Source organism: Lycium barbarum, chromosome 6 (genome assembly GCF_019175385.1).
Source record: "Lycium barbarum isolate Lr01 chromosome 6, ASM1917538v2, whole genome shotgun sequence".
NCBI lineage: Eukaryota > Viridiplantae > Streptophyta > Magnoliopsida > Solanales > Solanaceae > Lycium > Lycium barbarum.
Genome location: NC_083342.1, coordinates 117,323,264 through 117,386,396, shown reverse-complemented (window position 1 = coordinate 117,386,396; position 63,133 = coordinate 117,323,264). Strand labels below are relative to the sequence as shown.

Genomic DNA, 63,133 nt, shown 5'->3' with positions numbered 1-63,133 from the left:
ATGGCACCTCACCTTGAATTTGCCGCGTCAAACCATTCATCATCGAGGCAAATAAAAATGGGCTAAGAGCTGATCCCCGATAGTTTCTTGTAATTAATATTTTTTTCCTTTTACATTATTTATAACGGCTCGAAAGTCAAGCGTCATCGTAAAAACTATTAATGCTACATGAAGCTGAATAGGTGATCGTTTCTTGTAGTTAACGATTTTCTCTTTTTACATTATTTATAACATCTAGAAAGTCAAGTGTCATTGTAAAAACTATTAACGCTTCTGGAAGGTGAATAGGTGATCGTTTCTTATAGTTAACGGATTTCTCTTTTTACATTATTTCTAACGCCTAGAAAGTCAAGCGTCATCGTAAAAACAATTAACGTGGCAGAAAGGTGAATAGGTGATCATTTCTTGTAGTTCGTGTTTTTTCTCTTTTTACATTAATTATAACGGCTAGAAAGTCAAGTATCATCGTAGAAACTATTAACTCTACAGGGAGGTGAATTGGTGATCGTTTCTTGTAGTTAACGATTTTCTCTTTTTACATTATTTATAACGGCAAGAAAGTCAGGTGTCATCGTAAAAATTATTAATGCTACATGAAAGTGAATAGGTGATCGTTTCTTGTAGTTAAAGATTTTCTCTTTTTACATCGCACAAAAGTTGCACAAGCTTTGATTGTTTGAATAAAGTTATGATCTTTTGTTTTTTTCTTTCTCTTAGAAACTGAAACGATAAATGAAATTACAATAAAATTGCTGTCAACAAAGAATCATAATCATTATTATTTTTATGGCTAGAAAGTCGAAAGTCATCATAAAGACTATTAATGCTACATGAAGGCAATCATTTTTTAGTAAAAGAATTCTCTTTTTGTTTCGGATAGAACTTTCACAAGTTTTGATTGTTTGAATAAAGTTATGTTCTTTCATTCTTTTTTTTTCTTGGAAATTGAAATGAATATCATTTTACAATAAAATTGTGGTCAACAAACAAAACAATCATATTATTTATAGACGACTAGAAAGTCAAGCATCACGTAAAGACTATCAACGTTGCATGAAGACGATCGTTTCTTGTAGCAAAAAAAAACTTCTTTTTTCATCAAGTAAAAGTTGTGCAAGCTTTGATAATTTGAATAAGATTATGATCTTCATAACTTTTATAGTAACAAGCGCTTCAACAATAATCGGATTCCAACAAATTAATTTGGATCCACAAGTAGGAACCAACAAACGTGAGACATCCAAAGCCATTATACAAATGTTTTCTCTCGATGTATAAAGTCAAGCGTCATCATAAAGATTATCAACACTGCATGAAGGCAATGGCTTCTTGTACTAAAATGATTTTTCTTTTTTGTATCAGATAGAATATGCACAAGCTTTGATTGTTTGAATAAAGTTATAATCTTCGTAACTTTTATAGCAACAAACGCTTCAACAATGATCAGATTCCAACAAATTGATTCATAGGCAAGAACAAAAAAATGTGGGACATCCGTAGTCATTATACTTCTCTCAAATACATAAAGTCAAGCGTCATTGTAGAGACTATCAACATTGCATGAAGGCTATTGTTTCTTGTAGTAAAAGAATTTCTCTTTTTGCATCAGATAAAAGTTGCACAAGCTTTAATTGTTTGAATGAAGTTGTGATCTTCGTAACTTTCATAGCAACAAATGCTTCAACAATGACCAGATTCCAACAAATTGATTTGGATCCATAGCGCAAGAACCAAGTACTAATACTTTCTCTCAGTGCATCCATATCAAATCTTGCATCAACGATGAGGAAGTTTATGTCGTGGTTATAGTATAGGCATATAATATAGTAATGCTCGTTGTATAACAATTATGGTAGGTTGATTGGTTTAGTGGAGGATAGGGAGATTGATGTGGTTTATGTCTCTTAAAGAGAGGCTATAATTTAGACAGATAAGATAGTAACGAGTAAGCAATGGATTCCATTTTCTAACATGTCTTTCTTTGTTAGTTTGCTCTTTTTTCTTCCTACTTGCATTTATGACATATTATTAAATAATTATGTTTTTTTATGAGATGTAGATGCGCTGGTAATTTTCCTTGCTACAATATCTGTATTATGAGAATCTCACAAGTCTTAAATATATCAGGAAACTTCTTCTAGTAATAATGATCATCTTCACACAATACACATTATAATTTGCATATATAGAAATTAATATTGTTTATTTCTCATGCAATTAGAGGTGCACCGCTAAAGCCACATCTCTCCACCTAACTACCTAATCCTTGAATGATGTTGAAGCTTCTTCTACAACTGTGACAGTGTGAAGTTGTACAGTATGATACCGTTATGGGATCTACACTAGTCAATCAATGTAATGATTAAGGATTTCAGGAGTGTCTGCTTACTTGTGTCTTGCTTTGTATATCAAGTAAGGTAGCTTATATTAGACTATTGACAACAAGTCTTGTCCTAATTGCTTTATTCCATCGCCAATACACTTATCAAATACATTCCAAGATGGGCGTAAAGTCACGGTCACATTTGATAGCTCAAACACGTAACATGCAAAATAAGGGTAGTTCGGCATCCTGGTATGTTTAATCAATGACAATTTCTTCGTCCCTAAAAGTATTTCAAAGCTTATTGCAATTCTCTGCTCTTTTTGAAAATGATTCATTACTAGTCGTCTCAACCTCCTTCTTGACCTCATCATAGTGATTGATCTATTGGTGGTACTTTCTAATTATTAAGTCACGTAGAGCCTACATAAATAGGCGTATGTATGCATGATAGACATATACACCGACTTTACATGTTGTATTATAAAGTAACGTGCGTTAATAGTGTATGGGTGGATGGAAATATCACACCTCAAAATAAAATAGAACGTGGCAGACACCTAATATCATCGACTCACAGAAAAAATTATTATGATATACTTTCAACTTGCTTCATGTCCATAAACAATATATCATACATATATTATTTAAGGTTAAGGATATTGAAATGAGTATCTAAAGCCTCCATTTTATTTTATAAAAAAAGATCAACTAGATAAATAACTCTTACACTTCAATTACATGATCATCATAAGTACTTCTTGTTCTTATTATTATTTTTATCATCATCATCATCATCATCATCATTATTATTACTACTACTACTAAAAAAGTTTATTTGTTGTGCCTACGTAAATTAGTATGATTCTGTCGTGTCCCTCCAATTTCATCATCATCATCATCATCATCATCATCATCATTATTATTATTACTACTACTACTAAAAAAGTTTATTTGTTGTGCCTACGTAAATTACTCATTTAAGTGATGAAATAGTATGATTCTGTCGTGTCCCTCCAATTTCAAAATTCTTAGATATATAAATTCTAAACATCAAAATACACCTAATTGTCATCTCTAGCCATTCAACATCAAAGAGATCCACACAAACCTCTCCCTTCATAAGAGAATTAGACCTTGAGAAACATAACAGTACATCAGGCATCAACGTAAATGCCATAACTTAAAGAACAAATACTCTTGCCACCATATTTTCCTTAAGTTAGTGCGTATAACTGAAAACTTGATCATGCCTAACAATAAATATACGCATTCTACAAAATCACTATGCTATTGTTTAATTGGTTTTAGGATGCCAAGTACACCCAGCGGTGAATAGCACTTAACTAAAATAAATCATCTAACCAAGAACGAAACGATCATTTCAACCAAGAAATCCAATTGACTCACCTTGAAACGTATAATTTTGATGGCGATGATATAATTATTTCTATGAACAACGGAAAGAGACAGTGAATGGAAAGACTATGCATTGCTTGTTGTTTTCTCCTGATAGCTTAACTTAGTTGGAAAACATTATAATTCCGACGGAAAAATGATACAACACAGTAATGTCATCTTAAGCTTCTGAACAACTCTAAGTACAATGCTTCCTCTATGCAGTATACTATTTGAAGCTATTACCTACTTAAAAGGGCATTTTTTAAGTTATCCTTTGTTGAACTTTCGTTAAAGGGACAATTCCCCGTCTCTATTGACAGTTATATCTTTTGCAAAAAATCAAAAATAAAAATGTCCTTCCTAAACATGTTGGTGAGCTTTGGAACGTACAAACCCTCATCGTCAACACGCAACAGATCAATCTTGTTATTCAAGTAGACATATGGAACATGCCTCGGCTGAGGCATCTGCACACTAACAAGGGCAGCTCGCTGCACTAAGCTCCCGCTATGCGCGGAGTCCGGGGAAGGGTCAGACCACAAGGGTCTATTGTACGCAGCCTTACTTTGCATTTCTGCAAGAGGCTGTTTCCACGGCTCGAACCCATGACCTCCTGGTCACATGGCAGCAACTTTACCAGTTACGCCAAGGCTCCCCTTCGGGCATCTGCACACTAACACGTCTGCTAAATTGCCTACGCCTGTTTCCCCCAAAACTAGTAAATTTTCTATTGTAAATCAAAGCCTGCAAACCCTCTCTACAATTGCACCAGAAAGCTGCACGGAAGATGTTCTCTCGAGGGCTCCAAACTTGAAAAAACTGGGCATTCGTGGGAAAATATCTAAGCTACTAGAACCAAATAAGTCCGAATTGTTCAACAATGTTAAGAAGCTGCAATGTCTTGAGAACTTGAAGCTGATAAATGTTGGTCAAACAGATCAGAAACAATTACGCCTTCCTCCAGCATATATATTTCCGCCAAAGTTGAGGAAGCTGACATTATTAGGCACCTGGTTGGAGTGGGATGATATGTCTGTATTGGGTCAGTTGGAGTACCTTCACGTCTTGAAGCTGAAAGAGAATGCATTTAAGGGAGAGCATTGGGAACCAAAGGTTGGAGGTTTTCGTTCCCTACTAGTGTTATGGATCGAAAGGACAGATTTAGCTTGTTGGATTGCTTCAGGCGATCACTTTCCAAGACTTAAGCGTCTTGTTGTCGTATCATGTGACAAACTTCAGGAGATCCCCATTGGCCTGGCTGATATACGCAGCTTCCAAGTGATGGAGTTGCAAAATTCCACCAAACCAGCAGCAAAATCTGCCCGGGTTATACAAGCCAAAAAAGACAAGCAAACCGCTGCTAAAACCCAAAGATTCGACCTTTCTATATTCCCTCCTGATCTCTGATGTACAGCTTCTTTTAAAGGTTAGTTAAATCTTCCCTTAACATCAACCTCTTTGATTTATGTTTCGTATTCCAAAAGAAATGCTTAATTATCTGCTATCTCCCCTTTTCCAAGGAGGGTATAATTAACTTGCTAAAATACTAGCCAGTAGCATGCAGATAAGAATATCCAGTAACTAATAGAAGTGACAGATCACAATTTATACATCATTTGGAGTAGTAATCGTCAATATCAAATTGTAGGATGCAGTTTAATTATGAAATGGTAATAAGCTTATGCATGTTTTCTCAATTTGCTATAGCAGATGCTTATGAAATTACCTATGGATTTTCTGTTGCATTTAGTAATTAGCCTTATGGCTTTTGATAAAACTTAAGTAGGTAACATTTTTCTTGTCAGGGTTACCAATTACTGCAATATACTGAAAAACTAACGCTGCTATTGTTACAGGTCTTAAATAAGTGCATGCGGCTGGCTGGCCGCATGGTTTTTGCTTCATTTGGCTCAATGCTCTCACAGTGAAGCCTTTTTGCATTTCATAAGTGGAACGACTGAACCGCGGTTTTATAACTCTTTGGTTTCTTTCTGTATTCGATGCCTTGATGTGTTGTTTTCTTAATTGTGGCTGCAATGAGCCTTTGTAGCCGAGAAACTAAGAACCAAATGTAACATCTTTTTAGAAAGACAGAAACAGTTTCAGATTTAGCTAGTCTTGATGATTCTAGAAATCTCAGACATTATTACTGATACCACTCTGGATTCTCTTCATTCAGATATGTACTTCAAATATGAAAAATATTTTCTGGCATAAGTATATCGTAACAACAGAAGAATTGTCACTTGCTTTGATTCACAGGCAATCTGATCCTGCTCTATTATTTTTGCTAAGCGCTTAAAATCATTCAAAGCTACGATAACTTGCCAAAATGCTCTGGCTCTTCAAAGATTGTTTTTTCTCTCATACTGCCATCTATAACTAGAGGCATTTGATTGTGCGGTTGTATTTCCTCAGTAGATAGAATTTTTCCATTATCCAATATGGACTTACTTTTTATGAAAAGTTAATGAAGTTGGGATGCTAGCATTAGAGGATGAATTGAAGACATACAGTAATGAGTTTGATCTCTTATCATTCATTAGTCTTGGATGAATATATGTCCTATCAGCTTTGTTTGGAAATATCAATCATTCTGGCAGGGGCTCAACAAAATATGTGACCTAAAGACGAGCCTTAACAAGAGGCTTTAAATTTTAAATAACTTATATTTATAACAAGGGTATTAGAACCATCTTGCATGTACGTCGATTATTTATTGGCTAGTTGAGCGATCTCATTAGTGGATATCAGTTATTCTTTTAAACAACACAAATAGCATTCGTCAAAGTTGGATCGCTACCATGTGGATGGTGTGTGTGTGGGAGGATTCGATACAATACAAAACACCCATGTTATTTGGTGTAGGGTTCATTTTTTTATAATATTTTACATCTACGATTTTTGTGCAACTGATTCACCAATAACCACCATACTTTTAAAATGGGTACATGTATGACTTATGTGACAAATAAATTAAGATCCTAATTAAGAAGTAGATTAATCTTTATGTACGCAAACTTTCTAGTCCAATCTGTTTTTTTCTTTTTTCTTTTTCTTTTAATTCACTGGCAACAAATGAAAATCCGGGGGAGGATCTATAACTGCAAAGGGAATGTACTTTTCATTTCCAATATAACTTAAGCTGAATATATTAACTGATTATAAGAGTTGATCATATTCCTTCAACAGAGACAAAAGGAAATTAGGTACTAACTATAATTGATACCTCTTTGTTCATTTGATTCTGGTACGTAGATTTTTTTTTTTGTCATAATAATTAATGCATCTAACTTAACCCAACCTTGAAATCATTTCAGCGCGGAAAATTAACTTTGGTGCGGGAATGATAACGTGGCGTGCACATGGGATAAATAAATAAAAATATGTGATTTTTTCTTACTAATATTAGAAAGCGACTTTTTTATAATCGAAATTAAGCTTTCTTGATTTTTTTCATTATTGGAAATGTATTTAACAATCAATTTGTTTGTTGATTCAAGAAAGAGCATACTAAACTTTCAAATTTTTCAAATGGCCATCCAACTTACGATTACTTTTGTGAAGTCTTCCTTGTTTCTAAAATGCGTCAAATTACTAATACTCGATATATATTTTCTTTAACCAACTAATAATTCTGTTTTTTTTTAGGTCAAATATTCTTTCATTTATCTGATAAAGCTTACTCAACAAATAAGTCTTTTACCAAATAAAAGGTACGCTGATTTTTGAGGCACAAAGGGGTGAAAAAGCTGGTGTAATTAAAAGAAAATTTCTACTCAATAAATATTCTCTTTCACCGAATCTTTTATTATTTCCAAATTTTGGTTATTCTTGAAAATCTGACCAAAATATACAATTCTTTGTTCAAAATTTAAGAGTCATTTTTTTTTTTTTGAGAAATACCAAAAATGTGCAAAACACATATATCAAATGAGATTGATTCTCCTCAGTTGTTGTTTAGTCCGTCATCTCTAGTAATGCAAGTTTTAAGCAGTGATAAGTCAGGTCAAGGTGTTCTTAGGAAAGTAGCATCTACTTCATGTAATAAGTTAGCCATGTTAGGAAATCGTCGTGTCCTTCTGTCAGTTGGGTCGTTTGAACCCGGAAGTTATGCCGTGATTATATATAAATAAAGTCCAGTTCATCAAACAAAACAAAAAAAGGGTAATCAATTTTCGGAGAATGATCGATCTTAGAGGTTTATACTAACAAATATACACCGAGAACTAATGTAAAACGGTAATTATATTACATCACAGATATGTACATCCAAATGTGTCCTTTAAAAATCCATGTTCACCAACATATGATTTTATGTACCGTCAAGTATTATGAACTCACATAAGTTATTTGTTCTACGTCCTATAGCTCTACATGTCCGATAGATCCCGCCTTAAGATCTTACATTAGTTAGAATTTGCAAATACGTGGATGAATTGTAGGAAAATATATATATGTAAAAATCATTAAATTTCACAAAAAATAATTGGTTCAAAAGGTACGTAGGGTCAAAGCAATAAATATCTCAAAGAAATAATATTCAGAGGCGAATCCAAGATTTAAATTTTATAGGTTCAACCTTTTAAGGTTCTTAGCATTGAATTTATTAAAATTTTAAAATTTTAGGTTCAGACCTACTATTTACTTCAATGTTAGTGAATTTTTATATATAAAAATATACTCGACGTCGAAAGTATGAGTTCAGGTGAACCCAATGCTATAATGCTACATCCGCCATACTCCTATTGGAAGAAAAAAAAAATCCTACTTCGAATGAATCTGAATTCTTGCGGAATGTGTTACGTGCATGAAAAGAGAGTCCACATAATTTCTCATCATTGTTGTCTTTACTTTCCTTATCTCTGTTTGAGTAGGATTTAATTAGCAGTGTTAATACTATTTAAAAATCATTAAATTTAAGAAAAATAACTGGTTCAAAAGGTAGGGTAAAAGTATTATATATCCCAAAGTTTAATTTGAGGTTCGTCCCAAATACTCCTAATGAAAAAAAAAGTTAAGATTTCCTATTTGAACACGTCCAAATTCTAGCAGGAATGCATTACGTGCATGAAAAGAAAGTCCACATAATTTATCACCGTTGGTGTCTTTACTTTCCTTATCTTTCTTGAGTAGGTTTTTAGTCGTGTTGTACTCCTACAACAATAGGAAAAGGAATAATAGTTTCCATATTTCCTCTCAATTAGGGCCTATAAAAGAGAGTGAATGTTAGAGGTTAAAGTCGCTCACCACTCTTTACTAATAGTTCATCATATATAGTTTTCTTACTAGGATTATAAGAAGTTGTTGTTGTGTTGAGAGTTAGCATGGATATAAAAGCAATCTTCATGAGTTATTTCTCCGTAGAAGAGAAGCCTGCGAATATATTTGAGTTGATTGGAGCTATCACAGTTGGTCGATCGAAGTATCCGGCTTAGTTTGAGAAGAGCAAAAGCAGTATATTGAAGACCATAATGCACCCCGGAATAAACAATGACGATTGTGATTTGATTTTCAGTGATGATGAAGAAGAAGATGACGAGCGTGTTACTGATAAACAAGATGATGAATTATTCAACGTTGAACAAGAAGAATCTGAGAAAGAAAAACATAGTACCCAAACTGACAAGAAGATTACTGTTGCTACTACGGGATTAGAGAAGCCGATGATGAAGATTAAATTACAAGTTGCTCCTCCGAACAGTGTTTTAAAAGGCGGGGCGTTTTACATTTGCCTCAGCGAGGCATAAGCCCCGAGGCACGGGGCGTAAGCCCCATAGGTATTTATTTTTAGTATTTCATAAAATATAATAATTACAATAATTTTTATATAGGTAAAATTACATAAAAAATAAAAGAAAACTGTAAATAAATGACATATAGCAACATGAGTATTTATATTAGTGAGGATCAATTCAAGTCAATAAGATATTAGCCATGTGTTTTAAAGACATTACCTAAGATGTTATTGTAAAATCTTTATTTAAAATATGAAGATTTGAGTAGCTTAGTCCAAAGTTTTAGAATATTGCTCTTAAAAAGTAGATAATGTTTTTGCTTTTTTTTTTTTATATATATATTTTGTACTTCTTTTTACAATATTATCTAAGATAAAATAAACCATAAAATTTATCGGTAAAATTTTTTGGGGCCTCAAAAGTTTGAGGGCCTAAAACAAAAGGTTTACTAGTCTCATCCTTGAGCCACCCCTACTTACAACTTATAATTATATATAACATAATTTTACAAGTATAAACAATACAATGAAATAAAAGCTATTATGGAATACAAATTAACTCTAACATCTTAACTTTCAAACAATGAAAAAATCACAATTTCTTAAAACAATATTACTATCATATTATTCATTTTATATCAATAAACTTTATCAGTATTATAATTAAAACGTAATTCCTTCACGAATAAAATTAAAATTACTTTCAATAGCGAAATAATAAAATATGATAATTTTGATACATAGGACAAAAGACCAATGATAAGTGAAAATGTACAAATCGGCTATGTATTTTTAAAAGAAATATTAAGTGATATTCACCCTCACGTTGTTCTCAAATAGTAAATATGCAATACTACGACTTGTTATTTGAGTTACACACAATCTTCTTATTTCTATAGATGAAAAACTATTAAGTATTATTCACGTGTTAAAGAATTATGAGGGTCAACGATTTTAATTAATGAATTTAACATATAATTTGTGTAAGAATTGTTAGGCGAGCCACAAGCGTTGGGCATTTGGCGTGTTTAGGGCGTACAGTCGGACACTTAGGGCGTAAGCCTCACAGAAACTAAGCCCCGCACGTGAGGCCCGAGGCGTTTTGCCAGTGCCTCGTCTCGAGGCGAGCCCCGAAGCGAGTCTTGAAACTGCCTTTTAAAACACTGCATCTGAAACAGAACAGCTGCAATCCAATGGGAAGTGTCACAGAGATGAAGAGAAGATTTGAATGGTGATAAAGAAGCAAAACAACAGTCCCATAGTACTACCACTGTTAATATGGGATCGATGAAGAAGGATGAACATTGGTATCAAACGTGTAGAAGTTGCTCGTCCTGAAAAACAACTTATTTCTGATGGAGAGGAAATAACAAAAGAGAAACAGAGTCACAAAGGTTTCAAGAAGATGGAGAATGATAGGCCGGTTCTAAAACCAATGGTGACACAGAAAAGAAGAGATTTGAATCAAGCAAGCAAAAGCAAGCCAAGAGAAGGATCGTAACGGTGGACTTTCACGATATGCCTAAACCTGCTAATGAACCTCATGCTCCCAAGCGCTGCTGGAATAGGAGGATGAGGTTTTGAGAATTTGATTCTATCTGCTGTAAATTTCACTCGAGAATCTTTATTCTTCATTTTTATCTTATAAATTGTGGACAAGTAGTATCATTCCCCTGACTATTTCGTAATTGGTCCTGGGTATATGCCCTTCGCATATGTTAAGTATCTCAAATCATGATTGAAATAATAGAGCTACAATTTCCCCAATGGTGTTTGTATGTCGTGCTTGTGTCTCAAATCTGACTTTTTTCTTCATTTTTGCGAAACTGGAAAAAAAAAATATACATAAAATTTTTCCACCTGTTTTGAAACAAACGCCATTTTGCAGGTCAAGATAGAGATATCAAAGGTACAAATAATGAAGTAATGAGTATTAAAAATGAGAAAAGTAAAGGAAAACAGTGAAAGCTAATGCAATTACGAATGGAAGAACTAGTTGCAGTACAATAGGGGACCTGCCATCTGATATTAATGATTGGGCAATTCAGCTTTCTATTACTTGTATAATGAAAATTATGGATGACCCAAATGTGGATATGTATTCACCTGGAAGAATATATCTAGACGAATACAAATAAAAAATAATCTTGAATTGCAAGGTAACATGAATTCTGAGTAAAACGAAAGTTATAATGATGGAAAACTCTAAATGTAGTCTTCCAAGAAGGGAAAAATGCAAGAAAGTATGTCCCTCCTAGACACCTGAGCAGCAGGTAATTTTTAATAACATTCCAAGTGTATGTTTACACAAAGAGAGGCTAAACATATATAAACAAATGATCAATTTTACTACTGGGTTCCCACTAAACAAGGGAAGACATCCTTCTTTAGCATACTAAAATCACTGACATACCTCACGACAAATTATTAGCAACTAACCACTGGTCCGTCGAAATGATTCAATTTTCTGAAGCCTAATCTGTTCTCTGAACTTGGCAATGAATTCACCAGCTTTTCTATCAACCTCACTTCCTAGATCCACATCATCAGCAAGGTCAAAGTCAGCTTCTTCATCTGAACTCATGTGAGAATTAGTTAACACACTCTTTGAGTTCCCTTTGGATTCTGAGTTCTGCTTGGACTCCACAATATCTGTATTTGGAAAATGTTGCTTTGCTGCAGGCTCACTTTCAAAGACTGCTGAGCTTGGAATTGGGCCACTGCTGTCAAGAATGCCTTTCCTGGGATTGACTGGTGGTAATGAATCCTCTTCTTCATTGATGCATTTCAAGGATGAAATTGTGTCAAATTGATCACAAATTACCTCATTTATATCTCCACCTTCTTTTGGACAATCTACCTTTCTTTTTGATCTATCAATATAACTTCTTCGAGATCTAACTGTTCTGACTGATTTTCCCCTTGGCGAAATTTTCACAGCTACTGGCTGTTTCACATCCGAGACCAAGGAGTTGACACTTTGTTTTTGTGTGTATGAAGAATCCTGTTTAAGATCCTTGCTGATATGCTTCAATTTATCTTTTGAACATTCCTGCATGGTTATTTCTGAAGAAGAACCAGTGCTAAATGCTCGAGACTTTGAGGTATGGTATGTTGCTTCACCATTCAGAGGTGCAACATCCTTCAGTTTATCTTTAGATGTACGAAGCATATCAAACTCTGAGGAAGAACCAACTGTAGATCGTCGAGTCTTTGAAGCAACGAATGCAGCTGCATCATTCACTGATCTCGCTGCTGGTTGACTAACTTGGAGGGGTGGAGGCTTGACATTCTTGAGTCTCTCAAGGTCTTGCTTTCTGGAGTTCTCCATTTCTGGAGAGGCGGGTGAGATCACTCTGGGCGAAGAAGAATTGGGAACAATTTGAGAGCGTACTCGATTCCAGAATGACCATGGCTCTTGATGCTGCTCAAACTCAGTTTCTCCAGCAGAGTGAGACTTAGAATGTGGATGACCTTGAACATGGCGTGCTTCTCTGCTGGAAGGACTCATTTTCATCTTTTTTTCATCCTCTTCATAGTCATCTCTCAGCAGCACATTCATTTCTGAACATGACACGTCGCTAGATTGTTTGACATTTGAAGTTAAAACTGCTGATTCTCCAATGGATGTTCCTTTCTGTTGTGAAATTGGAACGGGTACACTCTCAAAAGCATAATGTGGGTCAGAAAGTGGCATTTCAACACCTCCATTTTCTGAAGAGAAAGAGGATGAAGGCGAGGTAATAGTTGGTGAAGAAGAAGTAGGACTAGTCCGAGAGGATACCGGTTTACTGAATGACCTAGACTTAAGATGCCCAAACTCCAATTGACCAACCGAGTGAGGTCTAGAATGTGAAGGCGGTCTACCCGTATTCACTCCTTCTAGCTCCCTCCTTTGAGACCTCGAGCGCCATGAAACTTGGCGAGGTCCAGAAGCTTCCTCAAACTTCCTCCTCAAATTGATGGGATCCATACCTCTTATCTTCTCCCCTCTAACTTCATAACCAATACTACCAGAAGAACTTCCTGAATTAACAGAATCTTCATGAATAGATTCAGGTTTTTCAGCATTCAAAGCTCTGTCTCTCAGGCTCCTAACCGGCAAGCCTAAAGGTCTATGGTCAATGTGGGATACCTTTTCAACCCCATAGTTTCCATTGGCAACAACCACCATAGATTCACCATAAAAGTACTGAGAATTCCAAACTTGAGCTACTTCCCTCTCATTAAACCCCTCCGTGTTTTCGACCCCATCTATACCTGCAAAGGATCTACTTTTCTCACTTTCATCAAGATTAGACCTTTCTTGGCCCCTATACCCATAATGCAAAAACTGAGAATCCCAATTTTGGATCACTCTTTTGTCACCAGACCCACAAAAAAATTCAGCTCCATTTTCATCTGAAAAAGATCTAATTTTTTCACCCTCAACAAGCTCAAACCTTTCCTGTTCCCTACTTCCATGATGCAAGATTTGAGCATCCCAATTTGGAATCACTCTTTTCTCATCAAACCCACAATAATTTTCAACCCCAACATCAAAAATTGAAGCTACATTAGACATCCCAGAAGCATATACCTCCGAACTATCAAATCTTGAATATTGTGTTTCAGCATAAGTCTTGTTACTACTTCTTTTACAAAACAAACCATAACAGACAACAATGCCAATAAACAAAAGATGAAAAAGCTCCCAAAACTGAGTTACTATCCTCTGAGTTATAAAGTCAGGAGCTTGGGAAGGAAAAAGTGGAATAACAACAAGAACAATCATGACCACTACAGATTTCAAGAAAATGTTAGAACGAGACTTACTTGAATGCTGCTGCTTAACTGTTTTTGAGGGTCTTTGAGGAACTGAAAAATGGGGTTGCTGGGAATAGTTTGAAGGTGAAGATGCTGCCATTGTTGAAAGAAAAAAGAGAAGATTTTTGGAGTTTAGGTGAAAGGGAAGAAAGGAAGACTTAACAACAAAGGGAAAGACAAAAGGGAATGATAGAGTGTGTGGAAGAGACTATATTTTTTGTGTGACTGTGTGAAAGAGAGAGACAAGGAACACAGGGTGTCATTATTTTACGGTTTTCTTTCACTCCATTATCAAGCAAAGGTCCATTTTCTAGCGGTGATTGCGATAGATAATTAAAGTTAATTTCCACATTTAGTCCTCCTACATTTCTAACAAATAATCAAGTATTTTCTAGTACGCATTTTTTTCTCTCTTCCCCTTCTCTAATGTTAATTTTTACATTTACCCCCTCATGCAATTCTAACAAATAATAACTCTTGTTCTTGTTGAACATTAAATATGCTTAAGCAAATTCGATTTTTCAAAACATCAATATTTGTGACAAGAGTATTACATAAGTGGAACTGGAAGAGAAGGAAGTAGTGATATTTGAACTCACTTATCCTCCCCTCCCCCCACAGCCCCAACAAATATTGAGGAAATTAGTTAAAAGAGCTCTTTACCAAATTGATTAGAGGTATATGGCCCTCTCTTTACATGGACGATTCTGACAGAAGCGATCTGATTATATTTTGTACATGGTCATTTAATCAATTATTTTAATTACAAATGAGTGAGTGGTAATGTGTTTCATACCTATGTGTTTGTGCAATATTTTTGAAAATAACGGAAATTTCCGCATTATCTTTCTTCTGGAAAAAAAAATATTATATACCGTATTTTATTTATATAAAAAGGAATTATTTTATTGAGAATCTAGTAATTATTACAATAACTTGAATATTTGACATACGGTGTTGATTGTTTGGACAATATTCAATTGAAATTGAGAAAAAGAAAATATTTAAAGTTGAACTTATAATTGGACATGAATTTCATTGAAAAAGTTGAGATTTTATAAACAAGTATAATTATTATTTTTATTTTAAATACAGAGAGTAAAGGGAAGAGGGTTATATGTATAGTTTTAAGATTAAGAGGAACGAAACTGCAATTTACAGGATAGTAGAGTTAAAACTCATTTCTCACTCCAGTTGGTAATGAAGAGAGACCAGAATTTGAAGCATCAAACACTCTGATTGAAGATCCCAAAAGCTGTTTATGCAAATTGGGTTCAAGGTAGAGACCTTCCTTATAAATGGCTGAGATAGTAGAAGCAGATAATTACGAAGGCATAATCACCAGAATCGAACACAAGTCTCGCAAGATCGAAAGCTTACTCAAACAGTACACACAAATTGCTATATTACAAAGTTTCAATTTTTCTTTTTCATACCTGCATAAAAATGAAAACCCACATTTATATCTGCTTAATAATGAATACCCACATGTGATCTTGGTTATTTGTTAGGTATAAACCAGTTGAAGCTCTAAAAACAGCTCTAGAAGGATCACCTCCCAAGACCAAGGATGAAAGATGCAAGGTTCAATCTTTTTTGTAAAAAAAATAAAATATTCATTTTGTTAGGATATTTGTCTATGATGTAACTTGTGAGTTGATAATAAGTGTTTTTGTGTTTTGGGAATTTGCAGTCTGCTAATTGGATTGTAGTGCATAGGGCTATAATGGCTATAAAGGATGTGGATAGCTTGTTCTCTGCATTGGATCCTGAGTACTATGATATTCTCATGAAGTAAGCTCATTTTTGTTCCTAATTTGTTCTATGTATTTTGGCCTAGGTAGAACTTGAGGATTATGTTGCCAATCTGTAATGATGTGAATAATGTTAGGCTACGATTACTCTATCTGGGATTCTCCATTATTGCATAATGGAATATAGAAAGTAAAGGACAAGATAATGGGAATTGTGTGAAATAAGTGATGTTATCCAGGAAATAGCAGACGAACTGATGGTGTTGCAATGCATTTCAAATAGATTTGTGTGGTTACATATATATATATATATATGCAACTAAGTATAAGGTCAAGAAGAAAGTGAAATAAACAATGTTCTGCTCTATGATTGAATAGACAAATATTTCTCTGTCAGTTTGCTTCTAAGGACCAGTTCAGAGTTGTAATCTTGTTCAACTGGAAAATAGACCAGGACGGAATATCCTAGTAATAAGATCCTTCCACCTCCAGTTTCGAGGTCGGGCTTCGAGTCACCAATGGGAGAAAAATGGGAAAAGCCACAGTGAGACTCCTAGGTGGGAGAGCTTTGGGAATGGGGTTTACCATGCTCAGAAAAGAAAAGAATTAAGTGGAATAATTAGTTGAACAATCTTTTAGAGCTCTTATATCGAGTACCATGGCCTGAAAATCGCATAATTTGAGATTGCACATTCTTATACACTGCACTAAATAGCTTATGTTTATTTACTTTAGGTTACTATGGATTTGAGATGGGTCATGAAATCTAGTGAACATGAGATACTTTGTTAAATATTTCCAAAGAACTCTAGTTGGACATTTTGGTAAATGCCAACAATATGCCTCATCAAATTGGATCAACAACATGCATGCATTATATAACCTCAACTTGGGTTTTTAACATGCAACTACTGGTTTAAACTTTGTATTGGTCTTACATCTTCATGATTACAAGATACTGCAGCTTCGAAAAATGTTTTTCTAAATGAATTCACCTTGTAGGTAGGTGAGATTGCCTTTTCGTTAGGTTTTATATTACCAGCAACCAGGGAACTGGTGTAGTACTTGCTAGGTGCTTGGTTGGGTGCAAATTTCAGTCCAGGAATCTGATGTGAGACTACATATTTAAACACTTAATTTAAGCTCAAGGAATCATCTGGCAAGAAGGGTCGGAAAGTTCATTAGGAACAACTTGGGTTGGTGTGGCAATTGAGCACTAAGATGAAGATATTCTGCTTTTGAACCATGAGATTTAGTTGCTTTATCTATATGTTGTTGCTTTACAAAGTTTTACCTTCATGATATGACAAAGGGCTGAATTCAGGGGGTTGGAAAGGGTAATTGATGGGCTTGAAGTTGCTATTTTCTGGAAACATCTGAGAATAACCATATGATAACTTGGTGAAAGACGCAAAGTGTCCCTACTCTTAAATGTGCCAGCATATTTATTATTCTCTTATAGTAGCTTAAGATATTGGCCGAGGAGATTGAAATTTGAGTGATATAAAATCTTTAACTTGTTACTTTTTGAGTTGGAGAAATTTTAAATGATCTGCAGCCAAGATATGTTTGACCTATGTGGCGATCATGTTTGGGTACTTTTTATTGGTTTTGTACGGGTTAAAATGAGTCGTTAGTATAGCGATCAGGTTTTGGTATTATGATCTTGAAGTTGAGATGCTCAGGTTAGTATGGATTTTTCAGTGACAGGGAGACGCCATACCCTCTGTAGCTTAGAATATTATGGGATAGCTCAGTGCTGCAAAGCAAGGAAGAAATATTGAACACATAGTCACAGAAATTTAATCCATATGGCCACTTTCCGAATGGTGACCATTACCGATATTGAGAATTGAGAGTCCCAACCCCATCTTGTCAATTTAAATGGGATTCAAGTAGACTATTTACATACTGCTCCTCACTTAGAAGTCAGTCCCGCTAGTTCAAAATTGTCTCTTATGATAAATGTGGCTGATAAGACCTCGTTTTCTTTCCACTTATCAGAAAGAAAAGGACCTTGCCTTTCCTATTTGTTGAGTGAAACTATTTGACTTATTTTCTTCTATCAAGATATTGTGTCGCCTTCGCCTTTGATTTACAATTTGTCTTGATATGTACATTCTGCATTGTTGTAAGAATTACTATTAGTAGGGCCATGTCTCTCCACATATACAAACATTACCCTACATTTTCCTGTCTGATTGTACTTGGCCCTGTTTCACTTTTCTAGGGTTTTAACTTGACCAATTTGTGTAATGAATTGAATGTCTACAATGATTTGAAATGATGCTTATAAATTTAGATAGCACTGTAAAAACGCTAAAAGTTTGAATTCTTTTTATTGCCGGATATCATTTTCATTAATGTGCTCAAAAATACATGTACAATGTGGTTATGTAGGCTACTGGTCTCCTATTAAGCTAACCTAATTTACTATACGAGAATATATTCTTTCTTTATGGTGAATATATGACTGAAATGAAAGAAACTCTTCACATTCCTTAAGCTTTTCTCATTGCTTTGAAAGAGTTCCTACTTCTTTCATTCCATGTAGTCTTAGAAAGGCAAAGTGGCCTAGTTTTCCATGTTGTTTTCAACTCTTCTGATGCTTTCTTACCCTCCAACTTGTCATGCTCTTAACACTCTCTTATGGTGTAAAAAGAAACACTTCTTCCCATAGCTGTGAGGCCATTCTGCAGTATAACAATAAGTGATCACCATCCTTCTCATACAGTGATACTTCTTGGCTCGTGCTCATGAAAACCCAACTTACAGTAATTTGTTTCCTCCTTATGTGATTTTCTGTCAGAAAGAATTGCATCCCATTCGATGCAGCATGTGAGGTCACTTATTTGCAAGGGAGTCTCAAAGATATTGGAGGCCTAAGGCGAAATTCTAATGCGAGGCCTTGTGAGGTCACTTATTTGCAAGGGCGTCTCGACGATATTGGAGGCCTAAGGCGAAACTCTAATGCGAGGCCTTAACTTATCTAAAGAGTGTGTGTGTGTGTGTGTATTCATTCAATGATTTTTCTTCGTTATACAAAGTGTGATTAACCTTAGGATTTGACAATTAAAAATGAAAAGTTAGATTTTATGCATCTTTTTTGCATATAACAGCGAAATATTATTTAAATGTCACTGCTGTTATGGGTATATAACAACCAATCGCTATAATAGCCAAAAAATTTCGAACCCAAACTGTTATAGAGAGGTTTTACTGTATAGTAAAAAGTGGGCACAAAAAGTAGTAGTACTTTTTAAAAAAATTATTCAAAATTGAAAATAATTAATACATTATAAATATATACCTAGAAAAAAGTGGGTCCCCCAAGTTATGGGGGCCTAAGGCATTGGCCTTATTGGCCTAATGCTCAAGACGCCCCTGTGTATTTGGTGTTTGTGTATATCCATATCTCCTTTCACCATGTCTTCCTTTCTTCTCTCTGGTAAGACCCATATAATAGAAGCTCATTGAAGATGTACTAATGCTCGTTTCAACACCACTATATACTCACCACTTTCTGCCACAGAGGAAATGTAGATCAATTTGAACTCCTGTACTTCTCTCCATTTCCTATCTGAATAGGTCTTCTCAAGCGAATTTTCCAAAATGAACCCCTAGTTCTTCTTGTGATGAGTTCAGAGACAATTGATCCTATCATGAGTAATCGCATAGACCCTTGGATAAGCCTGCTTCAAGTTTAATTTCAGTTTCCACATCGTATGTCCAACTATATTGTTTCCAATTACAATTCCCAACAATAAACCCAGTGAACCTTGTGAACTCATCGTTCCCCTTCATAATCCCTTTTCATAGTGTTACTCAGTTATTTCATTCGGCTACCATCCATTTCAAGATGTTCTGCATTTAGAAAATATCACCTTTATTTCTTTACACTTTGTCCAAAAATAAAATAAAAAATAAAAAAAGAACTATCACCTTTTTCTGTAAGGCATCAGCTTATATAATCTCCATATCCAGTTTGCTACAAGACCATATTTGTACATCTGATCTCCTTTCCTGATCAAAAAAATACATCTGATCTCCTTATTCCCATGAAGGGGGCTTTATTTTCTCCCAGTCCATCAAATGATATATATACTCCGTCCTTTTCCTCCCATAAAACCTTCATCAATTTCTAGCTAGTCAAAGTAGAATTCAACAGCGTTCTGTTCTCCGCTTGGACAAGTATAGCCTCTTCCACCCACTTAACATCCGTTCTAAATTTTCAATCACCTATTACATATATTGACCATATGCAGTTTATTAAAAAAATCAAATCTCACAAAGGATTGTTCATGGCACTACTATCGAGATTCTTCGGACCATAATTAAATCATTTCCAATATATTTTTGTTATTTTCTCCAAGTTTAAAATAGTTGATGAAAATATAAGGCCGTGATGGATTTGTCTTCCACATATGAGGACTTGAGAATTAATGTTCCCCATTGGTTCGACATAAGAAGCACAGAAAGAAACAACAAACATGAGTGTCATGTCGCCATTATTTCAAAAAAGTGTCATGTCTTGCATTAAGACACAATTTTGAAAATAATGGAAGACCCAAATTGGACAGGATCTTATAGTTTTGAAGTATATTATACTATATATAACCTAAACTAATAAAAAACTATCTTTCTGGGATGGTTAAAAAATGCTGCCTGACGCATGTCGGTTCCTTCAAAAGTTGTGTGATTCTTGAAGGATCCCGCACATCTTTGGAGATCCGAGCAACAGGGATAAAAAATATTGTAAGAATTTAAGAAGATGCAAAAAGAACATAAAATGATCCAACAATCATAAGTCTTAGTAAAGCATCCAAATTGCACCAAATACCAAGTACAGCAACATACCTAGTGTAACACCATAACACCAAATACCAAGTACATAACGCAAAATTCAAAGCTTTGTCTCTAGGCTAATTGATACTCAAGTGTGTCTCCTCAAAAAGTCTGTGGTCTACATAGGTTAATGTAGTATCTAGTTAATTAAGGTTAGGAGCAAAGAAAAGAGATTTCTCACCTCTGCAGTTATGGTTGTATGCTGATTGCGTTGATTTTTTAAGTTGCAGTAAACATGGTTACACCAATACTGTACCTTTGTCGACAAGCCAACTTTAAACAGTTGCCGCTGATTTGGTTTCTTATGGTTCTTGGTTAATGTTTAGTCCTAAATCTGCTTATATCTTCATTGTTGTTAGTGTAAAGAAGACGAAGGAATTATGTGATATAAGGTGACAATTCCTCGTTGAATCGACTCTTTTTGACATCTTTCATTTGCTTTAATGGATCGTAGCAGATACCCCAGCATATTTAATTTGAACCTTATGAATAGAAGAAAGAGTCAGCTAGTTGAAGTTATAGAATGGGAGGAGACATATTTTTTTCCGGATATTGACCATCTGGGCTCTGCTCTACACACGCTATTAGTTGAAATGAACTCACTTAATGTGAATATGCCTTGTAATTCGTTCAATAGATTTTTTTTTGTAATTTGTCCAATAGATCTATCTGATTCACAAGTACTGTGGCATATTTCTGAAAAAGGGTTACAAGATTCACAGTCGAACCTTCTTATCTGATATGCAGGTACTTGTATAGAGGTTTGTCTACTGGAGACCGCCCAACATGTGACCAATGCCTAAGGATCCATGAGAAACTGACTGAAAAAGCTGGTTTGGGATGCATACTGCGTTGTCTTGCTGACACTGTGAATACTGTGTGACCGATACCTGTTTACTAAAGCTGGATGAACACAGTACTGTAGCAATTTATGGAAAAAAGGTCATCACTACAGATGAATGTTTACTTCGGAATTGCACTTGTATATGTCTTTGCATTTCGATTGAAGTTGAGATTGAGTTTAGCTTATGTTCAAAAAGGGCTGTGCTTCCTCTCTTTAAGTCTGCATTACAACAACATACCCACTATAATCTCACAAGTGGGGTCTGGGTAGAGTGTATGCAGACCTTACCTCTACCTTGGGAGGTAGAGAGGCTGTTTCTTTAAGTCTGTATTCTTCTCGATATATTTCATACGAACTGTACCAAGGCAATTTGAGATTTCTGCCATCCCTTTTGTTTCATATATTTCTGTTGTAGTTTATGTGGCTATCATGTTAGGGAGATATTGCTCCAAAAAATGATAACTTATATCAACTGTATCGAAAGTTTTGTTGTTGAAACTTTGCTAGTGTTTGAGATCAGGTCAGGCCACCCACACACAAACACACACATACCCCGACCAAAACCAAAAGATTGCAACTTATGACCTTGAGCACGCCTGTTATACCTGGCAACAAATGAAGTGCTTCTTGCGACTCTTGTACACAGAGATACCAAGTGGGTAGGTTGGAGTGTGGCCTAACTCTCAATGAACGGGTGAAGACAATAGAGATCAACATACAGATCTCGATATAGACAATGAAGACTAAGTCACTTCTTCATATTTGTCTAAATATTTGTCTAAACCTTGACGACAAATTTATATGGTACATCTTCTGTGGAGGTATATTTAAGCTGATTCACCACTGTTTTCAAATAAATAAAAGGACGTAAGGGGTGGGTTAAGTTAATAGACTTTGTGACCTAGATGGAGAATCCTGAATAGTCAAATACTTTTAGGGGTACAAGGTATATGTGGATAGTACTGTAGTACATAGCAATCATGTGCACAAGTGCCTAAGAGGACCCCATGATTCTTGTACAGAAAAGTTGGGAATAGAGGATCTTCATGCAAAAAGCATGGATTTATGCATATAAAATGGCTAGTGAACACAATTATGTCTTCCCATTTAAATAACCATTTTCCTACACAAAATGAAATGAACAAATTCAACAACTGCTCCTTTCAAACCCCACATTACATCCAACTTTTTAGAACATTAATCATTCATCTACTAAAGAGAACCCAAACAAAAATAAAACAACTCAGATTCTCTTGTAATCATCTCATTCAATCTTTTCTACTCTATAAACACTTTTCTCCCTACCCTATCTGGACCACTTTTCACTACCTTTTGTCTATCTGTTTGGCTCCAAAAAGAGTTCAATTACTTCTTCACCCTCACAACAAGAGTAAATTACATTTCTGGCCGTTGCATGTTGAGTGGTTTAGGGGAGAGAATTGCAGCCCACGGTTTGTTAAGGGGCACTGGCGGTTGGTGGAGGGCGCCTAGCGCGTGTTGGTGTGAGCGAGAGGCACTAGCTCCGGTGACTGACGAAGAGGCTGCCGAGGATGAAGATGACGAAACTGCCACACGCTCACACTGAGGGCACATGGTAAGGGTGGTGGGAGGGCTCATGTTCATGTACAATTGTGGAGAAAGTTTCAATGCTCTAAGCTCACTAACTTCCTTCTGCAGACGCCTGTTTTCCTCTGTCAGATTCTCACAGCAACGCTTCAAGTATTCACAATCAACCTCTGTTTGCTTCAACTTGGTCCTGCATCATTTCAAGCCATCATTTAGACCTTCTAAATGAAGTATTATCATCATAGAAAATTAGTTTTCTATTATGAATTGATGCCGCTCGATGAACTAGTTCAGAATACAACAGACCAGTGCTAAGAACCTTAAAAATAGAAGGTGTTGGAACCTTAAAAATTAAAGGTGTTTTGCGTTTAAATACTGAATTCGTCCCTAAACAAGTGGCACAACAGCACAACCTACCATGTATCTCAGGTGTTTAATTTCGACCATCCATTTAAAACCCCATCATATCGGCAAAGTTTATTATAATTTTCTCATTGATTATTCATTAAATCTCAAAATTTGATTTTCATCCTCTCCTTGATTAATTAGGGACTATAAAAAAAAATATTACATAGGGAGTAGGGAGTAGGAGAAGGGGAAATGGGAAGGAGATTACCCACAAGGACTATTCTGATTTTGTAATTGATTTTGTGTTTTTACTTGTAGTATCTTCTTTATACTTATTTAAACCTTATGTTGACCATCACAAAAGGTTGCAGTGGGAAATTGCCCTTTCATCCTCAACCAGAGGCCTCGGCTTCGCTTCCAGCCGTGAGACCAGAATCGCCATTGATAGAGAGTGTTTTACCCCTAAAGTGATTTCCCGACGTGAATCTGAGATTTATTCGGGGCCTCGAAGCGAGTACCGGACACCAGATGACAAACCAAAAAACATGTAGACCCAGAAAATGAGATTGCATTAACCCATATCCAAACCCGGTACTCTTTACTTGATGGAATTTTCAAATGGTGAAACTTAAATTAATAAAAGTTATGTGCCAATAATATACTAGTTTGCTATTTTTACAAGACAATATAATACACTTATGTTGTTTGACCAAAGCATAATGGGATAAAAGTTTATTAATTGCAACTAGAATAGATTGTTAGACAATTTTAGATTCCAGGGTGAGATGTATAATCCATGCACACGTGTATCACCCGACAGGACATTACTTAGATTATCATTATTAAATTTTATAATGGAACACAACACGTGTGTCCATAGTAACATCGAAGATTCATGCTACAAACGTGACATATTATTCCAATGCCAAAAATACCCTTAATGCAGCAAGCAAATAACATTACCTTGCCCTCCTGTTCTGAAACCACACCTCCACTTGTCTTGGCCTGAGATTCAGCTGTTTCGCCAGAGCCAACTTTTGCTTCTGAAAAAAAAAAAAAAACTTAATTACACCTTTGTATTAAAAATTACTAGAATTCTTTGGGAAAAAAAATAAACAGATGTCTTTTGTTAAGAAAAAAGAAAAATTGGGTGAGACGTAATCACGTAAACTACTATTTCCTCCGTCTCAATTTACAATTCAAGTGGTACCTTTTGAATTTCGATATTCAAAAAACTCTTTTCTAATCATAATTTTTTTATAAATCCTTTAAATATTTTAAATTATTCATTATTGTGATGTATAGGAGTACTTTTTATGTAAATGCTTATTTCAAAAACTTAAGATTTCATATTTATATTCAAATCAAAATTAAATTAAATTCAGGCACATAAATTTGAGAAAGAGGGAGTAACAAATTTTCAGCCGAAATCTTGTTCCACCCAATAAATCCACAAAGGAAGAAATTACTACAACTATTACACACGTTGAAACAATTTTTTTTTTATCTCCAATAAATTATCATAAATAAAGAGATTTAACCTGTTCTCCAAATATTACCCTTGAGCCACAAAAATATTTACAAAAACAGCCACTCACCGGATTAAGAGTGTTATGCTCCTTAAATGTCTCTTCAAGAACGGCAGCTTGCTCTTTCGACAGCCGGAGTTTCTTCCTGGCCGCCGCATCGCCGCCGTCTTCGTCCAGAGAGCTGGTGGGGTTCTCTTCTCTGTCATGACTCCTTTTCCCACTAACACTCGAAACAGTACTGTTAGGTGATGAGACCATTATCACTTGATTATCTTCTTCTTCTTCACCATCAACATCATCACAATCTATCATCCTTGCTGGTTCATTCATATCTATTTCCCTTCTCACACTTTCTCGTTCCTCATCATTTCTCCCTGCAAAAACATCTTCATAAATAAATTAAAGAAAACACTTGGTTGTTTTCATTTTCTCGTTCATGTAACGCTTGGCCTGAATGAAGCCTCTATTTAATGGGTTCAGCTGAATCTTGAAAAACTACTAAACTTTTTCTAAAATTTGGACCTATAATTTCAAAAGTACAATGTGTTCTGTGCTAAAAACTTTAAAAAATGAACTAATCAAATTTAAACAGAGCATGCATCCATGACAAAACAAATTAAGGGGAAAAAAACAGAATATATGGTTATGAACTGTTGTAAATTTGACCTGAAGAATTTTGATGATGGGGCATGAAGGGCAAGAGATTCAAAGGGAAAGGAGGAGTTGATGATGAAGTGAGATTATTTTGAGGGCAACTCATTCCTAAGCTCAGGCTTAAACCTAAACCGTCTTCTTTTTCACCACTCATCTTTTTTACTCTCCTTTTCTTCTCCGAAGAACCAAACAAGTTTACTTTTTCTTTCCTTTTGGAATCCAAAAGAAAGGATATAGGTTTTTCTTGCTCTGGGGTTTGAATGTGTTGTTGGGGTAAGGGGTGGGGGTGGGGGTGGGGGGAACAAAAAGAAGAGAAATGGGGTGTTTGCTTTTGTAGCAGAGGAGTTACAGCTTTTTTCCTTTGGCTAGTGCAATACAATTTTTGTAGGATACGTCAGAAAGATTCAGAACCTATGATTATATATACAAGGACTACTGCACACACAAATATTTATACTTGTGGCCTTTTTATTTTTGAAACAAAAAAAAAAACTTTTTTGTTGAAGTATCCTATTATTAATTTAAAGACAACAACAAGAATTATGATGAAATAGTAAGACTCTGTTATTTCAAATTAGAGGTTTTGAACAAAAGTAATATAAAGTCGCATTTATTAAAGAGTATTTTACTCGCAATGCTATAAGTAATATTTTTGCAATATAAATTTAAATTTAATCAGACTAGATGTGTGAATCTATGCAGAAGAAGAAGGCAAATAGATGTTCAATGATGACTTATGTCAGTGGCTATTGGCACAATGATGACGATAGAGATTGGCTTTGATTTAGTTTGGCTTTTTCTTTGTTTTGTTTATGGATGTTTTTCTGTCTATTTATATTTGGCAAAGTTTTGCATGGGGCTAATTTTTAACCATGGTTTGAGTAGAAATTTAACCATGGTGAATGACTAAACGTAACTGAAGGTGAGTTTACTGTACTTTACTGTAATCTTTGCTTTATGAATCATCTGTTCCTGAATTGTAACTTCTCATTGAAAAGAGGCTTTTTTACTCTTTATTTTCAACCGTTGACTGTTGACTAGCGTGCGTGCTGTCTCATGAAACACTTTTTCTGAACCTACTTTGTTTACTCACGAGCTGATGTAGGCCTTGAAAGGGTAACAAGCGCGTGATGCATGTGTGTAGACAATAGAAGTCTCATTTGGTTTATCTTTATTTTCCCCAGTTATTGCTTGCTCCTTTTATTTAATTTATGTTCTTATATTTTATTTTATTTATTTAGACAAGATAATCGTATATTTAATATAGTTCTTTAATTTCAACTTCTCATATCATAAAAGACATATCGATATATAATAAGTACTCATTTTTATTTTATTATTAAATTATTTATTTACTTTTTAAATACAGTGTCCAATCAAATTAATATGCATAAAACTAAACATAGGAGTACTTTATTACTTGTAGAATGATAATTTTATTTAATTTTTTTGTATAAACATTTAGTACGAAACCTGTCGTTCGATTAATTTAGATGCGTATCGTGCAGGACTGATGATTTAAGAAGAAAATGTTCTCTACTAAATACATTTTTCTTATAGCTCGAAATTCAGATCTTTCATTAAGTGTGGAGGAGTCTCATTCATTCCACCACAAATCTCCTGATAATGTATGCACTTTTGTTATGTGTGGGTTTTTAAGGTCGTCAAAGTCTCATTGAATTTATTGTATACTGATTTTATTTTCCATTTAGTAAAGAGGCTATTTTTTGCAATTTGAAATTTGCCCTACTCGAGCAATTATCATTTTTGGTTAAAAAATGATTTATTTTTACGAAGATTTTACATAATCTAAAGATACGTTAGAAATGTTATAACTTGCAATCTCTGCCGTATCAAAACTACTAAGGGGATATGTTTAAATTGTAACTCATAATTGACCTAGTTTGACTCTGCGAAGCAAAACTGATGAATGTTAGTACCATATGAAACAATGCAAGCAATTAATAAGATGTACTTATTGATTTGATTCAGAGTTATCATAATTATATGTTTGAATAATATGTTACAGAGTGCTTTGGTTTGAATAATGTGGGGAGAAAGAAACGCAAACTCCCTGGTTTATGTTACAGATACGATATTTGTAATGACTAATTACTGCAGTCCTTTTAATTTTGTTTGCAATTTAAATGGTGTAAGTTACAACTTCAACTAAAAAGTTTGTGGACACTCCCACTTCAGCTGTGTGCATTATCCTAACATAAAAGTTTACGGACACTCCCACTAATCCTAGTATAACAGTTTGTGAGTATTTTTTAACCAAACAATTTCAATCTTAAATAGAGTACTGTTTTGGGAATATTGTAATTACCACTAGTCCACTATGTATAACGAAAAACAAGTATTCCTAGCTAACGAGGCGTCACAAAATTTTCAACGTTGAATCTCCCAAGATTTGATAAAATTATGAGACTCGATTTTCTAGATGGCACTGTTAAGAATTGATAAAATCTTTGACCTTGTCCCAAGTTCTAAACACTAACTTTTCGCCTTTAGAGTTCATTGTAGTCATGTTACATCGTGATTTTTATGCGTAAGGCACACTGTAACATAGAAATAATTATAATTATACTATATGATCAGTGACAGTGTGAATGAAAAAAATAGCCCGATAAAGATCATTCGGGTTACATTCGAATATATCTTATGAGTAATTTATTGGTATTTTATAAGAATATTATATAATAAAAAAAATATTTAGTGTGCCTTAATAAAGCTAATATCCTTTGCCGTAAAACTAGAAAAGCGTCTTTGATTTGTTGAGTAGTTTGTAATTTGCCATACATGAGAAATCTCATTAGATTTCATTAAACATGGTATATATCAAAATTTGACAGCAAAGTGGGAACATGGTATCACATCTACAACACCTCTTGATCAGTATATATAAGTTTCAATTAACCTTGAATAAACAAGTACTCCTAATTGGGGGTCAGGGGTATCTTCAAGATTTGAAGCTTGTGAAGTTTTAAAACATAACTGTTTCATTGTCAGATTTCATTTGATATCCAGTAATTAGTAATAAATAATTTTTTAATATAAATTCATATTTTGTACTCTATTTGCTCCCACTACACTAAAATAAAAGCTAATTTTTAACTTCATTTTTTCTTATGTAAATGTAAAATTTATAACAAATCAAATATGTGTGTTCACGAAATAATTACATGGTATGTTCAGACTTGGCATGATCTCAATTCTCAAGTTCTCAACTTTGTTTTAAGCACTGATCTCCTTGAGAAGTGACCAAGAAATTTTCAAAATGCAAATAGGGAATTTGCTGTAAATTGAAGAATTAGGAGGAATTATATTTGTCCACAGAACTTTTTTTCAAAAAAAAATAAAAAATCACCAGACATTATCTGGTTATACATTAGATTAACGTTTTGAAGGAAAAGATTGACTAGCTTTCAAGTGAAAAATCTCTTTCACTCATAAGAATTATTTATTTATTTTCAAATTAAATGCATATCCAAGCACAACTGTAAATTTTAAATATCCTTTTTTGAACTTATCTTTAAATACTAAGGGCTCGTTTGGTTGGAAACAACTTATTCCGGGATAACTAATCTAGGGATAAGTTATCCCGGGATTAGTTATTCCACCCTCAAGGTGGGATAAAAAAACACTATAATCCCGGGATAACTAATCCCGGGATTAATTATCCCGAGTATTTTTTCCAACCAAACGTGGAATAAGGCGGCACTAATATTTATCCCAGGACTATTTTTGCTTATCCATCATACCAAACGAGCCCTAAGTACTTCTTTTAAATATCACTTATTTTTTTATGTACAAATGTTTACTTATATTCTTCAAAAATATACACTCAATATTTCTAACAAGATTATCACGCTCAGAACTGTTTCTCTCTGTTATTATATTTCTAACACGAGATTTTCCCAATCTATTCTTGTTTCTTTTGTTTATGTGTAGCATTAATATGCTAAGTTTGAGAAATTTAGTGTACCTACTCGTCTGGGCTGGTGAGTGCCTGAGTGGTGAGGCTAGTGTTACATTTGAAAAGAGGTATGAAAAAAATGAAATTAAGATGTTGTACATGATTAACAGTCGTAAATCATGGCTTTCACTTATAAATATAATCATTACGTGCTAAGTTCCGTCATTCAGTCTCAAACGATCGGGAAAAAAAAAAAAACTTGTCCACAACTAGGTCCACGAACATGAATGGGTAGACATGATATGGTTAAGAATTAGCAGGTAGTTTTTTACAGATTTATTTTTAATATTAAATTTTTCTATAAGTCATTTTTTATTTTTGCACGTAAGATATTTGAAAATAATAACATATATATTTTTTGTAAACTCTTTTTATTCTATTTAAATTATAAGGTCACCCATTTCGACAATGTCCACTTAATTAACCTCTCCCCGTATGGCATTAGAATATAATATGTTGTACCAAAAAAGAAACAAGAATATAATATGTTACAACCTGTGCCTTTTGATTGTAGTGTATATAGAACTCTATTTGATCTCATTCTTCCAAGGGAAAAAGAATCTGAAATCTGTTCACCAAATTCAGGTTTAAAGTTGTAATCTTAACCATTACCTAGGTAATCCAATATCACATAATAGGCTTAATGCATATGCGGCCTCTAAATTTGTCAATTTTTTTTTCGTTTTGATACCTCAACTAAGTGTTTTTTCTATTGAACTCTTGAATTTGATCTCAAGCGTGTCTATTAAACACAATCCGACTTACAGAGCATATATGGTGAGTTTCATTTTTTTAGTCTTGCGCGTGAATATCAACCACATTCTACGTGAAAAATTCAACTAATTAAAATACCCCATCCATTTTAATTATAAACATTATTAGAAATGAGTAATTAATGCTATGGGTAAAACAGGAAAAAAAATATTTTTCTTTTAATATGCTAAAGTAGACAATAAAAAGGAAAATTTATTTTTAAAATAATAATCAAATAAAAGTGAACGAAGGGAGTAATATGCCTAGAAAATAAGATGGTCCTGAGCTTGACCCACCACACATTTTTATGCCAATTGACTTCCAAAATAAGAAAAGGATGACAAAAAAATGAAAAGAAAAAGAAAAAGAAAGTAAAGCAAAGAAAAGAAAAGGGGTAAAGAGCAACAACAAAAAAGAAGGCTAGAAAGTTTGAAACTTTGGGCTAAAAAGTTAGAGCCAAGCAAAATTGGAAGAATCCAAAGCCAAGCATGAGCTCTAAGAAAGAGACATAAAAAAGAAAGAGAACACAAAAAAAGATTTAGAAAGGATGGAAAAGACAAGAAAGAAGGAAGGGAGATCACGTGATGAAGCATGGATGTGCTTGTCCACGTGGCATACACACATGGGACCCACTAAGAGAGCACTCGTGCGTGTCACATATTTGCCTCAATGCCATCCGACACCACCACCCACGTATGTACAATCATTGGATCATTCCCCACGAGTTTTCTCTCTTTTTCAGATTTTAGTACTACCCACTCGCTTTACATGACACAGTTTGATACACGCGCTTGTTACTGTTTTGTCCCTCCACTTTGGCCTGTTTGGCTCAAACAAGGTTCCTTTATTTTATTTTTCCAATTTCTTATCCCGGTGTTCAGTATTCATATTAGAGTTCGACTAATCTAAATTTGTGCCGCATAGGACTTATCCAACGGAAGCACTCTCTACTAAGAACATTTTTTTATACCCAAAGTTCGAACTCCTAAAATTTTAATTAAGGAAGGAACAGCTTCATCCACTGCACTACATCTTTTGGTAGTTCAAAGAAGATTTCAACCACTAGTTACCGAAAAATATAACAAATTTTGTATTAGCTTTTAAAATTTCTGAAGATATTTAAAACTTTAGTTTAATTGTGTTGTTTTTCCTTTCAGTGCATTGTTGGAGTCCTCATGGCCATGGGGTGGCCGCTAGAGGTGGCAAAATTAACACATAAAATATGACCCGTTTAGCTCGTTTAAATTTGGGCAGGTTTAATGACACATTTATTTATTAACTTAGTTATTTTAACTCGTTAAATCAGATCATCTAAAAGTTGGATTGATATATAGCTCAATTGTCTCATGAAAAATATATAGTCATAATAAAATAAAAATTTATTAGGTACTTAAACAAATTTTAAAAAAAAAAAAACTTAGTAAAAGTTGAGTGAATTGGGCTATGACTCAATGCTCATCCCATTCCAACCAACACATTTCAGCCCAAGTGTCTTTTTATTAGACGGGTCAATGACACGTTCATCTGTTAACTCAACTCATTTTTATTTACTCAGATTCAACCCAACGGACCATTGGACACTCCAAGTGGTGGTTGAGGATAGTAATCACTGATAGTTATGGTGGTAACTGTTGGTGATAATTGTGCCTTGGTGGTTGGTGCTTATCGACTTACTGTGGTTATTGATGATGTGATGCTTGAAGCTGAGAACGACGGTAGTTGATAATGATGGGCGACAATCGATATTACGACGAAAGTAGATGGAGTAGTGAAATATTTTTGTAGCCCTTTACAAAGTTATTTTTAGTTTTATGTTTTTTGACAAGAGATCTTCATTTTTTGCACATAAAAGATCTGAAAAATGTCATTTTCTTTAATTCGATTTATAAATGGCCATTAGAGATCATTTTCTTGTGAAATGTCATCTTTGTAGATTACCGTATGCATAGAACATTTTATTTATGTAAAAATTCTGTTATAGATTATAATCATTAAAACTTAGTCAAGCTCATTAAATGATTGTATTTTTATTAAATGAAAACTTAAAAACTAAAATATGAATAATTAACTTTCTCATATTTATTAAGGGCAAATAAACAAGGCCTACGTGACTGTTGATTCAAGTTTGATTAGTTCGTGAAAACACGATCCTTTCATTTTTTTTAGTCTACTCTAATGTTCAATTGATCAACTCATCTAAAACTCGGACTAATATATAATCCCAATTGACTGATGCAAAAACTTGTGAAAATATTTTGTAACTTCTTTCTTGATATGTTATTTAAAGTCTAATTTAGCCCATTCACAATTTGGGGAAAAGGTCAAAGATTAGTGGTAAAACTTATGTATAGTTCACACTTTAGATGATTGGAGAAATTAGAACAGTATGTTGGAAGTGGTGTGACTTTTGAATAACAGTAACGAAACGGTGTGAGATATTCACGTGAATGCAGACAAATGGCACGTGCCATAGAGATGAATTGCACATCCCACATCTTAGGCTCTTTGTGTCATCTGGTCTCCTCCTAGTCTTCTCCAATCATTGCCCCCACCTTAACTTTCTTCTCCACATATTAGCGACCGAGTTAATTATGATTAAGTTTAACTGGATTACATTAGTCGTGAAAATATTTTTTTACAGTGTCAATCACATAAAACAATTTTATGTAATCAAGTTTATAGAATGAGATTAGTACAATAAAAAATAAGGCACGCAATAGTCAATTAGTGAGGATTCTGAGTTATCTTATTCGCTACTTCGATGCATTTCCTTTTCTCTTCGGTGTTGTTCAACATAGAAAGAAAACACGTAGAAGCCTCGATCTAATTTATAGGTCTAATAACATTAAACGAGGAGTTGATCCTGAACTAATGAATCAAAATTAATTTCAAAGTCATACTTCTTACGGGTTGCTAACATGTGTGTAGTTCGATGGAAATGAAATAGATAACTTGTACTACTACTGCCATTTAAGAGTGGGGTTCAGAATTTATCAAGCTAGGGATTTTTCCTCCTTCTAATCATTTTCCATAAATCACGAGTTTCCTCCTCGTCCCGAAGAATACAAAAAGTCATCCACTCCTGAAAATTATATTTTCCTCCTATAGCTAATTAGGTGGAAAAGAAAAACTTTAGCTAATTAGGTGGAAAAGAAAAAGCTTCTTAGAATCTAGAAAGAAGAGATATATGCAAACAGCAATAGAATTTAGAGATTTTGGGTTCAAATTAAACGTGTCAACCGGTCCGGTTTAACCGGTTCAAACCGGTAACCGGACCGGTAAAACCGGAACCGGTTAACCGGTTCCAGTTAACCGTTTATTTCTTACCGGTCCGGTTCCGATTTTTTTGAAACCGGAACCGGACCGGTTAAACCGGTGAAATTAAAAATAAAAATAAAATATAGCCGTTGCTGGGCTTATGGACCGTTGGCAACGGTCCATTTGCAAAAATGGTCGTTGCCAAACGGCCATAAATTCTTTTTTTGCCCCCCCCCCCCCCCCCTCCCCCCAACCCCCCAAACTTTTTTTTTAACACTTTAACCCATTCCCCAACCCTATATAAACCCTTCTTCATTTTCATTTTAATCCACACCAATTCACTCTTCTCTTTCTCTCAAATCTCAATCTCTCAATTATAGTTACTTTGCAATAATTAGCCACTTTAAATTTCTCTCAAATAAATATTATAGTCTTATTCTAGTTTCAATTATTAATTTTGCAATTATAATATTGTTGGTGGAGTTAGTGATTTTGCAACAATCTGAAGTAGCTTTGGTGGATTTGCAATTCTAGCCGCCTTCACTTTGTTGGAAATTAATCCGGCAATTTGGTATCTTCGTTCCAACTCTATCTTTATTTTTCGCAATTTAATTCTAGCAATTTAATTTGTTGCAATTTATTTTCTTGTGATTTATTTGATTGTGATTTAAATTAATTCTATTTAATAATGGCAAAGAGATTTAGACGTGGTGCCGGTAGTAGTAGTGGTATTGTTAGGGGTGGGCTTAATGAGGAAACATTTGTGGAAGAAACACCTAATTTAGGTATTGATGTTGGTGGAAATAATCCACTTTTAGGTCATGAGGCAATGCAACAACATTTTACTGACACTTTTAATGAAATTGATGATGATGATAATGATGATGAAACACAACCCCCCGAAAATCCCATAGGAGATACATGTCCTGCACAATCACATACACAAGACAAACCGCCTAGAACTCATAAGCCAACCGCTAAAATTTGGAAATTTATGACTAAGGGTAGGGAAAACCAATCAGTTACATGTACCCTATGCGGACAAATATTTGCTTTTAGGCAAGGAACTAGTAAGGATAGTGAAACGGGTACACTAAATGGTCATATGAGAAAAAAAAACATATGGATGTTTGGGGAGAGCAAACGGGTTCAAATGTGGGGGTATTCAAATGACGATAGACCCACGAACTGGTAGAAATTTTAAGTATGACAAGAAAAAAGAGCATGTAGAAATAGCTAAAATGGTAGCTTATGATTGTTTACCATTTTCCTTTCCCTCGGGTTTGGGGTTTGTTACTTACATTCAACGTTGTTATAATCCATTATTTGAGGGTATTCCTAGAAGTACTTGTAGAAATGATGTTATAGATTTGTATAAAAAATATATATTTTATTTGCGCCATGTATTTAATTCTTTAAATTGTAATATTTCTCTTACCGCTGATTTGGGTCTTAGTCTTAACAAGTTAGATTTTTTTTGCTATTACATGTCATTGGGTTATGCAAAAAAGAATTATAGCTTTTTTATATAATAAAGGAAAAGGTCATCACGATGAAAAATTTTTAGCGGATTCAATGTCTACTATAATGAGATTTTTTAATATTTATAGAAAAACACTTTGTATTGCTTTAGATAATGCTTCTAATAATACAAAGGCAATTGGTCTTTTAAAAAGAGAAATAAACCCTCCGCTAAGAAATATTTTTCATGTAAGATGTAGTTGTCACATTTTAAATTTAATTGTTAAAGATGGTCTTGTGTGTTTTGACGATTCTATTCAAAAAGTTAGAGATGCGGTTGCGTTTCTTTTTTGTAATGCTAATAGGGCAAGACTTAGAGATTTTAAGAATGCTTGTATGGAAAATAACCATAGACCTAGGAAAATTCAAGTAGAAATTGAGACTAGGTGGAACTACACTTACATTATGCTACAACAAGCATATGAGTATAGGATTCCCATACAACAAGTTCACAACAAATATAATACTGATAGTGATGATTGGTTAAATTTTTCGCATTGGGAAGATGTTAAAGAATGTGTTGAGCTCTTAGAAAATTTTTATAATGCAACTCTTGCTTTTTCTAGACAATTCTATCCCACGGTAACCGGAATTTTAGCCTACTTAGCGGAAATAGCTAGAGTTTTACAAGAATATAAATATAAACCCGGTTATCAAGCGGCTATTTTTGAAATGATAATCAAATTTAAGAAGTATTTTTTTTCCATCCCAACTTTATTTATTTTGGGTTCTCTTTTAAATCCTTGTTTAAAAGTGTCTTATACTAAAGCATTGGTTGGTCAAATTTATACATTTTTAGAAATTGAACCGGGAGTTCAACCATCTTTAGCTGAAGCCGAACTCTCTATTGATGACGAGTTTAGAATTTTTTTTACTCATTATTCTAATTTGGAAGAACGTGCTACACCCGTTGCTCCACGCCCTACTACTTCTCAAAGTAGCAAAAAGGGCTTGTCGGGTTTGTCGCATTTAAAAGTTTTACTTCTTCTTGTAATGCAAACTTTGATGAATATAACTTTTATTTGATGCAGCCAAATGTGGATATCAAGGAACTGGATGAATTGGACTTCTTAGCATGGTGGAAGAAGTACAAGGCAAGTCATCCGATACTCTCAAGAATGGCTCGAGATATCCTTACGGTTCAAGTATCAACCGTGGCTTCGGAGAGCGCATTTAGCCAAGGAAGACAGCAAATTGGAGACCATAGACATTCATTATCCGGCTTTAGCTTGCAAGTACTAGTGTGCATTCGCGATTGGATTAGATCGGAGCGACGCAACCAAAACTCAGAAACGGAGGAAGGCGAAGAGGAAGAAATTGAAGATTTAATAGCAAGTGGACCGGACCAAATGGAAGACTTTGAAGATATTTTCATGGCCGATTACGATATGGGGGAAATTAACGAAATGATTCAGAATTGGTGATTTTATTATTCTACTATTTCTTTACAACTCATGTATTATTTGCAAGTTAAAAAAACTATAACTTGCAAATAAATGTTATCCAAGAATGAATAAAATATATGGCTCATTGAGCTTTCTTCTATTTACTTGTGTTCATATTTTTACTTTTATTAAGTTAGGAATATACCTAAAATATACTACGAATATACTTATAATATACATCTACTTAAATTAAAAACTAGAAAGTTATATACTTTAAAAATAACTAAAATATATTAAGAATATATATTATAGTATACATATAATATATATTAAGGATATATAGTGTACATAAAATATATTGGGAAAAGACACTGTTACCCCCCCCCCCCCCCCAACTTGTACCAAATTTACTAGGACACACCTTTCCTTTCAAGGGGTCCTATTACCCCCCTAAACTATATTTTTTCGTAATTATTTGCACCTTTTGTGCTGACCTGGACTAGTGTCCCAGTTATATCACGATATGTGTTGTACACGCGCTGTGGGCCCCAAGACTATTCACCCGATCGTTTTAATTTCCTTACATTTGCTCATCCTTTTGAACCAAAAGAACACACCCACTAAAATCAACCGAACCTCTTGATTCCATCACAAATCCTTCAATCAAACATTAATACTTCCTTCAATCAAACGTTCTATCTTCCTTCAATCAAAATTTCCCCAAATCCTTCAATCAAACGTTCTATCTTCCTTCAGTTCAAAAAAGTATAATCTAGGGTTTATTTTTTCATTTCTTTGGTGGTACGATTATTGATTCACGGTCAGTTGGAAGGCTAAGCTTATCTTTCAACCAAAGGTTAGTACTTTACTACATTTAATTGGGTTTGTGTTAGTCTGGGGTTTTAGGGGTTTTTATGTTTGCGATTTTGATGAATCGAATACAGTAGTATTGACAGTTGAATTGCTGCTAAAATGTTAGATTTTCCACTTGATATGCATGTCTACACTGCTTTTTTTGCTTTAGTGAGTTTTTCTCATTTTTGTCGATTAGTTAGTTTGTTGAGAATTATGATGATTTTTTTTTTGTTATTTGTGTTTGTTTGCATTTAGGTATGAGTGGGTTTACATTTATCACTATAAGATTGTATCATGGTGGGGACTTAGTTTATGAAGATGATGAGGATGAAGCAAGATATGTGGGTGGGGTAATGAGTGAATTTACTAATGTTGATGATGATACACTTTCTTATTTTGAGCTGAAGGGTTATATTACAGATCTAGGGTACAGCTCATGTTGCAACTTTAGTATTAGGCCACCTAACAGTGGCATTTTACGAAATATTGACAATGATAGGGTTATTTCAAGAATTGGTAGGACTTTGCAAAGTGGGCAGATTTTGAAAGTATATGTGCACATGGATGAGGGGGAATCTGATTCTTCTCTTTATAAAGGGGTAGGGACCATTGAAGGAAGTGCTAGTCAAAACATTGAAGTTGGTGAGGTATCTTTAAATGCCCCAGCTTCAACCCTAAATACTGCCTCCAAAAATGCCCTAGATACTGCCCCAAATACTACTCCTCCATTAGAAGTAGTACCTCCAAACACTCAAGATCCAATAGATCTAGCTGCTGGTCCATCAGATTCTGAAAACTTTCAGTAAAGGGATCTGATGAATCAACTGATGATAGTTCATATTCTGAAAATGATGACTTGAGTGGAGAGGATGATTATTTCAGTGATGTACATGAGGAGTACATAGAGCTTAAGAATGAGAGAAGAAAAGCAGCAAGGAGGAATAGAAGGGAAAGAATTCCAAAAGACACTGGAGAAGTACCATGTGGTGAAGCTGGCCCAGATTTGGGATTTGATGAGACTGCAGAAGTAGGAAAAAAAAATTTAGAAGGCAGACTAGGGGGTGATGAACCATATTACCCAAGTTCTGGTCCTGGTAGCTATGAAACTGATAATGATGAATATTGGTTTGAAGAGGGGCAACAGAGGAGGGTAAATCTGTCAAAATCTAAAAGAAAAAAATCTGGCACAAAGGGTGTGAGATTTGATCCAACTTGTAAATAAATTGTGTGGCAGTTGGGAATGACTTTTGTGAGTGTGAAGGAGTTTAGAGATGTAGTCACTAGGTATGCAATCCAGATGAGAGTTCAGATTGAGAAGTATGTTAATGAGCCTAATAGAGTAAGGGTGAGGTGTTGCAAGGAAGGTTGCAAGTGGCTTCTGTTTGCTAGCCTTGACAAAGTAAGTAATAATTTTATTATTAGGACTTACATTCCAGTTCATAAGTGTGAAAAATCCTCCAGAAATTACTTGTGCAATGCTAAATTCTTGGCTCATGCCTTAAAAAGAGAATAATTGAACAACCAAACATTAGAGTGTTTAAGTTGCACGAGATAGTTAGGAAGAAGTTTAAAGTCCATGTTGGTAAGACCACAGCTAGGAGAGCAAGAGCTAAGGTGCTGAAGGAGATAATGGGAGATCATGTTCTTGAGTTTGGGAGAATTCTTGATTATAAGGATGAGTTGTTGAGGACAAACCCTGGAAGTACTTGTGTTGTTAAACTTGGTGATGCTAATGATCTTGGTCAGCCAGTTTTTGAAGGTTTTTACATCTGTTTTTGTTATATCCCGTATTTTTGAACGTCAGATTATTTGTTGAGGTGGGACCCACACATCGAGATTTTTTTTGGGACATCTAAAAAAATTCATATGAATCACATATGAGAAGTTAAACACGACTCAAGAAGGACCCTTGGGCCAAATCAAAGTGGAAGTCCTCCAAACGGATATTTTTAAGAAAACGTTTTCAGGTGATCTGACTTCAAGGGGCAAAACCGGTATTATAAGTTTGGAATTTGGAAGAGTACCAAGATATAGAAGTTGTAGATAATTGAATTAGCTTTCCAACCATAGGTCGTGGGTCCCCAGGTGACGTCGGTACAAGGAGATATGAACGTTTTAAGGTCGAAAGGTCAGTGGGCTAGGCCCAACTCGGGACCAACCGGGTTGGCCCAAAAAAATCAAAAAATAATAATAAGGCCCAAATTTGTGAGGGATGGCCGGCCAACATGGCCCAAGCCCATGATTTTATTAATTATCCATGTGATAATTAATATAAAGGATCAATTAATGAGTCATATCTCATTAGAAACTTCAAGAACACTTGAGAAAAAGGAAAGAAGGAGAAATCTCCAAGGCCATTTCGGCCAAGTGCAAAAATTGACAAGAAAATTGACAAAAATTTCTTCAAAAATTATTTTCTACCAATTAAAGGATTCCTAGCAAGGTGGAGTGGTCTTTGGAGCAAGAAAAATTCATATTCTAGCAAGTTGCAAGACTTAGCTAAGTGAAAGATCAAGGAAGAAGGTAAGAACTTATTCTTTACATGTTATGGATATTTTTGCATGTTGTAGTGTGCAAAAGTGAGTGAAATTCATGAATAGCAAGAATATAGTTGTGTGGCGGTGAGTTGTATATCACATGTATAGCCGTGTATATTTGGTGAATCATGAATGCATGGTGAGCAAGTTTTATTTAGTATGTTGGTTGTTGTGTTGTGGATTTTATATTGCAAACAAAAGCCTATGAGCTTAGTGAAGTATTAGTAGTTGGAGGCTTGTCTTGGAAGATTATGTAAATTGAATATTATGTTCTTACATGTATGGAAGATAATGATATTAGTATGGTGTTGTTGGAATATATATTATAAGGTTGTTATTGTTTTCATTGGAGTTGGAAGGTTTTGAAAGAAGTAGTAAGTTGATTAAGTTGTTATAATGTATCTTTGATTGAATATGGAAATTGTTAGTGTGGTTGAGTTATGTTAATAGTTTGGCCGGGTTTGAATTCCCGGGTTGTTGTTGATTGAAAACTTGCTAGGTAAATGTTGAGGATGGTGTATTTACAGAGGAAATGCTGCCGAAATTTCGGTAGCCAAGTGTTTCCTTAAGATTCTAACTCTAAGTACCCTAATGAAAGTTTGGGTAAATGTGACCAAATCGCAGATTTTGGCGGATTTGCAGCTTGAATTCGGAATAGCAAAAGAAGCGGAAAGAGGTATGTAAGGCTTCACCCTTCTTTCTATGGCATGTCTTAGTTGAAATAAGTTGGGTACGAGCCTCGGGGACAACTCGGTTCCCCGGAATCCGCACCTAAAGTTTTCTACTTTTTGTTCAATAGAATTGAACTAGAAAGTGTGCCAATTGTTGGAAAAACCTCCTACACCCTTAGAACTTGTATAAATGGGACCCGATTACCCTAAGACCCTCACAAGTAACGCTATGACACGTAACATACGTAAATCGTATACGCTACCTCATCCGGCCCGAGGTGGGCCCGCTACTCTCGGATTTTTCCTTACAGTCTTGCTTGACTTACTTGAAGTGAATCCAAAGGGAACCTTTGATCCCGATTTCGTTACCAAATGATAAATACTATGACTCCTCTAACGAGGGCACTTCCATGACGATAATGATAACAATGATGTTAGATAAGAGAATATGCCTATGATACGTACTACCGGAACGACACTATGACTAAGATGACTAAGCTAAGTATCTTATGTAAACATGAAAATGATAAACTAATTTTTGAATATTATTTATATTTCCTAGCTATGCCTTTATTTTCTAAAAGATTTCAAAGTCTATGAACTGTCATCTATGATGCCCCGATTTCATTCTACGTTTACTTCAATATTATTCCCCGTTGATAGTCTCACCTTAAAATACTCGTTCCTTCAAGGTGAGACAAAGCGATCACGAGTGTTCTATAATATAATTGGAGGTCACCGACCTTACGTCACTCCGATGACTACATGATTCTTCTTTGGGCTTTCCTGCGTGCCTATGAGACATATGTATATAGGATACGTAAATGCATATAAGACATGTAAATGTATGTAAGATATGAGTATATATTTTTAAAATATGCACATGACGAAAGAGCTAGAGCGCTATAGACGCTGATACATGCACATGACACACGTATATGTATATGATAAAGGAGCTAGAGCGCTATAGACGTTGATATATGTACATGATATATGCATATGTATACGGGGGAAATGGAGGTAAGGGCAGAGCGTTATGAACGCATATCCACCTGATCAGTTGGCATTACATGATATGATATCGTCCCGGACGCGGGATGTGTATATTTATGGTTAAATGGATCGGCTGCCGACGCCTCGGCAATATGAGATGTCCTATTTTATATGTATGTGTATATGAACAAGCAAAGATTCTTAAAGGAAAGCTAAGTACGCATAGCACCTGCCAAGGGTATATATATATACAGGTTATGTTTCTACCTCAGGACATGTGCTATTATCCTCTTATGTCGTTATTTCCGTTTTATACTTTCCGTATGCTACTATTCATGCCTTACATACTCGGTACACTATTCGTACTGACGTCCCTTCTTGTGGATGCTGCGTTTCATGCCGCGCAGGTCAGCAGACAGGCGGATTTGATCCTTAGAAGCCTTACCAGCAGTGTTGACAGCGCTCCAGTTGTTCCGGAGCCCCACTTTCGTGGTACTATTTTGTGTATGTATTTTCGGGCACGACAGTACTCGACCCTTTCTATGTATAAGTGTACTATGTCTAGAGGCTCGTAGACAGATATGTACAGTCAGTCAGGTACAGTTAGATATATGGTGTTCTAGCATGTTAATGTTGTTGTAGAAAGTGATAATGAAGTTGACTAGTCTATGCTCATAATGATGCTGCTAATGTTCAAAAACAAAAATATGGCACAGTTCATACGGCCTGCTAAGACGAAAAAGTAAAAGGATAAGCAAGGGGTGCTCGGTACAAGTATCGAGTACTCGTCACGGCCCCTAGTCGGGTCGTGACAGAAGTGGTATCAGAGCAGTTCGGTCCTAGGAGTTTGTCTACGAGCCGTGTCCAGTAGAGTCTTGTTTATGGGTGTGTTGCGCGCCAGACTTATAAACAGGAGGCTACAGGGCATTTAGGAAATATGACCTTCCTTGTATTCTAAGATCGTGCGATAGAGCTATGCTACCAGGCTTCCACATTCCTTTCCTAATCCTATGCTATGGTTTTAGTACTGTCGATGAAGACATCAGCTTCAGATGATGGGGGCACCAGTAAGGCCCCTAGAGTATCTCCAGAGCCGAGTAGGGGGAGCCTCGGCTATTCGATTGAGTCAGAGCCGTCAGAGGACCCAGCCACAACTCCTCCGGATTTCCTGACTCCTAGAGCGGAGGATCCCGCGGAGGACAGCTATGATACGGATCCGTCGGAGGACCCAGCGACAATTCCTCCAGAGATTCTGACCCCTAGAGCAGGGGACTCCACAGACAGTGGCTATGATACAGATCCCTCAGAGGATTCGACGATGACTCCCCCGGAGCTTCTTACCTCCAGGGAGGAGGATAGTTATGGCACAGACCCGTCAGAGCACTCTTCTGGGATGACGGATGAGGAGGCTTCCGGGGGTACGCCAGTTACTCCCGTGATGGAGGACCGTGTCAGTCCGGCCACCTCGGAGAGTGCTACGGATTTCTCCTGTCCCTTGTTCCGGCCATCAGAGAACCAGGAATCACCGCTATTCTCTTCGGATTCTGACGTGAGAAATGACGAGGGTCGGGCGAGCGATGAGCAGACAGACGAGAATGAAGAATATACTTCACATGGTAGTTCCCCGGGCCAGGCTCGAGATTGATCGACTACAGGTATATGAGATTTTCTTTAAAACTTTCAATGTATACGTAACATCTGCAGGAATACTAATTAATAACGGCAGGTAGAAATTCAAAAAGGGGTCAAAGATTTAACGGTTATAAGTAATGGCGACTGAGATGTCCCCGCCACCAGTGTGAGTTTAGAAACCCCGGTAAAAGATAGTTATATGTATGGATAGGAGTAAATAGCGAAGATTTAAGCAGAGGCAATATGGTAGTTGTATGGTTAGGAAAGTGAAGATAGGAGCGGGACCCGCCGTGAGGACGTTTGGGGAGCTGTTGGAACCCCGACTTACTTTAAATAATGTGACAAAGGCCGTATGGGGCAGTCGGTAAAATTACACCAGCGTTCACGTATTAAAATGCACCAGAGTTTCAAGGTTAAGCGTGCTAGGGTGAGAGCAATCTCAGGATGGGTGACCCTCTGGGAAATATGCTGAAATTTTCACAAATGTGGGAACAAGAGACGAATGTGAAGCTAGGTAGTCCAATGTAAATTAGAGTGTGTGGAGTGGTTACAAACCCTATAAAAGTCATGTAGGCTGAGACGGACAAGACTAACGGAAGAGGAGAAAGCGTGACAGAAAGGGGACTTATTAACGTAGGGCCAACGTTCAGAGCTTACTCAATGGACTTACGACATAAAAGCGACCTAAGCGACATATGAGATGTCTACGAAGGAGACCTCCCCGAAGTATTATGATACACTATGAGGCCAGTTTAACATTCGAGGACGAATGTTCTAAAGGGGGGAGAATGTTATATCCCGTATTTTTGAACGTCAGATTATTTGCTGAGGTGGGACCCACACATCGAGATTTTTTTTGGGACATCTAAAAAAATTCATATGAATCACATATGATAAGTTAAACACGACTCAAGAAGGACCCTTGGGCCAAATCAAAGTGGAAGTCCTCCAAACGAATATTTTTAAGAAAACGTTTTCGGGTGATCTGACTTCAAGGGGCAAAACCGGTATTATAAGTTTGGAATTTGGAAGAGTACCAAGATATAGAAGTTGTAGATAATTGAATTATCTTTCCAACCATAGGTCGTGGGTCCCCAGGTGACGTCGGTACAAGGAGATATGAACGTTTTAAGGTCGAAAGGTCAGTGGGCTAGGCCCAACTCGGGACCAACCGGGTTGGCCCCAAAAAATAAAAAAATAATAATAAGGCCCAAATTTGTGAGGGATGGCCGGCCAACATGGCCCAAGCCCATGATTTTATTAATTATCCATGTGATAATTAATATAAAGGATCAATTAATGAGTCATATCTCATTAGAAACTTCAAGAACACTTGAGAAAAAGGAAAGAAGGAGAAATCTCCAAGGCCATTTCGGCCAAGTGCAAAGATTGACAAGAAAATTGACAAAAATTTCTTCAAAAATTATTTTCTACCAATTAAAGGATTCCTAGCAAGGTGGAGTGGTCTTTGGAGCAAGAAAAATTCATATTCTAGCAAGTTGCAAGACTTAGCTAAGTGAAAGATCAAGGAAGAAGGTAAGAACTTATTCTTTACATGTTATGGATATTTTTGCATGTTGTAGTGTGCAAAAGTGAGTGAAATTCATGAATAGCAAGAATATAGTTGTGTGGCGGTGAGTTGTATATCACATGTATAGCCGTGTATATTTGGTGAATCATGAATGCATGGTGAGCAAGTTTTATTTAGTATGTTGGTTGTTGTGTTGTGGATTTTATATTGCAAACAAAAGCCTATGAGCTTAGTGAAGTATTAGTAGTTGGAGGCTTGTCTTGGAAGATTATGTAAATTGAATATTATGTTCTTACATGTATGGAAGATAATGATATTAGTATGGTGTTGTTGGAATATATATTATAAGGTTGTTATTGTTTTCATTGGAGTTGGAAGGTTTTGAAAGAAGTAGTAAGTTGATTAAGTTGTTATAATGTATCTTTGATTGAATATGGAAATTGTTAGTGTGGTTGAGTTATGTTAATAGTTTGGCCGGGTTTGAATTCCCGGGTTGTTGTTGATTGAAAACTTGCTAGGTAAATGTTGAGGATGGTGTATTTACAGAGGAAATGCTGCCGAAATTTCGGTAGCCAAGTGTTTCCTTAAGATTCTAACTCTAAGTACCCTAATGAAAGTTTGGGTAAATGTGACCAAATCGCAGATTTTGGCGGATTTGCAGCTTGAATTCGGAATAGCAAAAGAAGCGGAAAGAGGTATGTAAGGCTTCACCCTTCTTTCTATGGCATGTCTTAGTTGAAATAAGTTGGGTACGAGCCTCGGGGACAACTCGGTTCCCCGGAATCCGCACCTAAAGTTTTCTACTTTTTGTTCAATAGAATTGAACTAGAAAGTGTGCCAATTGTTGGAAAAACCTCCTACACCCTTAGAACTTGTATAAATGGGACCCGATTACCCTAAGACCCTCACAAGTAACGCTATGACACGTAACATACGTAAATCGTATACGCTACCTCATCCGGCCCGAGGTGGGCCCGCTACTCTCGGATTTTTCCTTACAGTCTTGCTTGACTTACTTGAAGTGAATCCAAAGGGAACCTTTGATCCCGATTTCGTTACCAAATGATAAATACTATGACTCCTCTAACGAGGGCACTTCCATGACGATAATGATAACAATGATGTTAGATAAGAGAATATGCCTATGATACGTACTACCGGAACGACACTATGACTAAGATGACTAAGCTAAGTATCTTATGTAAACATGAAAATGATAAACTAATTTTTGAATATTATTTATATTTCCTAGCTATGCCTTTATTTTCTAAAAGATTTCAAAGTCTATGAACTGTCATCTATGATGCCCCGATTTCATTCTACGTTTACTTCAATATTATTCCCCGTTGATAGTCTCACCTTAAAATACTCGTTCCTTCAAGGTGAGACAAAGCGATCACGAGTGTTCTATAATATAATTGGAGGTCACCGACCTTACGTCACTCCGATGACTACATGATTCTTCTTTGGGCTTTCCTGCGTGCCTATGAGACATATGTATATAGGATACGTAAATGCATATAAGACATGTAAATGTATGTAAGATATGAGTATATATTTTTAAAATATGCACATGACGAAAGAGCTAGAGCGCTATAGACGCTGATACATGCACATGACACACGTATATGTATATGATAAAGGAGCTAGAGCGCTATAGACGTTGATATATGTACATGATATATGCATATGTATACGGGGGAAATGGAGGTAAGGGCAGAGCGTTATGAACGCATATCCACCTGATCAGTTGGCATTACATGATATGATATCGTCCCGGACGCGGGATGTGTATATTTATGGTTAAATGGATCGGCTGCCGACGCCTCGGCAATATGAGATGTCCTATTTTATATGTATGTGTATATGAACAAGCAAAGATTCTTAAAGGAAAGCTAAGTACGCATAGCACCTGCCAAGGGTATATATATATACAGGTTATGTTTCTACCTCAGGACATGTGCTATTATCCTCTTATGTCGTTATTTCCGTTTTATACTTTCCGTATGCTACTATTCATGCCTTACATACTCGGTACACTATTCGTACTGACGTCCCTTCTTGTGGATGCTGCGTTTCATGCCGCGCAGGTCAGCAGACAGGCGGATTTGATCCTTAGAAGCCTTACCAGCAGTGTTGACAGCGCTCCAGTTGTTCCGGAGCCCCACTTTCGTGGTACTATTTTGTGTATGTATTTTCGGGCACGACAGTACTCGACCCTTTCTATGTATAAGTGTACTATGTCTAGAGGCTCGTAGACAGATATGTACAGTCAGTCAGGTACAGTTAGATATATGGTGTTCTAGCATGTTAATGTTGTTGTAGAAAGTGATAATGAAGTTGACTAGTCTATGCTCATAATGATGCTGCTAATGTTCAAAAACAAAAATATGGCACAGTTCATACGGCCTGCTAAGACGAAAAAGTAAAAGGATAAGCAAGGGGTGCTCGGTACAAGTATCGAGTACTCGTCACGGCCCCTAGTCGGGTCGTGACAGAAGTGGTATCAGAGCAGTTCGGTCCTAGGAGTTTGTCTACGAGCCGTGTCCAGTAGAGTCTTGTTTATGGGTGTGTTGCGCGCCAGACTTATAAACAGGAGGCTACAGGGCATTTAGGAAATATGACCTTCCTTGTATTCTAAGATCGTGCGATAGAGCTATGCTACCAGGCTTCCACATTCCTTTCCTAATCCTATGCTATGGTTTTAGTACTGTCGATGAAGACATCAGCTTCAGATGATGGGGGCACCAGTAAGGCCCCTAGAGTATCTCCAGAGCCGAGTAGGGGGAGCCTCGGCTATTCGATTGAGTCAGAGCCGTCAGAGGACCCAGCCACAACTCCTCCGGATTTCCTGACTCCTAGAGCGGAGGATCCCGCGGAGGACAGCTATGATACGGATCCGTCGGAGGACCCAGCGACAATTCCTCCAGAGATTCTGACCCCTAGAGCAGGGGACTCCACAGACAGTGGCTATGATACAGATCCCTCAGAGGATTCGACGATGACTCCCCCGGAGCTTCTTACCTCCAGGGAGGAGGATAGTTATGGCACAGACCCGTCAGAGCACTCTTCTGGGATGACGGATGAGGAGGCTTCCGGGGGTACGCCAGTTACTCCCGTGATGGAGGACCGTGTCAGTCCGGCCACCTCGGAGAGTGCTACGGATTTCTCCTGTCCCTTGTTCCGGCCATCAGAGAACCAGGAATCACCGCTATTCTCTTCGGATTCTGACGTGAGAAATGACGAGGGTCGGGCGAGCGATGAGCAGACAGACGAGAATGAAGAATATACTTCACATGGTAGTTCCCCGGGCCAGGCTCGAGATTGATCGACTACAGGTATATGAGATTTTCTTTAAAACTTTCAATGTATACGTAACATCTGCAGGAATACTAATTAATAACGGCAGGTAGAAATTCAAAAAGGGGTCAAAGATTTAACGGTTATAAGTAATGGCGACTGAGATGTCCCCGCCACCAGTGTGAGTTTAGAAACCCCGGTAAAAGATAGTTATATGTATGGATAGGAGTAAATAGCGAAGATTTAAGCAGAGGCAATATGGTAGTTGTATGGTTAGGAAAGTGAAGATAGGAGCGGGACCCGCCGTGAGGACGTTTGGGGAGCTGTTGGAACCCCGACTTACTTTAAATAATGTGACAAAGGCCGTATGGGGCAGTCGGTAAAATTACACCAGCGTTCACGTATTAAAATGCACCAGAGTTTCAAGGTTAAGCGTGCTAGGGTGAGAGCAATCTCAGGATGGGTGACCCTCTGGGAAATATGCTGAAATTTTCACAAATGTGGGAACAAGAGACGAATGTGAAGCTAGGTAGTCCAATGTAAATTAGAGTGTGTGGAGTGGTTACAAACCCTATAAAAGTCATGTAGGCTGAGACGGACAAGACTAACGGAAGAGGAGAAAGCGTGACAGAAAGGGGACTTATTAACGTAGGGCCAACGTTCAGAGCTTACTCAATGGACTTACGACATAAAAGCAACCTAAGCGACATATGAGATGTCTACGAAGGAGACCTCCCCGAAGTATTATGATACACTATGAGGCCAGTTTAACATTCGAGGACGAATGTTCTAAAGGGGGGAGAATGTTATATCCCGTATTTTTGAACGTCAGATTATTTGCTGAGGTGGGACCCACACATCGAGATTTTTTTTGGGACATCTAAAAAAATTCATATGAATCACATATGATAAGTTAAACACGACTCAAGAAGGACCCTTGGGCCAAATCAAAGTGGAAGTCCTCCAAACGAATATTTTTAAGAAAACGTTTTCGGGTGATCTGACTTCAAGGGGCAAAACCGGTATTATAAGTTTGGAATTTGGAAGAGTACCAAGATATAGAAGTTGTAGATAATTGAATTATCTTTCCAACCATAGGTCGTGGGTCCCCAGGTGACGTCGGTACAAGGAGATATGAACGTTTTAAGGTCGAAAGGTCAGTGGGCTAGGCCCAACTCGGGACCAACCGGGTTGGCCCCAAAAAATAAAAAAATAATAATAAGGCCCAAATTTGTGAGGGATGGCCGGCCAACATGGCCCAAGCCCATGATTTTATTAATTATCCATGTGATAATTAATATAAAGGATCAATTAATGAGTCATATCTCATTAGAAACTTCAAGAACACTTGAGAAAAAGGAAAGAAGGAGAAATCTCCAAGGCCATTTCGGCCAAGTGCAAAGATTGACAAGAAAATTGACAAAAATTTCTTCAAAAATTATTTTCTACCAATTAAAGGATTCCTAGCAAGGTGGAGTGGTCTTTGGAGCAAGAAAAATTCATATTCTAGCAAGTTGCAAGACTTAGCTAAGTGAAAGATCAAGGAAGAAGGTAAGAACTTATTCTTTACATGTTATGGATATTTTTGCATGTTGTAGTGTGCAAAAGTGAGTGAAATTCATGAATAGCAAGAATATAGTTGTGTGGCGGTGAGTTGTATATCACATGTATAGCCGTGTATATTTGGTGAATCATGAATGCATGGTGAGCAAGTTTTATTTAGTATGTTGGTTGTTGTGTTGTGGATTTTATATTGCAAACAAAAGCCTATGAGCTTAGTGAAGTATTAGTAGTTGGAGGCTTGTCTTGGAAGATTATGTAAATTGAATATTATGTTCTTACATGTATGGAAGATAATGATATTAGTATGGTGTTGTTGGAATATATATTATAAGGTTGTTATTGTTTTCATTGGAGTTGGAAGGTTTTGAAAGAAGTAGTAAGTTGATTAAGTTGTTATAATGTATCTTTGATTGAATATGGAAATTGTTAGTGTGGTTGAGTTATGTTAATAGTTTGGCCGGGTTTGAATTCCCGGGTTGTTGTTGATTGAAAACTTGCTAGGTAAATGTTGAGGATGGTGTATTTACAGAGGAAATGCTGCCGAAATTTCGGTAGCCAAGTGTTTCCTTAAGATTCTAACTCTAAGTACCCTAATGAAAGTTTGGGTAAATGTGACCAAATCGCAGATTTTGGCGGATTTGCAGCTTGAATTCGGAATAGCAAAAGAAGCGGAAAGAGGTATGTAAGGCTTCACCCTTCTTTCTATGGCATGTCTTAGTTGAAATAAGTTGGGTACGAGCCTCGGGGACAACTCGGTTCCCCGGAATCCGCACCTAAAGTTTTCTACTTTTTGTTCAATAGAATTGAACTAGAAAGTGTGCCAATTGTTGGAAAAACCTCCTACACCCTTAGAACTTGTATAAATGGGACCCGATTACCCTAAGACCCTCACAAGTAACGCTATGACACGTAACATACGTAAATCGTATACGCTACCTCATCCGGCCCGAGGTGGGCCCGCTACTCTCGGATTTTTCCTTACAGTCTTGCTTGACTTACTTGAAGTGAATCCAAAGGGAACCTTTGATCCCGATTTCGTTACCAAATGATAAATACTATGACTCCTCTAACGAGGGCACTTCCATGACGATAATGATAACAATGATGTTAGATAAGAGAATATGCCTATGATACGTACTACCGGAACGACACTATGACTAAGATGACTAAGCTAAGTATCTTATGTAAACATGAAAATGATAAACTAATTTTTGAATATTATTTATATTTCCTAGCTATGCCTTTATTTTCTAAAAGATTTCAAAGTCTATGAACTGTCATCTATGATGCCCCGATTTCATTCTACGTTTACTTCAATATTATTCCCCGTTGATAGTCTCACCTTAAAATACTCGTTCCTTCAAGGTGAGACAAAGCGATCACGAGTGTTCTATAATATAATTGGAGGTCACCGACCTTACGTCACTCCGATGACTACATGATTCTTCTTTGGGCTTTCCTGCGTGCCTATGAGACATATGTATATAGGATACGTAAATGCATATAAGACATGTAAATGTATGTAAGATATGAGTATATATTTTTAAAATATGCACATGACGAAAGAGCTAGAGCGCTATAGACGCTGATACATGCACATGACACACGTATATGTATATGATAAAGGAGCTAGAGCGCTATAGACGTTGATATATGTACATGATATATGCATATGTATACGGGGGAAATGGAGGTAAGGGCAGAGCGTTATGAACGCATATCCACCTGATCAGTTGGCATTACATGATATGATATCGTCCCGGACGCGGGATGTGTATATTTATGGTTAAATGGATCGGCTGCCGACGCCTCGGCAATATGAGATGTCCTATTTTATATGTATGTGTATATGAACAAGCAAAGATTCTTAAAGGAAAGCTAAGTACGCATAGCACCTGCCAAGGGTATATATATATACAGGTTATGTTTCTACCTCAGGACATGTGCTATTATCCTCTTATGTCGTTATTTCCGTTTTATACTTTCCGTATGCTACTATTCATGCCTTACATACTCGGTACACTATTCGTACTGACGTCCCTTCTTGTGGATGCTGCGTTTCATGCCGCGCAGGTCAGCAGACAGGCGGATTTGATCCTTAGAAGCCTTACCAGCAGTGTTGACAGCGCTCCAGTTGTTCCGGAGCCCCACTTTCGTGGTACTATTTTGTGTATGTATTTTCGGGCACGACAGTACTCGACCCTTTCTATGTATAAGTGTACTATGTCTAGAGGCTCGTAGACAGATATGTACAGTCAGTCAGGTACAGTTAGATATATGGTGTTCTAGCATGTTAATGTTGTTGTAGAAAGTGATAATGAAGTTGACTAGTCTATGCTCATAATGATGCTGCTAATGTTCAAAAACAAAAATATGGCACAGTTCATACGGCCTGCTAAGACGAAAAAGTAAAAGGATAAGCAAGGGGTGCTCGGTACAAGTATCGAGTACTCGTCACGGCCCCTAGTCGGGTCGTGACAGAAGTGGTATCAGAGCAGTTCGGTCCTAGGAGTTTGTCTACGAGCCGTGTCCAGTAGAGTCTTGTTTATGGGTGTGTTGCGCGCCAGACTTATAAACAGGAGGCTACAGGGCATTTAGGAAATATGACCTTCCTTGTATTCTAAGATCGTGCGATAGAGCTATGCTACCAGGCTTCCACATTCCTTTCCTAATCCTATGCTATGGTTTTAGTACTGTCGATGAAGAGATCAGCTTCAGATGATGGGGGCACCAGTAAGGCCCCTAGAGTATCTCCAGAGCCGAGTAGGGGGAGCCTCGGCTATTCGATTGAGTCAGAGCCGTCAGAGGACCCAGCCACAACTCCTCCGGATTTCCTGACTCCTAGAGCGGAGGATCCCGCGGAGGACAGCTATGATACGGATCCGTCGGAGGACCCAGCGACAATTCCTCCAGAGATTCTGACCCCTAGAGCAGGGGACTCCACAGACAGTGGCTATGATACAGATCCCTCAGAGGATTCGACGATGACTCCCCCGGAGCTTCTTACCTCCAGGGAGGAGGATAGTTATGGCACAGACCCGTCAGAGCACTCTTCTGGGATGACGGATGAGGAGGCTTCCGGGGGTACGCCAGTTACTCCCGTGATGGAGGACCGTGTCAGTCCGGCCACCTCGGAGAGTGCTACGGATTTCTCCTGTCCCTTGTTCCGGCCATCAGAGAACCAGGAATCACCGCTATTCTCTTCGGATTCTGACGTGAGAAATGACGAGGGTCGGGCGAGCGATGAGCAGACAGACGAGAATGAAGAATATACTTCACATGGTAGTTCCCCGGGCCAGGCTCGAGATTGATCGACTACAGGTATATGAGATTTTCTTTAAAACTTTCAATGTATACGTAACATCTGCAGGAATACTAATTAATAACGGCAGGTAGAAATTCAAAAAGGGGTCAAAGATTTAACGGTTATAAGTAATGGCGACTGAGATGTCCCCGCCACCAGTGTGAGTTTAGAAACCCCGGTAAAAGATAGTTATATGTATGGATAGGAGTAAATAGCGAAGATTTAAGCAGAGGCAATATGGTAGTTGTATGGTTAGGAAAGTGAAGATAGGAGCGGGACCCGCCGTGAGGACGTTTGGGGAGCTGTTGGAACCCCGACTTACTTTAAATAATGTGACAAAGGCCGTATGGGGCAGTCGGTAAAATTACACCAGCGTTCACGTATTAAAATGCACCAGAGTTTCAAGGTTAAGCGTGCTAGGGTGAGAGCAATCTCAGGATGGGTGACCCTCTGGGAAATATGCTGAAATTTTCACAAATGTGGGAACAAGAGACGAATGTGAAGCTAGGTAGTCCAATGTAAATTAGAGTGTGTGGAGTGGTTACAAACCCTATAAAAGTCATGTAGGCTGAGACGGACAAGACTAACGGAAGAGGAGAAAGCGTGACAGAAAGGGGACTTATTAACGTAGGGCCAACGTTCAGAGCTTACTCAATGGACTTACGACATAAAAGCGACCTAAGCGACATATGAGATGTCTACGAAGGAGACCTCCCCGAAGTATTATGATACACTATGAGGCCAGTTTAACATTCGAGGACGAATGTTCTAAATGGGGGAGAATGTTATATCCCGTATTTTTGAACGTCAGATTATTTGCTGAGGTGGGACCCACACATCGAGATTTTTTTTGGGACATCTAAAAAAATTCATATGAATCACATATGATAAGTTAAACACGACTCAAGAAGGACCCTTGGGCCAAATCAAAGTGGAAGTCCTCCAAACGAATATTTTTAAGAAAACGTTTTCGGGTGATCTGACTTCAAGGGGCAAAACCGGTATTATAAGTTTGGAATTTGGAAGAGTACCAAGATATAGAAGTTGTAGATAATTGAATTATCTTTCCAACCATAGGTCGTGGGTCCCCAGGTGACGTCGGTACAAGGAGATATGAACGTTTTAAGGTCGAAAGGTCAGTGGGCTAGGCCCAACTCGGGACCAACCGGGTTGGCCCCAAAAAATCAAAAAATAATAATAAGGCCCAAATTTGTGAGGGATGGCCGGCCAACATGGCCCAAGCCCATGATTTTATTAATTATCCATGTGATAATTAATATAAAGGATCAATTAATGAGTCATATCTCATTAGAAACTTCAAGAACACTTGAGAAAAAGGAAAGAAGGAGAAATCTCCAAGGCCATTTCGGCCAAGTGCAAAAATTGACAAGAAAATTGACAAAAATTTCTTCAAAAATTATTTTCTACCAATTAAAGGATTCCTAGCAAGGTGGAGTGGTCTTTGGAGCAAGAAAAATTCATATTCTAGCAAGTTGCAAGACTTAGCTAAGTGAAAGATCAAGGAAGAAGGTAAGAACTTATTCTTTACATGTTATGGATATTTTTGCATGTTGTAGTGTGCAAAAGTGAGTGAAATTCATGAATAGCAAGAATATAGTTGTGTGGCGGTGAGTTGTATATCACATGTATAGCCGTGTATATTTGGTGAATCATGAATGCATGGTGAGCAAGTTTTATTTAGTATGTTGGTTGTTGTGTTGTGGATTTTATATTGCAAACAAAAGCCTATGAGCTTAGTGAAGTATTAGTAGTTGGAGGCTTGTCTTGGAAGATTATGTAAATTGAATATTATGTTCTTACATGTATGGAAGATAATGATATTAGTATGGTGTTGTTGGAATATATATTATAAGGTTGTTATTGTTTTCATTGGAGTTGGAAGGTTTTGAAAGAAGTAGTAAGTTGATTAAGTTGTTATAATGTATCTTTGATTGAATATGGAAATTGTTAGTGTGGTTGAGTTATGTTAATAGTTTGGCCGGGTTTGAATTCCCGGGTTGTTGTTGATTGAAAACTTGCAGAAACATAACAGATAACGCTAACATAACAGACATTTACAGATAAGCCGATAAGGCTAACATACAGATAACGCAGCCCCCGAAGAACGGGGGTCAGTACGAAAAATGTACCGAGTATGTAAAGCAGAAACATAACAGATACAATCATAGTCCGAACCGGAGTCACAGAAACATAACGGACAGAACCATACATCAGACAGACGGGCAGAGTCATGATCCAGACAGACATACAGAATCGTGGTCCATACAGATAAACAGAATCATGGTTCGGACAGACCGACGGAATCATAATCCGGACAGACGAGCAGAATCAGAATCCATACGGACATACAGAATCAGAATCCATACGGACATACAGAATCAGAATCCATACGGACATATAGAATCAGAAGCCATACGGACATACAGACATAGTCGTAATTCAGACGGACAGACAGAATTATGCATGCAAAGTAGTGCAGAGTCATACTGAACCATACAGAATCATACAGAGGCATGTGCTTATATAGATACTGATGGCACATGCATATAGACATACAGATTTCGGCCCTGTCTGGGGGCGCGGTAACAGAACCCGGCCCTCTTAGTACGGGACGCGGTGGACAGACAGAATCAGATCAGATCATATGCCATCCTGGCCGCCATCCCCATACACAGATCATAGTATCATACAGACATACAGATCCCGGCCCGTACGCCGAGGGACGCGGTGAACAATGCAGAGAAATATACACGATAACAGAACCTGGCCCGGGACGCAGTGAAGGAATGCATTGAGACAGCCACGAACAGATCCATGGGAAACCACATACATACAGACTCACATACATACTCAATCAGACTAAAGGGTGCCAAACGGCGAGCCAAAATCAGAGTATACGGATAGTATGCATAGTACGCGCCTATATCCTACTTGGGAAGGCACGACAGATTATTATCAGAATCGGATTCTCAGATGTTCAGAAGTTATTTTATAAGAATTTCATAAAAATAGTTGTATCATAATCAAAATAATAGTTCAGATGGTTTCTGAGAAAATCGGACAAAACGGAAGTATTTAAAGTATTACAGAAGATATCGGGCCTTGCGGGCCCGCCTCGGACCAACTCGAGGCAACATATGTAAATTATCGCTAATAGACCTTATGAGGTCATCCATAATCGTTTGGAAGTGTTCCGACTCCGTTTAGGGGAGTTTTGTACAAAAATTCACTTTAAAGGCAATTTGTAAGAAAATAGCTTCAATTGAATTGAAGGAATTAGAGCGGGTTTCCGTCTCAAATTCCGGGGAACGGAGTCGTACTTAAGGCTCGCGGACGAGCCTATCACATCCAGAACATGCCTAGGAACAAAGGAAAATGCTTCACATACCTCGATAGCGCCTTACGCTCGCTTGGCGTCGATCCCAATCTCATCCAAAATCTTGAAATGGTCAAGTTTACCATTTGTTAGTTTCAAACTTTTCAATAATCCAACTTAACACATGTTTGCCTACCGAAATTTCGGCAGCATTTCCTCTGTATATAAGACATCCCCGAGACTTAGCTCGGCTCAATTCACTACACAACAACCCAGAACAACAGCAAAAACAACAACAGACATTAAAACACACACTATGGCATCACTAGCCATCGTTTCGGCATAACGACACATCTTTCGTTTCAAACTTACATTTCCAAACCAAACTTGTTATTTTGATATTCATCACCCACCAAATTCATTACAACATACATCGGAAGCATCCATACCATTTTCACCCAATATTCATAAGGTATGCGAACATTCAAACTTTCCATTAAGCCACTACTTTTCCAATTTTTCCTAACCTTCAACATACAAGTTCATTATACATTTCCATCTTCCAAATTCATCCACAATAATCATAATTTTCCTCTTGATACTTTCATTTCCATTTTTACATAAACCATAACAAAGTTGTATATTTTCCTACAATAACTTAATAACCATTAAGTTCCTTCACTCTCCTCACATAATCCATGATTAAAACAACCAAAATATTAATTCAAATCAGTCCATCAATTACAATTAAAACAGCCCCTCACCCATAAATTTCAACAAAACAACAAACGAGTTTATAATGCTGTTTTCTCCATTCTAATTCGTTAAAACTCTAAATAAACACTTTAATAACATAAAAGGAATTTTATAAATACCTTATCAGAAGATCCACCACGAAAATTTCATCCCCCAAGACCAATATTTATCTCCAATTGAAGGCAACGCAACGTACAACGTTTTTCTCTTCATGAGCTTCGGGATTCGGAGCTCGGATTTTGATCAAAATGACCTTCTTAGCCTTGAAGTTTTCTCTCTCTCTCTCTAATGGAATTTTCTGGATCTTTCTGATCTGAAATGTGGAGGAGGAGGCTGAAAACTCCCTTAAATAATAAGGAAATGGGCCTGACCCGGATTGGAATCGGGTTGGGCCCATTTCACTGCCCAGCTTGACCTTTCCGCCTTAAAATGTCCATATCTCTTTGTACCGACGTCGCCTGGGAGCCCACGACCTACCGTTGGAAAGCTATTTCAATTATCTACAACTTTCATATCTGGGCATTTTCCCAAATTCTAAACTTATAATGCCGTTTTTGCCCCTCCAAGTCAGGTCATCCGAAAACGTTTTCTTAAAAATATTCGTTTGGAGGGCTTCCACTTTGATTTGGCCCCAGGGCCCTTCACGGGTTGTGTTTAACTTTACATATACGATTCATATAACTTTTCACATGTCCCAAAAAAAAATAGATGTGTGGGCCCCACCTCAGCTTACAAATAATTCGACGTTCGAAAATGCAGGATATAACAATAGACATCCCACTGTTGCACCACCAGTGGTGAAACCAATGCCAGGCAGGCCCAAAAAGAATAGAAGGAAAGAGCAAAATGAAACAAAGAAGTGTGGGAAATTACCTAAAATTGGTATGCCTATGGCATGTGGTCTCTGCCATGTTAAGGGTCACAACAGAAGAGGGTGTCCTTTGAAAAATGTTGCTTCATCAGTTCCATCAAGTTCAACACCAAATGTGGGCAGACCAAAGGTAATGTACTATTTTATTGTGTGTCTTCTAATATTGGTTGTGTCTTCTAATATATGTGTGTTTGTATGTTAGAAAACAACAACTGTTGAAGTTGAGCCTGCAGTAAAGAGAGGGAGAGGCAGACCTAAGAAAAATACAGTTGCTGCAGAAGTTCCATCTGCAACTAACACAACACCAAATGTGGGCAGACCAAAGGTAATGTACTATTTTGTTGTGTGTCTTCTAATATTGGTTGTGTCTTCTAATATATGTGTGTGTGTATGTTAGAAAACAACAAATGTTGAAGTTGAGCCTGCAGTAAAGAGAGGGAGAGGCAGACCTAAGAAAAATATAGTTGTTGCAGAAGTTCCATCTGCAACTAACACAACACCAATTGTGGCACATGAAACTTCTTCAAGAGCTGCTGAAAGTACAAAAAGAACCAGAGATGCTAAAGGTGGTAGAGGAAGTGGAAGGGGTGCAGGGAGAAATGTGGGAGGAGAAAAGGTTAATCACCTACTTGAAAGTTGGTTCAACTGCTCTGGAAGTACTACTACACCTGGTCCAACAGCTGCACCTAGTTCAACTGCTGCACAGAGTTCAACTGCTGCAACTAGAGGAAAAAGAAAAAGTGTGGGAACAGATGTGGGAGGGGATGTTAATCATCCATTTGAAAGTTGGTTCAACTGCTCCGGAAGTACAGCTGCACCTAGTTCAACTACTGCACCTAGTTCAACTACTGCAACTAGAGGAAAAGGAAAAGGTGTGGCAAGAACAACACCATATAAAAGGCCAAGAGTGATGGGAGTAGGTATGTTTCAAGCTAAGAATGGCTTCACAACTTTTAATGTAAGTATTGATACGTTAATATATTATAATGTTCTCTTAATAACAGTAACTTATGATTTTTTTTTTAAATAGCCTGGGCTGCCAAGTCAAAGAATAGTATCTACTGGACCAAAAAAAATAGTAAGATCAGCTGATGTAACTGGTGATATTGGTTTCAAACCAACAAATACACTGAAGTGGAAGGGAGCTAAAACACTCACAACAAGAAGGCTTCAAGAGATTAGAGATCAAGTAAGGGCTAAAGCAGGGCAAAGTACCAATCCTTCACTGCCAAGAGACCCATGGAAGATCTAATGTTAAGTGCCAGCTGGAAACAACTTGTATTTTGTTTGTTTTAAGCTACATTAAGACTTAAGACTTTGAAGTGGTATTCAGATGTACCATATGTTTTTTGTTATGTTGGAAATGGTACTGAATTCTGCTATTTACACCCAATGTTCAAGAAGTGTTTTGTTTATCTATGGTGCATTTGAGTGACAAAATCTGTTATATGAGAATGGTTTTGATGCTGAATTCTGGCACATTTGAGTGACAAATTCTGGTGCACTTTGCTGCATTATGTGATCTTATTTTGCTGCATTATGTCACTCAAAAAATTTTTAGGTTGTTATGACATTTGAGTACAAGTTGATGCTGAATTCTGGCACATTTGAGTGACAAATTCTGGTGCACTTTGAGAATGAAAAAAACTGTTAGGTTGTCATGGCATTTGAGAATGGTTTTGTTTGCTGAAATCTGGTGCAATTTGCTGCATTATGTCACTCAAAAACCTGTTAGGTTGTTATGGCATTTGAGTACAAGTTGATGTTGAATTCTGGTGCACTTTCAAGCTCATCCAAATGCACCCGAACATGCTCATAATTTTCTTGTAACTCTTTGATTTTGTTCACCAATCTTGGAATAATAAACCTTGATCTTTGATCAACTCTCTCCGTGTCTCTCCATCTGAAAAAATTGCACTTCATTGGCTGAAATTTGAAGAATACAGTTACTTCAAATTAACACTTAACACTAAAATTAATCAACCAAATTAGAATATGAGCACAAACCTCATAGTGAGGACAAGATCAAAATCTCCTTCCGGGATTGCGATCAGACCAAGATGTCTGCATTTTCAGCAAAATGCCATGTTTGCATCGCACTACGGAATTGAGCATAGGATCTTCTTCGTCCATACACAGCTTATTCAACAAGTTGTTCGCCATTCCTAACCCTAAAATTTCATACACAGAAATTGGGGAAGAAAATTAAAACCCTAAACTAGAAATTCGACATGAGATGGAGAAAGGATAACGAATTTATAGAGTAATTTACTTACCTCGTCGAAAAAGATGAGAATTTAAGACCAAAAAAATAATTTGAATTCTTCAATTTGGGCTGATAATCGGTGGAGTAATGGAGAGAATGAAGAACGTAGTGGACTAGAGACGATGGGTCTGGTCTTCACATAAGCTTTGGCATGATACGTGGCAGTTTCCCATTCGTGAAAAATTATGTTTTTTTACCTCTACGCGCTTCACATATTTGATCTCACGCACTAGTCCAAGTCAGCACAAAAGGTGCAAATAATTACGGAAAAATATAGTTTAGGGGGGTAATAGGACCCCTTGAAAGGAAAGGTGTGTACTAGCAAATTTGGTACAAGTTGGGGGGGGGGGGGGGGGTAACAGTGCCTTTTCCCAAATATATTTGGAATATACTTATAATATATAATATACATATAAGTATAACTTATATATATATATATATATATATGTTTAAGTTATACTTATAGTATACATATAAGTATAGTATACATATAATATATATTAAGGATATATAGTATACATAAAATATATTTGGAATATACTAATAATATATAGTATACATATAGTATACATATAACTATTTTATATATATATATATGTGTGTGTGTTTAAGTTATACTTATAGTATACATATAATATATATTAAGAATATATAGTATACATAAAATATATTTGGAACATACTTATAATATATAGTATATATACATATATATATATATATATATATATATATATATATATGTTTAAGTATAGTATATGTATACTTAAACATATACTATATATTATAAGTATATTCTTAATATATTTTAGTTATTTTTCAAGTATATACACGTATATGCTGTATTGCTGACTTGTTGTTAGCCTGTTAGTCAGTAAATATTTAAACTTTACTTATAAACTTATATAATATATGTAAATATACCTACAATATACTAATAAATACTATAATATATATATATATACACTATACGAAAAACAAAAAAAAAGGGTTTTGGACTATTTGAACAGGACCGGTTCCGGTTTTGGTTTTGTAACCGGTAAACCGGAACCGGTGGCCGATCCGGTTTTTTAACCGGAAAGTTCTGTAACCGGTTACCGGTCCGGTCCGGTTTGACCCGGTTAACGGGCTTAGTTCAAATCTCAGCAAAGACAAGAAAAATATTAGATTATTTTTTTCTCATTTTCTAAGCTTTGACCAGTAAAGTGACTTTGATATGTTGATATGAGGTAACTGGTGCTAAATATAGTTGATGTGCGCGAAAACTGGCTCAAACATCAGCATTTAGAAAAGAGTTATATGTGGAAAAATACTTGACCGGAAAAGGCATTTCTAGAGAGTGCTCGTCCACATTGATTTTGACAGGTAATTAATAACATAAATTGGGACGGTATACTAGGATATCACAAGTAATTAATAACATAAATTCTAATTGTACATAAAAATGTCTGATGATTGGACTTCACAGGGCCACGCTTCAGACAAAAGTATCCGAACTTCAAACGCGAATACTGAAGTTGTTCCCGAAGTGGTTAAACTTGCAAAAAAAGAATAATATATATATATATAACTTCAAATGCACATTAAATGACAGCCCCAAAACGACTATTCGTGCAATTCATCGTTCCATTTTGTCCCTACTAGTTTAGGGTATCAAAATTTTGTTTCAGCCAAACAATCCCGCAATCAACCCTTTGAAAAACTAACTTAGCAAAAACAAATTCGTGCATGGGAATAGATTCGAAGACCCTCGAACAATCGCCCCAATTTTTCTACTCCCAAGATCAGTAGATTCTCGATGATTTGCATTAGTGTTCATGTTCTAGGAATTCACAACAGATCTAGCTAAATTATTTAAATTAACTTTTTCCAACTATTAAATTTACTAAATCATCCCCAAATCTTGTTTCTAGATGGATAATTCCACATTTGACTCTCTCAAATCACCAATTGAAAAGTTAGCATGCAAGGCTCCAGAGGTATGAGAATTTAATATTTTATGGCATATATAATAGTAATTTACTCAATTAATCTATGTAATATGATTAGATTATTTAATTTCTAAATCCTACATTTAATTAATGAAGAAGGAGAAGATGACTTTAACAATGATCCAAAATCAACAACTGGACGAGGAAGCTAAAATGATGCATTACAATATTCTAGAAGTTCTAAAGTACATAAAAAATAGTATATATTTGAATTTTTATATAAATTTTCCATAAACATTAAAATATTCGAAGTTTAATTTCAGTCAGTTTAACAAAAATAGTTTGAGTTCCTGAATCAACAAGGTCGACGGATAGAGAAAGATTATCCTAAAGATATAACAATCAACTACATCACTATTTCAATCTAGAATATTATGATTTCGTTGTTTAAGCACGTTGTGCATTTGTTTGTCTAGGGCTAGAGCTTGTTGCTCCCTGCAATAAAAGACAGGTTGGCAAATGACACATATATGCTACTTTGAACTGTTCTGTTTTAAGTGTTGTTTGATATGAACTAAAGTATTTAAGTTAGAGAGTTCTACAAAATTTGTGACATATAGGTTTGATATTTCATGTTAGATCCATTTCTATAAGCTATATACATAAATATGCTTAGTTGTCATATAGTTTATTGATGAGGAACACAAATCAAGACTACCTGAGGGAAACACCTCACCTCTAGGCATGGCTCTTTTAGCCATAGTCTACTCATTAGGTAGGCGTTTGGCCATAGGATATAAGAGTTTGATTTCATATTTTTATTTAAAATCAGCGTTTGTGTATAAAATTTACATAAAATATCAACTTCATATCATGAGTTCAAATA

General features: G+C 36.5%; 4 protein-coding genes across 4 annotated transcripts; 2 read left to right on the top strand and 2 right to left on the bottom strand.

The window, feature by feature from the left end:
- The first annotated feature begins 2,501 nt into the window (after nt 1-2,501).
- LOC132644472 (putative late blight resistance protein homolog R1A-4) lies at nt 2,502-5,131 on the top strand. The gene is made up of 4 exons (XM_060361067.1): nt 2,502-2,575; nt 2,668-2,716; nt 4,045-4,187; nt 4,375-5,131. Exons 1-4 carry the CDS (start codon nt 2,502-2,504, stop codon nt 5,129-5,131), a joined length of 1,023 nt encoding a protein of 340 aa, XP_060217050.1.
- A 6,461-nt stretch (nt 5,132-11,592) lies between these two features.
- On the bottom strand, nt 11,593-14,538 carry LOC132645781 (uncharacterized). The gene has a single exon (XM_060362980.1). The coding sequence runs from the start codon at nt 14,365-14,367 to the stop codon at nt 11,896-11,898; it is 2,472 nt and encodes an 823-aa protein (XP_060218963.1). The 5' UTR covers nt 14,368-14,538; the 3' UTR covers nt 11,593-11,895.
- An 831-nt stretch (nt 14,539-15,369) lies between these two features.
- Nucleotides 15,370-22,111, top strand: LOC132645780 (actin-related protein 2/3 complex subunit 5A). Its single transcript, XM_060362978.1, has 4 exons — nt 15,370-15,654; nt 15,779-15,851; nt 15,961-16,061; nt 21,614-22,111. Exons 1-4 carry the CDS (start codon nt 15,566-15,568, stop codon nt 21,747-21,749), a joined length of 399 nt encoding a protein of 132 aa, XP_060218961.1. The 5' UTR covers nt 15,370-15,565; the 3' UTR covers nt 21,750-22,111.
- A 683-nt stretch (nt 22,112-22,794) lies between these two features.
- LOC132645779 (homeobox-leucine zipper protein HAT3) lies at nt 22,795-26,587 on the bottom strand. The gene is made up of 4 exons (XM_060362977.1): nt 25,820-26,587; nt 25,223-25,527; nt 24,588-24,667; nt 22,795-23,466 (listed from the first exon to the last, which is right to left on the bottom strand). Exons 1-4 carry the CDS (start codon nt 25,959-25,961, stop codon nt 23,106-23,108), a joined length of 888 nt encoding a protein of 295 aa, XP_060218960.1. The 5' UTR covers nt 25,962-26,587; the 3' UTR covers nt 22,795-23,105.
- Nucleotides 26,588-63,133: the final 36,546 nt, after the last annotated feature.

Bases quoted from the DNA above. Each gene is read 5' to 3' on its own strand.
- LOC132644472 (XM_060361067.1), top strand. From the start codon at position 2,502: ATGGGCGTAAAGTCACGGTCACATTTGATAGCTCAAACACGTAACATG. The intron at 2,576-2,667 runs GTATGTTTAATC...ATTCATTACTAG, and splicing joins AAGGGTAGTTCGGCATCCTG to TCGTCTCAACCTCCTTCTTG. The intron at 4,188-4,374 runs GCATCTGCACAC...AGTTACGCCAAG, and splicing joins TGGAACATGCCTCGGCTGAG to GCTCCCCTTCGGGCATCTGC.
- LOC132645781 (XM_060362980.1), bottom strand. From the start codon at position 14,367: ATGGCAGCATCTTCACCTTCAAACTATTCCCAGCAACCCCATTTTTCA.
- LOC132645780 (XM_060362978.1), top strand. From the start codon at position 15,566: ATGGCTGAGATAGTAGAAGCAGATAATTACGAAGGCATAATCACCAGA. The intron at 15,655-15,778 runs GTACACACAAAT...GTTATTTGTTAG, and splicing joins ATCGAAAGCTTACTCAAACA to GTATAAACCAGTTGAAGCTC. The intron at 16,062-21,613 runs GTAAGCTCATTT...TCTGATATGCAG, and splicing joins TACTATGATATTCTCATGAA to GTACTTGTATAGAGGTTTGT.
- LOC132645779 (XM_060362977.1), bottom strand. From the start codon at position 25,961: ATGAGTGGTGAAAAAGAAGACGGTTTAGGTTTAAGCCTGAGCTTAGGA. The intron at 25,528-25,819 runs GTCAAATTTACA...ATGTTTTTGCAG, and splicing joins CCATCATCAAAATTCTTCAG to GGAGAAATGATGAGGAACGA. The intron at 23,467-24,587 runs GTAATGTTATTT...GAAATGATGCAG, and splicing joins TTTCAGAACAGGAGGGCAAG to GACCAAGTTGAAGCAAACAG.